Below are 72,089 nucleotides of genomic sequence, written 5' to 3' on the forward strand. Positions count from 1 at the left end.
CCAACTCATCCATTTAATCTTTTTGAAACATCAATTTGATCCAAAACATCAAAACTTTTACGAATTTTACTATGAACCTCTCAGTTGGCTTTTTATGAATTAAGTTTGACTCGGAAAATTCTAACTCAATACATAAAATTGAGTCTTGTGATTTTACAGATAGTTGGAATAGACCAATCCTAACAAGACCTCAATAACACAATTTGAATTGGAGTTCAATTTAGAGATATGAATAAAAAGTTAATAGAACAGAGATGTCGTCTGGGGTTTAAAAAAAAATTCAGTCGACAATTGGAGCTGTTACAATTGTTAATTGATAGTAGTGAATAAAGAACTGAATGAGCTAACTAATTTGCTAAACCATTCGATTGATTTATCTCCTATTTAGTCGATATTTAATATTCTATCAGGTACACAACAAAATAAAAAAATAAAAGATGAAAACAACATCTAACAGATTCGTACCATTTGATGTCATCCTTCAAAAATTTGCAGACCAAAACAAGATTTATAACAGTTAAAAGTGTAATGAAATCGCCTTTAGGATTTGCCTAGTAAGAATTTTTATTTACTTTTTATATAAAATACAAAATTAATGTTTATTATTGAATATAATTATATAAATATATAAATATATAAATAATAATAATAATACTTTTAATAATAATACTAATAATAATAATAAATAATACTATTAATAATAATAATAAATAATAATAATTCTAATAATAATAGTTATAAGGATGATAATAATATTGTTTAGGATAATAATAATATATATTGTTTCATTTAAACAAAAAAAATGGTAACTATAGAATAATGCTTTTTAATGATAATGGTAATGATACTTTCTACAATAATGATAATTATACTACAACTTAAACACATCATTATATATATATATATATATATATATATATATATATATATATATATATATATATACATTTTAAATTTGAAGTAATAATATTACAATTATTAATATTAATATTAACAACAATAAAAAATAATAATGAAAGTAATGGAAATAATATATCAATTATATTCAACTTTGTAATTTAATATGATACCATTTATTATTTATGTAATATTAAATTACGTGATGTCATTTACTGATTAGTCAATATTTATAGATTTTATGTATTTATTTAATAGAAATATTATATAGATTCATAACAACATATATATATATATATATATTTATGTATATATATATATTTATATATATTTATTTTATCAGTAACTTAATTACCTTAATTATTACATTCCAATTAATTAAAGTATTCTTTATTAAATCTTAATATTATATATTCTTATTTTATATTTATAAAATATATATATATATATATATATATATATATATATACACATATATATATATATATATACATATATATATATATATATATATATATATATATATATATATATATATATATATATATATATATATATATATATATATATATATATATATATATATATATATGTATACTTACTCATTTACAAATAATGGTTCGTGAATTGCAGGGGATAATTAAAGGTTAAATGAATTTATGTAAACAGTTTCAAAATTTTAAAACTCAACTTTACAGACTTTGCTCATCGTGTCGAAATTATATAGGAATTAAGTTTAAATTTGGTCAAAAATTTTCGGGTCACTACAGTACCTACCCGTTAAAGAAATTTCGTCCCGAAATTTGAGTGAGGTGGTCATGGTTAACAATAAAAATGTTTTCATGACGAATATGAGTTGATAAATAGAGTTTTATCATCATTGAGTAATATTGATAAAACAATTCGATTTTTCGAAGAGCACGAGTGAAGTTATCACAAAAGAGTGAAATAAAGAAGTAAGGATTCATCTTAACTTTTGACAGAGTCAGGGTTGAATTTAGAAAATAAAGTGCATATTAGCTTTTGACATTGTATTGGTTGAATTCCGGAATTCAGGGGATTTAAAGAAAATTTTCAAAATCTAAAAGATTTGATTCTTCGGCGAATAAGGTAATTAAGATCTCTATAATTAAATACGGTGATCTGCCTCGATTTCTCTGTCTGATATATCCATTATAAATTAAACTCTTCCGTTCCATTATTCTCAACATTCCTATACTTTCTTTCTTAGTCCATATATCCAAAAGATTGTGAAATGCTTAATCCCGTTCTAATCCTTGATATTTTTCTAATTATCATTTCTGGCATCCTTCTTTTCAATCTTCCACCAGAAAAATCTGTTTACTCCTACTAGTACCTTGGGGTGATATTATTTTTAATTCTACCGTGTCTTTATATTGCTATTCCTATTATTACCCACAGTTTGTAATTTCCGTGTTGTTATTGAGCTTTATATCTCCCCTTATATTTCAATGTCCTTAATTCTGTTTCCTATAATCATTGTCATCCACAGTTAATACTCTCTTCTACTTGCTGCGATTTATACTCCAATTTCTATTTTGGAGCTTTGTCCCTTCATTTCTTCTTCTTACGATTGAGCATCTCTTGTAATGGTCCAGAATTCGCAGATATAAGTTTCGGAATGAACATTGTTAATGGTCTAAGAAGGAAATGGTAATGGCACGATCTTGATCTGTTAAAATACCAGAATACCCTGGAAAAGACCGAATCATCAAGAAATATTTTCTTGATAATTTAGAAGTTTAAATAGAATACAAGAGTCATGTAACATGGCACATGATGACGTTATGATCTGTGAATCATCACATTCCATTAGAAACTCAGCATGACTTACTGTAATATAATCACGTTGATCAAGTGTCATTATATTATACTAACTCATGCATCAGTTCCCAACATTACTTCAATAACATTAGTATTTTAAGCTCAAAAGTTTACAGAATATAGAAACTAACAGTTTCTATATGATGTAACACTGATAGCACGAAGAGATTAATGATTTCAGATAAGAATAGTTATGAAAATATCTTCAGAAATATAGAGGATATTTATAATGAAAGATACGATGATATCTTGGAATTTCTAATATCGAAGGGTGGTGAAGAAAATTTATCCGCAAGAGTTTGGAGTCAGAAGCAAGGTATTCGCTAAAGATTTCATCAGAAACAGAATCATCAGGATTCTTAATGTACAAGCTTCGTTCTTGTGATTTGTTCAAAGACTCCTTCGTAGTTTGCTCGATCAGTTTTTCAGTTCTAACTTTTCTGAGCTTTTCCAACATACTATTCTTTATCATCAAACTTCCGATGATTAAGGGCATTTATGGTTGTCTATGGTTTCTGCTGCTTCATTCAGCTTTTTCAACATTCAGAGTATTGATTTGTGACTGAGTGCTTTTCAGAATTTCAGAATGAGAGATCATAATTCTAAGAGATAAATGTCATACATATAACTGTTGATGTAGATTTGCTGTGAGTTTTCAAAGTACTGATTGCTGATTCCCAGTAATTGGTATGGCAGTTCTCGTTACAAGATGCGGATGAGTATATGATAGGGTTTCAATGAATAATATAATGATTTATCGGAGAGTTTAAACCAAGAAAAAACGAGGTTGCTGGTACGTTTACTGGTAATATGGTGGAATATAAAAGCTTCCCCGGTAACAATAAAAGAGTACGCATATATATCAAGGTTATAATAAGGTTGTTTCGAACGAAAAGTTGAAGTTGACTTGCTGAAGCTGTGACAAAATTGACTAATTTTGAAAAGGAATTGCAAAGTTATTTTCGGTAATAACAATGCCAAAAGAGTTAACACAGATACGTGTTTAACGTTTACTCAGGTTTCGAGTATTTTTAGGTGCATAATTATATGCATTAATCTTTTCTTCCGTAGTTGAAGTGCGGTCGATTCATTCTTTGGATTGAGGTGTTTTTCAAGAATCATGAAACGTTTGAATGCAGATTGTAATCGTCAAGATACAAATGAGGTTTAAGATGAAATCAAGTGGCAAACTTGAAGAATTATTTAGTTTCATATATTATAATCAGTATTTTAATTCATTTTAATTGTCCAATATTATTCGTCCACAGTCGATAGTCCACAGTTGACAGTCCAATAATTCATATAGTATTTAATATATAATATTCGAATTAATTAATACGTATCGTGACCCGTGTACATGTCTCAGACTCGATCACAACTCAAAGTATATATATTATTATAGAATCAACCTCAACCCTGTATAGAGAACTAGATCATTACTGCATATAGAGTGTCTATGGTTATTCCAAATAATATATATAGATGCGTCGATATGATATGTCAAAACCTTGTATACGTGTCCCGATATTTAAAGTGCGTAAATAAATACAGAATTTAAATGACGATAAATAAAATTGCGAGAATGTAAATTGCGATAATTAAATTGTGATAAATAAAGTGTAATCAGTTAGCTAGGAACAGTTAGCTGGAACAGTTAGCGTGGATTCTTAACAAAGTTTCTCATAGTTAATTTGTTTGTTTCTAACAAATTTTATTTTGTCAAATGTTTCCTTCGTTATGCCACTTGTTAGATTCTGATAAATCAAAATCCAAATATGAAACTGAATGTAAATAGTTATTCTGTGATGAACGGATTCGTACTTCTGTGGTTGTAAGCAGGATAGTAAATGATTATTGAATTAGATTCGAAGAATGTACAGTGTAACTTATTAATATGAAATCTAAATATTCTTCGGGTATTACCTACCCGTTAAAATATTTTCATCATTAACAGTTTTGTACGAATGAATTTTTTTAATTACAATCTTTATGAAAATATACTTACATATATATTTTTCTCAGATGTAATCATGGATTTAATGAGTTAATATGATATTAAACTCATCTAATTTACGCCTAGAATTAGAGTACATAATCTCTAAAACATTAGAGATTACATAATCATCATGTCGAACGAAGATAAATAACGTAGAACGATACATAGAACGAAGATCATACTCGAAGTACAGATGGTGATATTGAGGCATGGATTTTTGATGGTACTGGTGCTGTTATTGATGGTACTATTGGTGCCGGTGATGTTGCTGAAGCTGGTAGATTTTGCACTATATTCTCCAAATCGATTACTCAAGCGCGAAATTCGTTGACTTCTTCTATTATTCCAGGATGATTGTCAGTTGGAACGAGCGGATGAATAAAATTTAGAATTGTGGATAGAATATAATTGTGACGAGATACTCTGGAAATGAGAGAAAATGGTGTCTCGAACGGGTTCGCCGGTAAGTGCTTCTGGTTCATCGTCAAGAGAGTAATTTGGTTGGTGGAAAGGATCGCCTCCTTCGCGTCTCCATTGATTAAGTCGACTACGAACCCATCAGATGAATTGGGGATGACTGATTGGTTGATTTATTCCGGTGACGCTGATAGGTGAAACTCCATATCAGAATAGCTGTCGGGATCCGAGGAATTCGAACTGGTTGAGGGATTCATCTTGTACGATCAGATGAAGGACATTTCGATAAGAAATAGATTATAGGATATAGATTAGTACTCTGCAATACATAATTTACATATGCATATATAATACTAAAATCTCATAAGTTACGGAGGAATCTACGGAAGCTGTCAGGCAAAGTAACAACAACAGATATGCTAAGATATGAATTTATCTATACACTGTCTATGCAATAGCGGCAGTAAGACATGTCTAGACTTTAAGGATGATAAACAAGTAATTTTCGACACAAAATGATAAGCAAAAATTTTGACATGCAGACACGGTCGAAGTCCAGACTCACTAATGCATCCTAACGACTTATCAGTTATACACACTAATGCAGACCTGGTTCGCTAAGACCACCGCTCTGATAACAACTATGAAGACCCGTCCTAATCCATCCAGACGAAGTCCCTATCGATTGTAAACGATTCACAACAGTTGATTACATCGCGAGATACTTGACCTCTATATGATACATTTACAAACATTGCATTCGTTTTTGAAAAGACAATATTTCATTTCGTCGAAAGTTGACGGCATGCATACCATTTCATAATACATCTAACTATAATTGACTTAATAATAATCTTGATGAACTCAACGACTCGAATGCAACGTCTTTTGAAATATGCCATGAATGACTCCAAGTAATGTCTCTAATATGAGCTAATGCACAGCGGAAGATTTCTTTCATACCTGAGAATAAACATGCTTTAAAGTGTCAACCAAAAGGTTGGTGAGTTCATTAGTTTAACATAAAAAATCATTTCATAATTTTAATAGACCACAAGATTTCATATTTCCATTTCTCATAAACATACGTCCCATGCATAGAGATAAAAATATCATTCATATGGATTGAACACCTGGTAACCGACATTCACAATATGCATATAAGAATATCCCCATCATTCCGGGATCCTCCTTCGGACATGATATAAATTTCGAAGTACTAAAGCATCCGGTACTTTGGATGGGGCTTGTTGGGCCCGATAGATCTATCTTTAGGATTCGCGTCAATTAGGGTGTCTGTTCCCTAATTCTTAGATTACCAGACTAAAAAGGGGCATATTCAGTTTAATGATCCAACCATAGAATGTAGTTTTAAGTACTTGTGTCTATTTCGTAAAACAGATATAAAACAGCGCATGTATTCTCAGTCCCAAAAATATATATTGCAAAAGCATTAAAAAAAAGGAGCAAATGAAACTCACTGTACTGTATTTTGTAGTAAAAATACATATGACAACATTGAACAATGCAGGGTTGGCCTCGGATTCACGAACCTATATCATTTGTATACATATTAACACATATAATAGTATTCGAATGAATATATATATATATAAATTTTTGTAATTACATTACTTTTATATTAATAACATATATTTTTAATTTGTATGTTCATTCAAATGGTTAATATTTTATAGTTATATTAATATATTGATATACGTACTTGTTTAATATTATATTTAAAAATCGATAATTTGTTGTTTGTAAGTGTTTATATAAATAATTTTTAGTAGGTTATATATATATATATATTGAAATGTCCCGTTCTTATTGATTAAAAACGTTCCATATTAATTGATTTCGTTGCGAGGTTTTGACCTCTATATGAGACGTTTTTCAAAGACTGCATTCATTTTTAAACAAACCATAACCTTTATTTCATCAATAAAGGTTTAAAAAGCTTTACGTAGATTATCAAATAATGATAATCTAAAATATCCTGTTTACACACGACCATTACATAATGGTTTACAATACAAATATGTTACAACAAAATAAGTTTCTTGAATGCAGTTTTTACACAATATCATACAAGCATGGACTCCAAATCTTGTCCTTATTTAAGTATGCGACAGCGGAAGCTCTTAATAATCACCTGAGAATAAACATGCTTAAAACGTCAACAAAAATGTTGATGAGTTATAGGTTTAACCTATATATATCAAATCGTAACAATAGACCACAAGATTTCATATTTCAATACACATCCCATACATAGAGATAAAAATCATTCATATGGTGAACACCTGGTAACCGACAATAACAAGATGCATATATAAGAATATCCCCATCATTCCGGGACACCCTTCGGATATGATATAAATTTCGAAGTACTAAAGCATCCGGTACTTTGGATGGGGTTTGTTAGGCCCAATAGATCTATCTTTAGGATTCGCGTCAATTAGGGTGTCTGTTCCCTAATTCTTAGATTACCAGACTTAATAAAAAGGGGCATATTCGATTTCGATAATTCAACCATAGAATGTAGTTTCACGTACTTGTGTCTATTTTGTAAATCATTTATAAAACCTGCATGTATTCTCATCCCAAAAATATTAGATTTTAAAAGTGGGACTATAACTCACTTTCACAGATTTTTACTTCGTCGGGAAGTAAGACTTGGCCACTGTTGATTCACGAACCTATAACAATATATACATATATATTAAAGTATGTTCAAAATATATTTACAACACTTTTAATATATTTTGATGTTTTAAGTTTATTAAGTCAGCTGTCCTCGTTAGTAACCTATAACTAGTTGTCCACAGTTAGATGTACAGAAATAAATCGATAAATATTATCTTTAATCAATCCACGACCCAGTGTATACGTATCTCAGTATTGATCACAACTCAAACTATATATATTTTGGAATCAACCTCAACCCTGTATACCTAACTCCAACATTCACATATAGAGTGTCTATGGTTGTTCCGAAATATATATAGATGTGTCGACATGATAGGTCGAAACATTGTATACGTGTCTATGGTATCTCAAGATTACATAATATACAATACAAGTTGATTAAGTTACAGTTGGAATAGATTTGTTACCAATTTTCACGTAGCTAAAATGAGAAAAATTATCCAATCTTGTTTTACCCATAACTTCTTCATTTTAAATCCGTTTTGAGTGAATCAAATTGCTATGATTTCATATTGAACTCTATTTTATGAATCTAAACAGAAAAAGTATAGGTTTATAGTCGGAAAAATAAGTTACAAGTCGTTTTTGTAAAGGTAGTCATTTCAGTCGAAAGAACGACGTCTAGATGACCATTTTAGAAAACATACTTCCACTTTGAGTTTAACCATAATTTTTGGATATAGTTTCATGTTCATAATAAAAATTATTTTCTCAGAATAACAACTTTTAAATCAAAGTTTATCATAGTTTTTAATTAACTAACCCAAAACAGCCCGCGGTGTTACTACGACGGCGTAAATCCGGTTTTACGGTGTTTTTCGTGTTTCCAGGTTTTAAATCATTAAGTTAGCATATCATATAGATATAGAACATGTGTTTAGTTGATTTTAAAAGTCAAGTTAGAAGGATTAACTTTTGTTTGCGAACAAGTTTAGAATTAACTAAACTATGTTCTAGTGATTACAAGTTTAAACCTTCGAATAAGATAGCTTTATATGTATGAATCGAATGATGTTATGAACATCATTACTACCTTAAGTTCCTTGGATGAACCTACTGGAAAAGAGAAAAATGGATCTAGCTTCAATGGATCCTTGGATGGCTCAAAGTTCTTGAAGCAAAATCATGACACGAAAACAAGTTCAAGTAAGATCATCACTTGAAATAAGATTGTTATAGTTATAGAAATTGAACCAAAGTTTGAATATGATTATTACCTTGTATTAGAATGATAACCTACTGTAAGAAACAAAGATTTCTTGAGGTTGGATGATCACCTTACAAGATTGGAAGTGAGCTAGCAAACTTGAAAGTATTCTTGATTTTATGAAACTAGAACTTTTGGAATTTATGAAGAACACTTAGAACTTGAAGATAGAACTTGAGAGAGTTCAATTAGATGAAGAAAATTGAAGAATGAAAGTGTTTGTAGGTGTTTTTGGTCGTTGGTGTATGGATTAGATATAAAGGATATGTAATTTTGTTTTCATGTAAATAAGTCATGAATGATTACTCATATTTTTGTAATCTTATGAGATATTTCATGCTAGTTGCCAAATGATGGTTCCCACATGTGTTAGGTGACTCACATGGGCTGCTAAGAGCTGATCATTGGAGTGTATATACCAATAGTACATACATCTAAAAGCTGTGTATTGTACGAGTACGAATACGGGTGCATACGAGTAGAATTGTTGATGAAACTGAACGAGAATGTAATTGTAAGAATTTTTGTTAAGTAGAAGTATTTTGATAAGTGTATTGAAGTCTTTCAAAAGTGTATAAATACATATTAAAACACTACATGTATATACATTTTAACTGAGTCGTTAAGTCATCGTTAGTCGTTACATGTAAGTGTTGTTTTGAAACCTTTAGGTTAACGATCTTGTTAAATGTTGTTAACCCAATGTTTATAATATCAAATGAGATTTTAAATTATTATATTATCATGATATTATCATGTATGAATATCTCTTAATATGATATATATACATTAAATGTCTTTACAACGATAATCGTTACATATATGTCTCGTTTAAAAATCATTAAGTTAGTAGTCTTGTTTTTACATATGTAGTTCATTGTTAATATACTTTATGATATGTTTTCTTATCATAGTATCATGTTAACTATATATATATATATATATATCCATATATATGTCATCATATAGTTTTTACAAGTTTTAACGTTCGTGAATCACCGATCAACTTGGGTGGTCAATTGTCTATATGAAACATATTTCAATTAATCAAGTCTTAACAAGTTTGATTGCTTAACATGTTGGAAACATTTAATCATGTAAATATCAATCTCAATTAATATATATAAACATGGAAAAGTTCGGGTCACTACAGTACCTACCCGTTAAATAAATTTCGTCCCGAAATTTTAAGCTGTTGAAGGTGTTGACGAATCTTCTGGAAATAGATGCGGGTATTTCTTCTTCATCTGATCTTCACACTCCCAGGTGAACTCGGGTCCTCTACGAGCATTCCATCGAACCTTAACAATTGGTATCTTGTTTTGCTTAAGTCTTTTAACCTCACGATCCATTATTTCGACGGGTTCTTTGATGAATTGAAGTTTTTCGTTGATTTGGATTTCATCTAACGGAATAGTGAGATCTTCTTTAGCAAAACATTTCTTTAAATTCGAGACGTGGAAAGTGTTATGTACAGCCGCGAGTTGTTGAGGTAACTCTAGTCGGTAAGCTACTGGTCCGACACGATCAATAATCTTGAATGGTCCAATATACCTTGGATTTAATTTCCCTCGTTTACCAAATCGAACAACGCCTTTCCAAGGTGCAACTTTAAGCATGACCATCTCTCCAATTTCAAATTCTATATCTTTTCTTTTAATGTCAGCGTAGCTCTTTTGTCGACTTTGGGCGGTTTTCAACCGTTGTTGAATTTGGATGATCTTCTCGGTAGTTTCTTGTATAATCTCCGGACCCGTAATCTGTCTATCCCCCACCTCACTCCAACAAATTGGAGACCTGCACTTTCTACCATAAAGTGCTTCAAACGGCGCCATCTCAATGCTTGAATGGTAGCTGTTGTTGTAGGAAAATTCTGCTAATGGTAGATGTCGATCCCAACTGTTTCCGAAATCAATAACACATGCTCGTAGCATGTCTTCAAGCGTTTGTATCGTCCTTTCGCTCTGCCCATCAGTTTGTGGATGATAGGCAGTACTCATGTCTAGACGAGTTCCTAATGCTTGCTGTAATGTCTGCCAGAATCTTGAAATAAATCTGCCATCCCTATCAGAGATAATAGAGATTGGTATTCCATGTCTGGAGACGACTTCCTTCAAATACAGTCGTGCTAACTTCTCCATCTTGTCATCTTCTCTTATTGGTAGGAAGTGTGCTGATTTGGTGAGACGATCAACTATTACCCAAATAGTATCAAAACCACTTGCAGTCCTTGGCAATTTAGTGATGAAATCCATGGTAATGTTTTCCCATTTCCATTCCGGGATTTCGGGTTGTTGAAGTAGACCTGATGGTTTCTGATGCTCAGCTTTGACCTTAGAACACGTCAAACATTCTCCTACGTATTTAGCAACATCGGCTTTCATACCCGGCCACCAAAAATGTTTCTTGAGATCCTTGTACATCTTCCCCGTTCCAGGATGTATTGAGTATCTGGTTTTATGAGCTTCTCTAAGTACCATTTCTCTCATATCTCCAAATTTTGGTACCCAAATCCTTTCAGCCCTATACCGGGTTCCGTCTTCCCGAATATTAAGATGCTTCTCCGATCCTTTGGGTATTTCATCCTTTAAATTTCCCTCTTTTAAAACTCCTTGTTGCGCCTCCTTTATTTGAGTAGTAATGTTATTATGAATCATTATATTCATAGATTTTACTCGAATGGGTTCTCTGTCCTTCCTGCTCAAGGCATCGGCTACCACATTTGCCTTCCCCGGGTGGTAACGAATCTCAAAGTCGTAATCATTCAATAATTCAATCCACCTACGCTGCCTCATATTCAGTTGTTTCTGATTAAATATGTGTTGAAGACTTTTGTGGTCGGTATATATAATACTTTTGACCCCATATAAGTAGTGCCTCCAAGTCTTTAATGCAAAAACAACCGCGCCTAATTCCAAATCATGCGTCGTATAATTTTGTTCGTGAATCTTCAATTGTCTAGACGCATAAGCAATCACCTTCGTTCGTTGCATTAATACACAACCGAGACCTTGCTTTGATGCGTCACAATAAATCACAAAATCATCATTCCCTTCAGGCAATGACAATATAGGTGCCGTAGTTAGCTTTTTCTTCAATAACTGAAACGCTTTCTCTTGTTCATCATTCCATTCAAATTTCTTCCCTTTATGCGTTAATGCAGTCAAGGGTTTTGCTATTCTGGAAAAGTCTTGGATGAACCTTCTGTAGTAACCAGCTAGTCCTAAAAACTGGCGTATGTGTTTTGGAGTTTTCGGGGTTTCCCACTTTTCAACAGTTTCTATCTTTGCCGGATCCACCTTAATACCTTCTTTGTTCACTATGTGACCGAGGAATTGAACTTCTTCCAACCAAAATGCACACTTTGAAAACTTAGCGTACAATTCTTCCTTCCTCAATACTTCTAACACCTTTCTCAAATGTTCACCGTGTTCTTGGTCATTCTTTGAGTAAATAAGTATGTCATCAATGAAAACAATGACAAACTTGTCAAGGTATGGTCCACACACTCGGTTCATAAGGTCCATGAACACAGCTGGTGCATTAGTTAAACCAAACGGCATGACCATAAACTCGTAATGACCGTAACGTGTTCTGAAAGCAGTCTTTGGAATATCATCTTCTTTCACCCGCATTTGATGATACCCGGAACGTAAGTCAATCTTTGAATAAACAGACGAGCCTTGTAGTTGATCAAATAAGTCGTCGATTCTCGGTAGTGGGTAGCGGTTCTTGATGGTAAGTTTGTTCAACTCTCGGTAGTCGATACACAACCTGAATGTACCATCTTTCTTCTTGACAAACAAAACAGGAGCTCCCCACGGTGATGTGCTTGGTCGAATGAAACCACGCTCTAAAAGTTCTTGTAATTGGCTTTGCAGTTCTTTCATCTCGCTGGGTGCGAGTCTGTAAGGAGCACGAGCTATTGGTGCAGCTCCTGGTACAAGATCTATTTGAAATTCAACGGATCGATGTGGGGGTAATCCCGGTAATTCTTTCGGAAATACATCGGGAAATTCTTTTGCAATGGGAACATCATTGATGCTCTTTTCTTCAGTTTGTACTTTCTCGACGTGTGCTAGAACAGCATAGCAACCTTTTCTTATTAGTTTTTGTGCCTTCAAATTACTAATAAGATGTAGCTTCGTGTTGCCCTTTTCTCCGTACACCATTAAGGGTTTTCCTTTTTCTCGTATAATGCGAATTGCATTTTTGTAACAAACGATCTCCGCTTTCACTTCTTTCAACCAGTCCATACCGATTATCACATCAAAACTCCCTAACTCTACTGGTATCAAATCAATCTTAAATGTTTCGCTAACCAGTTTAATTTCTCGATTCCGACATATATTATCTGCTGAAATTAATTTACCATTTGCTAATTCGAGTAAAAATTTACTATCCAAAGGCGTCAATGGACAACTTAATTTAGCACAAAAATCTCTACTCATATAGCTTCTATCCGCACCCGAATCAAATAAAACGTAAGCAGATTTATTGTCAATAAGAAACGTACCCGTAACAAGCTCCGGGTCTTCCTGTGCCTCTACCGCATTAATATTGAAAACTCTTCCACGGCCTTGTCCATTCGTTTTCTCCTGGTTCGGGCAATTTCTAATAATGTGGCCTGGTTTTCCACATTTATAACAAACTACATTGGCATAACTTGCTCCGACACTACTTGCTCCGCCATTACTCGTTCCGACACCATTTGTTCCTTTCGTTCTATTAACCCCTGGTCCGTAGACCTCACACTTCGCCGCGCTATGACCATTTCTTTTACACTTGTTGCAAAATTTGGTGCAGAACCCCGAGTGATTCTTTTCACACCTTTGGCATAGTTGCTTCTGATTGTTGTTGTTGCGGTTATTATTGTTGTTGGGATGATTGTTGTAGTTGCTGTTGTTGTTGTTGTTGTTGTTGTTGTTATTGTTGGGCCGTTTGTTGTAGTTGCGATTGATGTTGCGATTGTTGGGATAATTGTTGCGATTATTGTTGTAATTGCTGTTGTTGTTGTATTGGTGATTCTTATCACCGTTTTCCTCCCACTTTCTTTTGACTTGCTTCACATTGGCCTCTTCAGCAGTCTGTTCTTTAATTCTTTCTTCAATCTGGTTCACTAGTTTGTGAGCCATTCTACATGGCTGTTGTATGGAGGCGGGCTCGTGTGAACTTATATCTTCTTGGATTCTTTCCGGTAATCCTTTCACAAACGCGTCGATCTTCTCTTCCTCATCTTCGAATGCTCCCGGACACAATAGGCACAATTCTGTGAATCGTCTTTCGTACGTGGTAATATCAAATCCTTGGGTTCGTAACCCTCTAAGTTCTGTCTTGAGCTTATTGACCTCGGTTCTGGGACGGTACTTCTCGTTCATCAAGTGCTTGAATGCTGACCACGGTAGTGCGTACGCATCATCTTGTCCCACTTGCTCTAGATAGGTATTCCACCATGTTAACACAGAACCTGTGAAGGTATGCGTAGCGTACTTCACTTTGTCCTCTTCAGTACACTTACTTATGGCAAACACCGATTCAACCTTCTCGGTCCACCGTTTCAATCCGATCGGTCCTTCGGTTCCATCAAATTCCAAAGGTTTGCAGGCAGTGAATTCTTTGTAGGTGCATCCTACACGATTTCCTGTACTGCTAGATCCAAGGTTATTGTTGGTATGTAGCGCAGCCTGTACTGCGGCTATGTTTGAAGCTAGAAAAGTACGGAATTCCTCTTCATTCATATTCACGGTGTGTCGAGTAGTCGGTGCCATTTCCTTCAAAATAGTTAAATGGAACAAGTTAATCATACAGAATATTAAGAGTAGTTAATAGTATTTCGTAGCATAATATGAACTCATTTATAAAAGCTTTTTCTTCATATTAGCGTTTTATAAGTTTAAATTCGGGTAGTACCTACCCGTTAAGTTCATACTTAGTAGCTAATATACAATTCAACTACTACAATTCTATATGAAAAACTGATTATAATAATATTTCGCGTTCAAACTTTTATACAATATTTTACAAACTTACAATACCGCTTATTTTACATAAAGCATGAAATATAGCACACAATAACTTTGATACAAGATAGTTGTGAAGACAATTCTAGCTAGTACACAAGTCGTTCAGCAAAGGCAATAAAGACACGTAATTCATACGTCCAGAAACAAGTCATGCATTCTGGTTTTACTAGGACTACTTCCCATCCTTGGTCTTGTGCAACATAACCGTTATGGCCGTTGATAAGACAGCGTGTTGTAACATCATCAAAGGGACGAGGGTTACGTAATGTCCAACAGTCCCGTAATAATCTAAAAACCTCATTTCTTACCCCAATTACCGACTCCGTCACTTGTGGAAACGTTTTGTTTAATAGTTGTAGCCCGATGTTCTTGTTCTCACTTTGGTGAGAAGCGAACATTACTAATCCGTAAGCATAACATGCTTCTTTATGTTGCATGTTAGCCGCTTTTTCTAAATCACGAAGTCCAATATTCGGATATATTGAGTCAAAATAATTTCTTAACCCGTTGCGTAAAATAGCATTTGGGTTCCCCGCAATATATGCGTCAAAGTAAACACATCGTAACTTATGGGTTTCCCAATGTGATATCCCCCATCTTTCAAACGAAAGTCTCTTATAAACCAAGACATTCTTGGAACGTTCTTCGAATGTCTTACAAACTGATCTCGCCTTAAATAGTTGTGCCGAAGAATTCTGGCCGACTCTAGACAAGATTTCATCAATCATGTCTCCGGGTAGGTCTCTTAAAATATTGGGTTGTCTATCCATTTTGTGTTTTTAAACTGTAAAATAGACAAGAGTTAGATTCATAAAAAAATACTTATTAATACAAGCAATTTTTACATATATCATAAAGCATAAGAACACTATATTCCATATATTACACCACACGAATACAACTATCTTATTCCGACTCGCTCGTTTCTTCTTCTTCGGTTTTGGTTCGTTTTGCCAAGTTTCTAGGGATATATGATGTTCCCCTAATACGAGCCGTCGTTGTCCACATTGGTTTAGAAAAACCTGGTGGTTTAGAGGTTCCCGGGTCATTGTTACAACTTAAGGACTTCGGGGGTTGACGATACATATAAAGTTCATCGGGGTTGGAATTAGATTTCTCTATTTTTATGCCCTTTCCCTTATTATTTTCTTTTGCCTTTTTAAATTCAGTTGGGGTAATTTCTATAACATCATCGGAATTCTCGTCGGAATCCGATTCATCGGAGAATTGGTAATCCTCCCAATATTTTGCTTCCTTGGCGGAAACACCATTGACCATAATTAACTTTGGTCGGTTGGTTGAGGATTTTCTTTTACTTAACCGTTTTATTATTTCCCCCACCGGTTCTATTTCTTCATCCGGTTCCGATTCTTCTTCCGGTTCCGATTCTTCTTCCGGTTCCGACTCTTCTTCCGGTTCCTCTTCGGGAACTTGTGAATCAGTCCACAAATCATTCCAATTTACATTTGACTCTTCATTATTATTAGGTGAGTCAATGGGACTTGTTCTAGAGTTAGACATCTATCACATAATATCAAACACGTTAAGAGATTAATATATCACATAATATTCATATGTTAAAAATATATAGTTTCCAACAAAAATGTTAAGCAATCATTTTTAAAGAAAACACGGTCGAAGTCCAGACTCACTAATGCATCCTAACAAACTCGATAAGACACACTAATGCAAATTTTCTGGTTCTCTAAGACCAACGCTCTGATACCAACTGAAATGTCCCGTTCTTATTGATTAAAAACGTTCCATATTAATTGATTTCGTTGCGAGGTTTTGACCTCTATATGAGACGTTTTTCAAAGACTGCATTCATTTTTAAACAAACCATAACCTTTATTTCATCAATAAAGGTTTAAAAAGCTTTACGTAGATTATCAAATAATGATAATCTAAAATATCCTGTTTACACACGACCATTACATAATGGTTTACAATACAAATATGTTACAACAAAATAAGTTTCTTGAATGCAGTTTTTACACAATATCATACAAGCATGGACTCCAAATCTTGTCCTTATTTAAGTATGCGACAGCGGAAGCTCTTAATAATCACCTGAGAATAAACATGCTTAAAACGTCAACAAAAATATTGGTGAGTTATAGGTTTAACCTATATATATCAAATCGTAACAATAGACCACAAGATTTCATATTTCAATACACATCCCATACATAGAGATAAAAATCATTCATATGGTGAACACCTGGTAACCGACAATAACAAGATGCATATATAAGAATATCCCCATCATTCCGGGACACCCTTCGGATATGATATAAATTTCGAAGTACTAAAGCATCCTGTACTTTGGATGGGGTTTGTTAGGCCCAATAGATCTATCTTTAGGATTCACGTCAATTAGGGTGTCTGTTCCCTAATTCTTAGATTACCAGACTTAATAAAAAGGGGCATATTCGATTTCGATAATTCAACCATAGAATGTAGTTTCACGTACTTGTGTCTATTTTGTAAATCATTTATAAAACCTGCATGTATTCTCATCCCAAAAATATTAGATTTTAAAAGTGGGACTATAACTCACTTTCACAGATTTTTACTTCGTCGGGAAGTAAGACTTGGCCACTGTTGATTCACGAACCTATAACAATATATACATATATATTAAAGTATGTTCAAAATATATTTACAACACTTTTAATATATTTTTATGTTTTAAGTTTATTAAGTCAGCTGTCCTCGTTAGTAACCTATAACTAGTTGTCCACAGTTAGATGTACAGAAATAAATCGATAAATATTATCTTTAATCAATCCACGACCCAGTGTATACGTATCTCAGTATTGATCACAACTCAAACTATATATATTTTGGAATCAACCTCAACCCTGTATACCTAACTCCAACATTCACATATAGAGTGTCTATGGTTGTTCCGAAATATATATAGATGTGTCGACATGATAGGTCGAAACATTGTATACGTGTCTATGGTATCTCAAGATTACATAATATACAATACAAGTTGATTAAGTTACAGTTGGAATAGATTTGTTACCAATTTTCACGTAGCTAAAATGAGAAAAATTATCCAATCTTGTTTTACCCATAACTTCTTCATTTTAAATCCGTTTTGAGTGAATCAAATTGCTATGATTTCATATTGAACTCTATTTTATGAATCTAAACAGAAAAAGTATAGGTTTATAGTCGGAAAAATAAGTTACAAGTCGTTTTTGTAAAGGTAGTCATTTCAGTCGAAAGAACGACGTCTAGATGATCATTTTAGAAAACATACTTCCACTTTGAGTTTAACCATAATTTTTGGATATAGTTTCATGTTCATAATAAAAATTATTTTCTCAGAATAACAACTTTTAAATCAAAGTTTATCATAGTTTTTAATTAACTAACCCAAAACAGCCCGCGGTGTTACTACGACGGCGTAAATCCGGTTTTACGGTGTTTTTCGTGTTTCCAGGTTTTAAATCATTAAGTTAGCATATCATATAGATATAGAACATGTGTTTAGTTGATTTTAAAAGTCAAGTTAGAAGGATTAACTTTTGTTTGCGAACAAGTTTAGAATTAACTAAACTATGTTCTAGTGATTACAAGTTTAAACCTTCGAATAAGATAGCTTTATATGTATGAATCGAATGATGTTATGAACATCATTACTACCTTAAGTTCCTTGGATGAACCTACTGGAAAAGAGAAAAATGGATCTAGCTTCAATGGATCCTTGGATGGCTCAAAGTTCTTGAAGCAAAATCATGACACGAAAACAAGTTCAAGTAAGATCATCACTTGAAATAAGATTGTTATAGTTATAGAAATTGAACCAAAGTTTGAATATGATTATTACCTTGTATTAGAATGATAACCTACTGTAAGAAACAAAGATTTCTTGAGGTTGGATGATCACCTTACAAGATTGGAAGTGAGCTAGCAAACTTGAAAGTATTCTTGATTTTATGAAACTAGAACTTTTGGAATTTATGAAGAACACTTAGAACTTGAAGATAGAACTTGAGAGAGTTCAATTAGATGAAGAAAATTGAAGAATGAAAGTGTTTGTAGGTGTTTTTGGTCGTTGGTGTATGGATTAGATATAAAGGATATGTAATTTTGTTTTCATGTAAATAAGTCATGAATGATTACTCATATTTTTGTAATCTTATGAGATATTTCATGCTAGTTGCCAAATGATGGTTCCCACATGTGTTAGGTGACTCACATGGGCTGCTAAGAGCTGATCATTGGAGTGTATATACCAATAGTACATACATCTAAAAGCTGTGTATTGTACGAGTACGAATACGGGTGCATACGAGTAGAATTGTTGATGAAACTGAACGAGAATGTAATTGTAAGCATTTTTGTTAAGTAGAAGTATTTTGATAAGTGTATTGAAGTCTTTCAAAAGTGTATAAATACATATTAAAACACTACATGTATATACATTTTAACTGAGTCGTTAAGTCATCGTTAGTCGTTACATGTAAGTGTTGTTTTGAAACCTTTAGGTTAACGATCTTGTTAAATGTTGTTAACCCAATGTTTATAATATCAAATGAGATTTTAAATTATTATATTATCATGATATTATCATGTATGAATATCTCTTAATATGATATATATACATTAAATGTCTTTACAACGATAATCGTTACATATATGTCTCGTTTAAAAATCATTAAGTTAGTAGTCTTGTTTTTACATATGTAGTTCATTGTTAATATACTTTATGATATGTTTTCTTATCATAGTATCATGTTAACTATATATATATATATATATATATATCCATATATATGTCATCATATAGTTTTTACAAGTTTTAACGTTCGTGAATCACCGATCAACTTGGGTGGTCAATTGTCTATATGAAACATATTTCAATTAATCAAGTCTTAACAAGTTTGATTGCTTAACATGTTGGAAACATTTAATCATGTAAATATCAATCTCAATTAATATATATAAACATGGAAAAGTTCAGGTCACTACATATATATATATATATATATATATATATATATATATATATATATATATATATATATATATATATATATATATATATATATATATATATATATATATATATATATATATATATATATATATATAGTTATGTGAAGTTTTAATATAAGTGTAATATATATAATAAATATATTTTATGTACAAAATATTTATTTGCTTAAAATGATAGTTTTTGAGATTAATAAAGATAATATTAATAATCATATTATTTAATATTAATACTTATTTTGACAATAATATTATTAGTAATAACAATAATAATTATAATTATAATTGTAACTAGGGTTATGTTAACGATAATAATAGTTGGTAACTACTACTTATATTAATAGTAGTAATAATAATAAGTAACATTCATAATACTTATTAATAATAATTCAGATACTTAATAATAATAACAATAATATTCTAATCATAATAATGATAACTAATACTTATTTAAACATTAATATTAATAATAATTATAATACATGTGATAATAATAATAATAACTATAACTAATGATAATAATACAAATAACAATAATAAGAATAATAATAATAATAATAATAATAATAATAATAATAATAATAATAATAATAATAATAATAATAATAATAATAATAATGAAATAAAAGATTTATACCCTTTTTAGAAGCTTTATTAAAAAGAATGCCCACGACGGGGCTCGAACCCTCGACCTCCCGCTCACTGCTAACACCCATAACCACTCATCTGTTTCTGTATTTCTGATTATAACCGTAATTTAATTCTATTAAATCCTTGTCTTCTGTTTCCTCTTCATCTTCCAAATTCAATCAATCAGACACAAATCAAACTCCATAAATATTGAATTTCCAGCTTATTTTATAACTTGAGTTGAAACAGAAACATTTAGCTTTAGGTGTACTGATTAACAGAAAAACGAAATCAAAAAAAAAAACTAATAAAAAGACTGCTGCTGTTAGCGGTTTTAAAAAAAAAAAAAATATGAACCTCAAATCGATTTTCGAGTTCCAGAGGGTTTTAGACCAAAGTTAAAACATGAAATAAGTTCCAACTCATCCATTTAATCTTTTTGAAACATCAATTTGATCCAAAACATCAAAACTTTTACGAATTTCACTATGAACCTCTCAGTTGACTTTTTATGAATTAAGTTTGACTCGAAAAATTCTAACTCAATACATAAAATTGAGTCTTGTGATTTTACAGATAGTTGGAATAGACCAATCCTAACAAGACCTCAATAACACAATTTGAATTGGAGTTCAATTTAGAGATATGAATAAAAAGTTAATAGAACAGAGATGTCGTCTGGGGTTTAAAAAAAAAAATTCAGTCGACAATTGGAGCTGTTACAATTGTTAATTGATAGTAGTGAATAAAGAACTGAATGAGCTAACTAATTTGCTAAACCATTCGATTGATTTATCTCCTATTTAGTCGATATTTAATATTCTATCAGGTACACAACAAAATAAAAAAATAAAAGATGAAAACAACATCTAACAGATTCGTACCATTTGATGTCATCCTTCAAAAATTTGCAGACCAAAACAAGATTTATAACAGTTAAAAGTGTAATGAAATCGCCTTTAAGATTTGCCTAGTACGAATTTTTATTGACTTTTTATATAAAATACAAAATTAATGTTTATTATTGAATATAATTATATAAATATATAAATAATAATAATAATACTTTTAATAATAATACTAATAATAATAATAAATAATACTGTTAATAATAATAATAAATAATAATAATTCTAATAATAATAGTTATAAGGATGATAATAATATTGTTTAGGATAATAATAATATATATTGTTTCATTTAAACAAAAAAAAATGGTAACTATAGAATAATGCTTTTTAATGATAATGGTAATGATACTTTCTACAATAATGATAATCATACTACAACTTAAACACATCATAATTTATATGTTTATATATATATATATATATATATATATATATATATATATATATATATATATATATATATATATATATATATATATATATATATACATTTTAAATTTGAAGTAATAATATTACAATTATTAATATTAATATTAACAACAATAAAAAAAATAATGAAAGTAATGGAAATAATATATTAATTATATTCAACTTTGTAATTTAATATGATACCATTTATTATTTATGTAATATTATATTACGTGATGTCATTTACTGATTAGTCAATATTTATAGATTTTATGTATTTATTTAAAAGAAATCTTATATAGATTCATAACAACATATATATATATATATATATATATATATATATATATATATATATATATATATATATATATATATATATGTTTATGTATATATATATATTTATATATATTTGTTTTATCAGTAACTTAATTACCTTAATTATTACATTCCAATTAATTAAAGTATTCTTTATTAAATCTTAATATTATATATTCTTATTTTATATTTATATATTTATATATATATATATATATATATATATATATATATATATATATATATATATATATATATATATATATATATATATATATATATATATTTAATTATTACATTCCAATTAATTAAAGTATTCTTTATTAAATCTTAATATAATATATTCTTATTTTATATTTATATATATATATATATATATATATATATATATATATATATATATATATATATACATACTCATTTACAAATAATGGTTCGTGAATTGCAGGGGATAATTAAAGGTTAAATGAATTTATGTAAACAGTTTCAAAATTTTAAAACTCAACTTTACAGACTTTTCTCATTGTGTAGAAATTATATAGAAATTAGGTTTAAATTTGGTCGGAAATTTCTGGGTCACTACAATAACATCATTCGATTCATACATATAAAGCTATCTTATTCGAAGGTTTAAACTTGTATCATAGTTTAGTTAATTCTAAACTTGTTCGCAAACAAAAGTTAATCCTTCTAACTTGACTTTTAAAATCAACTAAACACATGTTCTATATCTATATGATATGCTAACTTAATGATTTAAAACCTGAAAACACGATGAACACCATAAAATCGAATATACGCCGTCGTAGTGAAACCGGGTGCTGTTTTGGTTTGGATAATTAAAAACTATGATAAACTTTAATTTAAAAGTTGTTCTTCTGGGAAAATGATTTTTCATATGAACATGAAACTATATCCAAAAATCTTGGTTAAACTCAAAGTGAAAGTATGTTTTTCAAAATGGTCATCAAGATGTCGTTCTTTCGACGGAAATGACTACCTCTTTAGTAATTGACATGTAACTTAAATTTCTGACTCTAAACCTATACTTTTTCTGTTTGAATTCTTAAATTAGAGTTCAATATGAAACCATAGCAATTTGATTCACTCAAAACGGATTTTAAATGAAGAAGTTATGGGTAAAACAAAATTGGATATTTTTGATCTTTTTAGCTACGGGAAATGTTTAACAAATCTATACAAATCATATCCTAGCTAACTTATATTGTATTATACATGTATTCTAATATATTATGTAATCTTGGGATACCATAGACACATATGCAAATGTTTTGACATATCATATCGACCCATGTATATATATTATTTGGAACAACCATAGACACTCTATATGTAGTAATGTTGGAGTTAGCTATACAGGGTTGAGGTTGATTCCAAATATATATATACTTTGAGTTATGATCTAGCCTGAGACGTGTATACACTGGGTCGTGGATTGATTCAAGATAATATATATCGATTTATTTATGTACATCTAACTGTAGACAACTAGTTATAGGTTACTAACGAGGACAGCTGACTTAATACACTCAAATCTTTAAAACATAATAAAAATGGTTGTAATTATATTTTTATCATACTTTGATATATATGTACATATTTGTATAGGTTCGTGAATTGATCCGTGGCCAATTCTTATTTCCGAGGAAGGAAATATCTGTGAAAGTGAGTTATAGTCCCACTTTTAAAATCTAATATTTTTGGGATGAGAATACATGCAGGTTTTATAAATGATTTACAAAATAGACACAAGTACGTGAAACTACATTCTTTGGTTGAATTATCGAAATCGAATATGCCCCTTTTTATTAAGTCTGGTAATCTAAGAATTAGGGAACAGACACCCTAATTGACGCGAATCCTAAAGATAGATCTATTGGGCCTAACAAACCCCATCCAAAGTACCGGATGCTTTAGTACTTCGAAATTTATATCATATCCGAAGGGTGTCCCGGAATGATGGGGATATTCTTATATATGCATCTTGTTAATGTCGGTTACCAGGTGTTCACCATATGAATGATTTTTATCGCTATGTATGGGATGTGTATTGAAATATGAAATCTTGTGGTCTATTGTTACGATTTGATATATATAGGTTAAACCTATAACTCACCAACATTTTTGTTGACGTTTAAAGCATGTTTATTCTCAGGTGAATATTAAGAGCTTCCGCTGTTGCATACTAAAATAAGGACAAGATTTGGATTCCATGTTTGTATGATATTGTGTAAAAACTGCATTCAAGAAACATATGTCGATGTAATATATTTCTATTGTAAACCATTATGTAATGGTCATGTGTAAACAGTATATTTTAGATTATCATTATTAGATAATCTACGTAATGTTTTTTAAAACCTTTATTGATAAAATAAAGGTTATGGTTGTTTTAAAAATGAATGCAGTCTTTGAAAAATGTCTCATATAGAGGTCAAAACCTCGCAACGAAATCAATTAATATGGAACGTTTATAATCAATATGAATGGGGTATTTCAGTTGGTATCCGAGCGTTGGTCTTAGAGAACTAGAAAATTTGCATTAGTGTGTCTTATCGAGTTTATTAGGATGCATTAGTGACTCTGGACTTCGACCGTGTTTTCTTTAAAAATGATTGCTTAACATTTTTGTTGGAAACTATATATTATTAACATGTAAATATTATGTGATATATTAATCTCTTACCATTTTTGATATTGTGTGATAGATGTCTACCTCTAGCACAAATCACATTGACTCACCTAATAATAACGAAGAGTCGAATATATATTGGCAAGATTCACAAGTTCCCGAAGAACCGGAAGAAGAGGAAACGGAACCGGAAGAAGAGGAACCGGAAGAAGAGGAACCAGAAGAAGAGGAACCGGAAGAAGAAGAGGTTCCGGAGGGGGAATAGTAGGAACCACAGAAAACCGGTCAAATAAAAGAAAATCCTCAACCAATGGACCAAAGTTAATAATGGTCAATGGTGTTTCTGCTAAGGAAGCAAAATATTGGGAAAATTACCAATTTTTCGATGAATCGGATCCTGATGAGGATTCCGATGATGTTATAGAAATTACCCCGACCCAATTTAATGAGGCAAAAGAAAATAATAAGGGAAAAGGCATCAAAATAGAGTAATCTGATTCCGAACTCGATGAACTTTATATGTACCGTCAACACCTGTATTTTCAATATCGTGACAATAACCCGAGAACCTCTAAACCACCAGGTTTTTCTAAACCAATGTGGAAAATGACGACTCGTATTAAAGGAACATCATATATCCCTAGAAGATTAGGAAAAAGAACCAAGTCCGAAGAAGAAGAAACCAGTGATTCAGATTAGAGGGGTGTGAGCATGTTGTGTAATAAATGTATTGTAGTGTGCTTGTACTTTTATGTTCTATGTAAAAATTGCTTGTATTGTTTGTTATTACGAATCTAATCCTTGTCTATTTTACAGTATAAAAACAAAATGGACGTTAAGGGTAGACAACCGATTATTTTAGAAGACCTGCCAGAGGATATGATTGAGAAAATCTTGTCTAGAGTCGGTCAGAATTCATCAGCACATTTAGTTATGGCGAAATTAACTTGTCAAACATTTGAAAGATTTTCCAGAAATGCCTTAGTTTATAAAAGGCTTTCCTTTGATAGGTGGGGTATATCAAATTGGGGAGACTTTAAGTTATGCCGTGTTTTCTTTAAAGCGTTAAATGCGAGGAACCCAAATGCAATTTTACGCTACGGGTTAAGAACTTATTTTGACTCAACATATCCCAACATAGGATTTCGTGAATTAGAAAGAGCTTCTAACATGCAACATAAAGAAGCATGTTATGCTTATGGGTTAGTGATGTTCGCTTCTTACCAAAGTGAGAAAAAGAACATCGGATTGCAGCTTTTAAATAAAACTCTCCCACAAGTGACGGATTCAGTAGTTGGGGTGAGAAACAAGGTTTTTAGATTATTACGGGGCTGTTGGACATTACGAAACCCTCGTCCTTTTGACGACATTACAACATGCTGCCTAGCTAATGGTCATAACGGTTATTTTCCACAAGACCAAGGATGGGAAGTCATCTTAGTAAAACCAGAATGCATGACTTGTTTCTGGACTTATGAATTACGTGTCTTTATTTCCTTTGCTGAACAACTTGCGTATTAACTAGATTTATCTTCAAAACTGTTCTGTATCATAGTGTACTATATTTCATGTTATATGTAATATAGCGAAGTTGTAAGTTTGAAGAATATTTGTATGTGATATATTATTATAATCAGTTTTTCATATGGAATTTTAGTAGTTGAATTGTATATTAGCTACTAAGTATGAACTTAACGGGTAGGTAGTACCGGAATTTAAACTTATAAAACGCTAATATGAAGAAAAAGCTTTTATAAATGAGTTCATATTATGCTACGAGATACTATTGACTACTCTTAATATTCTGTATGATTAAATTGTTTCATTTGACTATTTTGAAGGAAATGGCACCGACTACTCGACACACCTTGAATATGAGCGAAGAGGAATTTCGTGCCTTTCTTGCTTCAAACATAGCCGCAGTACAGGCCATGCTACATACCAACAATAACTCTGAATCTAGCAATACAGCTAACGGCACAAGAAATCTGATGATCGCAGAGGTGTATATAAAATAGCTTATATTTTACTAGGAAATATTATTAAATACGATACAATTTTACACAAGATATTTATTTATTTATAGAATGGATATACTTAAACCTTGCTACAACACTTATAGGCAGTGTACCTAATCATACAGTAGTATAGTTTTTAGTAAGTCTGGTTCGTTCCACAGGGAAAAAAAATCTTTAAAGTAAAGCTTAACGCTATATTAGTTTTATTTTATAAAAATACAAATATATAAATAAGTAATATTGTTATTATAAAAAGGGGGTTTTTACCGTTTAATGACCGGTTTGTCGATTTTAAAACTTTAGTCGCAGTTAAAACCAAATGTAAAATATTAAATAAATAAAAGACTTAATTTAAAACGTAAAGTAAATAACGATAATGAAATTGCGATAAATAAAAGTGCGATAAAATAAAATTGCGAAAATTAAAAAGTACGATAATTAAAAGCGCAATTAAATACAATAACAATAAATAAAAGTGCGATAATTAGAAGTGCAATTAAATATAAAATAAAGGAAATTAAATTTGAAATAAAAGAATTATGCTTATTTAAACTTCCGTAATCATGATGTTTGACGTGTTGATTTTATTTTTATGCCCATGGGTTAATTGTTCTTTGTCCTGGATTATTTAATATGTCCATACGGATTTGTCCATAATAGTCCATCAGTCATAAATATAAAAAGCGAAAGCCTTCGTCAAATTATTCTTATTCCCGAAGTCAAATATTCCAACTAATTGGGGATTCGAATTGTAACAAGGTTTTAATACTTTGTTTAATGAATACACCAGGTTATCGACTGCGTGTAAACCAAGGTTTTACTACTTTGTTAACAATTACACCAATTACCCTTGAATGTAATTCACCCCTGTTTTAACAAGTCTATTAACTATTAATCCAGTTCCGTGTCCGGTAAAATGAATAATTATTGGTATTTATAGATATCCCGCCCACCGTTCCCAGTCAAGCGTATGTGGTTATATATAAATACGTCAAATTATAAGTTTGTATATTAAATTAACAAGGTATTGTTTAGTTAATATAAAACCCATTAATAGCCCATAGTCTAATTTCCACAAGTGTCGTTCTTTTATCCAAACCCCAATTATGGTACAAAGCCCAATTACCCAATTTTAGTAATTAGCCCAACATCATGATTACTTCGGATTAAATAAGCATAATAATAACTTAGCTACGAGACATTAATGAAAATAATATAAACATAACTTACAATGATTAAAAATAGCGTAGCGTTACACGGACAGAATTTCGACTTACACCCTTACAACATTCGCTAACATACCCTTATTATTAGGATTTAAAATTAAAATTAAAATATAAATTATATATATATAATTACGTATATATTGAGAGAGAGATAGATTATATGATATTAAAAACGATAGATTATATGATATTAAAAACGATCAAACTGCGTTGCCTTTTATAGGGATTTGAGTCCAGGGAAGCTCCGCGACTCGCGTAATTTTTGCATTGCAAACTCCGCAACTCGCGGAGTTCGTTTTTCCAGCTCACACTAATTTGGAACCTTTCTTGCCGACGATTTTTAAATATATTATAATATATATATTAATTTTAAGAATTAATTATATATTATATTATATTCATGTGCATAGTTGACTTGTAATTTTTAGTTCGTTGCGTCGAGCGTTGAGAGTTGGCTCAGGTCCCGGTTCCGGATTTTCGAACGTCCTTGCGTACAATTTAATATCTTGTACTTTGCGTTTTGAATCTTGTACTCTTCTAATTCTAAGACGTTTCTTATCAATAATTGGAACCTCTTTGATTGTATTTTTTACTTTTGAGCTTTTTGGTCGTTTGCGTCTAAAATTCGTCGAATCTATCTTTTGTCTTCACCTTTTATTATTTAAACGAATATCACTTGTAAATAGAACAATTGCAACTAAAAGCTTGTCTTTCTCGAGGAATAATGCTATGAAATATATATTCGTTTTTAGCATTATCAAATATTCCCACACTTGAGCGTTGCTTGTCCTCAAGCAATATAGTCTTGAAATACTAGAATCACTTCTTTATTCTTCACACTTTGTACATCAGTGATTTCTTTACGGCGGTATAAACAATAGTAGTAATGATGTGGTTTACAGTCTCACATGACTATAAAAATTTAGATCCATTAAGAAATTGGATCTTTATGAAAACATTTGATCTTTTGAAAATTAAAACTAGCTTTTACCCTAGATAAGTTTTCCGGAATAACCCTTCACCGGTGTTTGCAAATTCTTTTTGTGGGTTTGGTGGGTTTTAGATTTGAAAATTTTGGCTCAAAACTTATGGTTTTGTGTCACCCACTTGCTAACCTTGTATTAGGAAAGCAACACGTCCAGTATACTTGCTCCGTATATTACCTTTCGGTAAACTACCTTCCGGTTGTAAAGGAAAGCGTTGAACAAGAAACTGTTAAGGCAATGTCCCCTGACATGCTTTTGATTATGGTCTATAACGTGTCGGACGCAATTACTATCCTTTGTAGGAGCAATAGTAAAGCTCACCCTTATAATTTGTCGGTCTGGCACAAGGTCCTGTCTTTGACCATGCTATGCAACCACCGTTCTTACGGTTGACACCCGATTTGGTTCAGGTGACCTAATGAAATCCAGGTGAATTTCTAGGATTTTACCTTCAATGGTAATGAACGCATTGAAAATAGGTTTTCAGAAAACAAATCGGTTTGTAATTTTTGATCAAAATATTTTCTTGTTCAAGCTCGAGTTTAGATATCATTGAATTCCATGAGTTTGAATTCTCAATCTTTAAGGTCAATCTCAAGGATTGAGTAATATCAGTCTTAAAAGTTGATTTTTAATCTTTAAGGAGATTATCCTTTCTGGGGATCTGATTCATTAGTCTTATCCAGCTAATTTGCACGGTGTCCTCCCCATTTTACAAGACAGATCCTCTCATGGTTAGGATAAGTCTGACCACTTGGCGACCCTGTTTGATGTGAGGTCCGTGGATTTCCTGCTGATTTTAGTGATGACTTTTCTAGGTTTTTCGTCAACCTACAGCTGGTCTGGACGACAACTTCATGACCTAAATCAAGAAGCGCGTTTCTTTTTCGCAAGACTTTACTTCCTTTTAATGATGGAATTGATTCATCGTGTAGATCCATCTTTCTTACAGTAAATTGGGTAAAATAGTTAATTATCGTTCAAAACAAAAGTATTTTCAATTATTTGTTACAGAAATATGTGATATATATTTTGAATAACTTGGTAAAAATTTCACACACTTGGCCTTTATTTTCTTTTCTTTGCCTTTTTATTTTCCTCTATTCCATTCTTAAATGAATTCTAACATTTTGGTTTGTTTCTCAATTTATGTCCTTTCCGAGGTAACAATAATTTCGGTGTTAACACCTAGTTTTATCGTTCATAAATATGTATAAACATGATTTTGAGTTCATTTAATTGAAAATTTTGAAAAATTTTACTAGAATTGGGTAGTCAGTATATAAGACTAGGGCTGTTCTTTATTATCAGAGAGCACTAGATTCTAATACAACTACTACTTTACTAGTATTTCTAATGGTAACCAAGTGTATAAAGTAAAAAATTTTAAAATTCCGAAAGAATTTAACCTCTTCCCACACTTAAGATCTTGCAATGCCCTCATTTGCAAGAAATCAGTAACAATTTAAATTATTGAGGGTGATTAGCGTAGAAAAATGATTAAATTTTACCAAAGTTTCCAAACATATTGGCGTTTGTTTGCTGAATGATAAATGGTGCATATCATTTGTTCATTCCGTCTTGTTGTTACATCACATTTATTTTTCATCTTGTCGTCAAAATTAGTTGTTTTTGCTGAACTTAATGCCAGTCTTTGAAAATGCGTTGTTTTACCCTGTTGTGTACATAAGATAAACTGCAAACATATATACATATTTTTGAAGTTTGGTATATTACCCCACATTCAAAAATTATTAAAATCTAATAATAAAAGTTAGAAAATTATAAAAACTATTACAATATTAACATAAGTATTAAATGTATCAACATTACAAATAATAAAATAAATAAAACTAAGTAGACTAGGGTTGTTACTGATACCAGTAGGGGTTCCATGCATAACCGTATGTGTTATAAAATGCTTCAGCTGGGTTATAAGTAGGATACGGTGGTTGCATCTCTATAGACCAGGGAGGAAATATGGGCGATGGAGTAGGAATATAGTTTCTACCTACATGTTGGCAATGAGCTATGATTTGGTTTTGATGAACTTGCCAATCTTCAAATGCTCGATGTCTAGCATTTTCATACTCTTGTGAAGCTATAAACCTTTGCATTTCTGTCATTTCATTTCCCCCTCCCACATTACCTGCCTGTTGATTTCTCTCAACCTGTGGATGTCTTCCATTATATCTTACTGCGGCGTTATTTAGCCTTTTCAAAACCTTTGCACCATGATATACATTTAAACCAATTGTATCGTGCAGTTCTGGTTCTTCGATTAATAATCCCCCCCGACTTATATCCACATTGAGATATTCAGCAATCAAAGTAATAAATATACCACCTCCTATTATACTCTGCGGTCTCATCCCTCTAACCATAGCTGATAAATAATAACCCACACAATAAGGTATACTTACAGCGCTTTGTGGGTCTCGAATACACATGTGGTAAAACAAATCCTGTTCATTTACCTTTTTCTTATTCTTACCTCGTTGTGTAATCGAATTGGCTAAAAACCTATGAATTACTCTTAACTCAGCTCTATCTATATCCAAATAAGAGTAATTTCCCCCTTTAAATCGATGATGGCTAGTCATTTGACTCCATACACCATGTGTATCAAAATTTTCATCAATCTTTCTACCGTTCAATATCAACCCTCGACAATCGGCAGATGCTAGCTCCTCAGGCGTATATATACTTAAGGCCTGAGCCATGTCTAGTAGAGACATGTGGCGCATCGATCCTCCTAACAAAAATCTAATAAAAGATCGATCGGTTAAACTAGCTACCCGATCATTTATTTCTATACTACACAATAATTCTTCACACCATACTTTTTATACAGGTCTACGCATGTTGAATAATCGTACCCAATCGTTAAAAGTAGAATTACCATACCTCTGTGTAAGTAATTCCCTAATTGGCTCGGCCAATTCTACAGCTTCTAACGGTGACCATTCTATTACCCTAGGTAGTTCAACAGCTTTAGAATGAAGAGAATGCAAGGCCCTTTGGTATTTTGGATAATCTATACAACGTCTGTCTATTCTCAAGTTTGGGTGCAAATTTTCCACGTGCATATCTGAAAATGTCATAACTGGGTGAGGTATATCTTGTTTGTAATAGCTATCAACATCCTGTTGTTCCGCATTCTCATGAGGAGCATTGCGAGCTTGGGATGAAAATTCACCCCTTTCAGTCTGCAAAACACATCAAACACAATTTTTGTGCATCCAAATATGCATTAGTGTCAGTAAAATCATCAATCAAAATAATTACAATGACATGTCCAATTTATATCAAACTTATGCTCATTTTCATATTTTTATCAAATCTACACTTTTTCAAATAAGCATATACGAAAATGTTCGCCAAGTTCATAAGCATTCAACTCAAATAACATGTCAAAATAATCATTACTAGCAATTAAACAAGTTTTAAATGGCATTATCTCTCAAAAATCAAGTTCATGAATTTTAGACTTGAAAAAGTCCACTTTAATTCTCAAAAATCATGTTTAGGCTCAAAGTTTAGATCATTTAACTACCTAAACATGTTACACTACTTAATTTAGCAATAATTCAAGACAAAAATCGGCCATAACATGTTTATATCAAAAAACCCCAAATTTGCTCAAGAACACCAACCCTAGATTATTCAAAATTTGAAGTTTAAGGCTTCTAATCATGTTAAATAGCATCACTCTAGGTTATACAAGCATAATACATAAGCAATTTAAGCATAATTACACTAAAAAGCATCAAAATCGAATTGGGTATAAAATTGCTCAAGAACACTAATTTTCGGATTAAATGGTGTTTAGGTGTAGAAAGTTACCATTTTTCTTGAGTAATTCCTTGATAGCATTCTTCTCAACATGATTTTGTGAAAGATTTGATGAAAAACAGCCAAAAATTACGAATTTAAGATGTGTTTGTGTGTGTATTTTCGGGTTTTTTCGCAGTTTGGAGTGTGGTTATGGGTGTAACTGATCTGTTCTGATCGTTTTATTTTTTTCTGTATTTTGCATCCTCCGCGACTTGCGGTGTTTGCTTCTTTCAAACTCCGCGAGTCGCGGCCTTTTTTTTTTTTTTATAAAAACCTTAACTTATAAAACAATTAATTAAAATAAATTTAAAATTTTGTTTTTCTTTGTTTTAGGACGAGGTCGTTTCGGAACGATGTCCTAGTCCGTCCCTCGACAAAATTTTAAAATTTGTCTTTTTTCAAGCGATTGTTTTAAAAGCTTAGATTTTTTGAGTTTTTTTAATGTTTTTGGCATACTTTAATTCAATAAGATTAAAAATAATGATAATAAAAGTTCCCGTCCCTCCCTCGGGTAAAGCAATTTCGGTTCAACGACCTAGTCTTCAACTCACAACGAATTTTAAAAATCATATTTTTAACTTAGCAAAATAAAGTAAATTTTTGTTTTTAAATTCACACCAAACTTAAATTTAAAATGCATAAAATTAAAAATTCACACCAAACTTAATTTATATTTTTGTTTTTATACATACAAACCTATATTAAATATTCAAATATTTACAATTTTAAATAAGTTTATAATATTAAATTAATATTTATATATTAATTTTAAAAACATGGTAAAAATAAAATTAAAAATCTTTTTGGCTTTTATCCCACTTTAATCAATCAAATATTATCAAAAATATACGCCCATCTTTTCGGTAAAGTAATTTCGGTTCCATGACCTAATTTAACTCATGACGAATTTTTGAAATATTTTGTGTTGATTGATTAAAGATATTTATACCTTAAGAATAAACGTTAAATTTCGCAGTGATGTAATAAATTTTTGAATGATATCAATAATTTCGGTCGCCAAACCTAATTTCATAGAATACCAATTTAATACTTTATAGCGAACAAATTAGCGTTTATTATCAAAAGGTTAAAAATGAAAATAAAAAAATAAAAACTGTACAGACTTACCTGTGAGATAGTATTCTTAGTGATACGATCTATCCCACTCATAAGATAGTTGGTTTAATTGGTTTTCCATGGCTACATAGGCGTAACCTCGAGCATTCAGTGTTTTTTCTTCTAAACATATGAATGGTGCGTCTCTGCATAAAGTAACAAATTCGGTGTTTGAATAGGTTTGATTATTTGAACATTTACCTCCATGTGACCATTTTCCGCATTTGTGACATCTTTCAAGGTGTCGTGCTCTTCTTTTTGCTGCGGATTTTGATTTTCCTTTACCAAATTGTAACTTATTATCTTCGCATCTGGATTCTTTTCTTACTCCGTCCAATTTTTCTCTGATTACTGATACTAGTTCACTCAGAAGTGTGTCATTATTACGTTTAGTGATCAAAGCGTGTAGCATTAGACCATGGTTTAGTTCACAGGAAGTCTTCATTTCGTAAAAACCTAAAAAAAATAAAAATTCAGAATGGGGGGAGAAGACTAGTTCTTTAGGGTCTGCTAGGGAAAGACCATTCGAGTTCCATTTTCGAGAACTACACGAAAACAGAAAATCTAACTCTAACAAAAATACATAAACCTCCCTATACTTAGTTGAAATTGTGATTAACATTATTTTCAATTGAATCATCAACAACTTGTATATCTTTGACTTTTACTTCAATCCATTTGTTGATTTCCTCCGTAACTTTCACAAATTCAACTAACATCGCCTTTTCTTTTGACGATAAATTGGATCGGTTACATAACTTAAAGTTTCCTTTAATCTTAGCATCGTGAATCCGTTTATAAAGTTTCTTCGTTGAACTGTTAAAAATGGGTTCATCTAATTTCGTATCATCAACGGCATTCTTTGTGATTGGATTATCATTAAGTGTTTTTTCATCTTCCCCATACTTATGCGTTTTTATTGGTCTAACAGTTTTGGTTGGTGGAGATCTAAACTTTCGGTTCACAAAGGTGATAGATGTATCACCATCCCTAAGTGTCATTCTACCTTCTCTTACATCAATGAATACCTCGGTGGTTGCTAAAAATGGGCGACCTAGAACTAGAGTAATATCAAGGTTTTCCTCTATATTAATCACTATGAAGTTTGCAACAAAGGTCAAACTTCCCACGTTAACAAGTAAATTATTTGCTATTCCAACCGGGTGTTTAATGGTTTGATCAAATGATTGAACACCTTTTTTGGTTGGTTTTAATTTACCCATGCCTAATCTTTTGTATAAGGAAAGAGGCATAATATTTGCACTTGCTCCTAAATCTGCGAGTCCATTATATACAGCACCATCATTAAGTAAGCAAGAAATGATAAATTCACCCGGGTCTCCTGCTTTAGTAAGTCGAGTTGGTTTGTAAACCTTTTTCGGGTGTTCTTTTCTTGGTTCTTTCACTTCTATTTGAATTTCTTGTTCACATTTTTCTTCGTTTCTTGGAATGGGAGGTTTGTATAAGAATTCTTCTTCATCACTCAAATTTGAATCCTCCCTATATTCTAATTTTGATTTTTCATATGTTGTTGATAACATATTTATGTTTTCATTTTGAAGGTTTTCTTGGGTGGTGAAATTATGATTAATTTCATTGTCAACTTCCATCGGACCATGTATGTAATATTTAACTCTGTGACCATTAACTTTAAATTCAATCCCATTTGAATTTATTAATTCTACTGTTCCGTATGGGAAAACTCTTTTGACTATGAATGGTCCAGACCATCTTGATTTCAATTTTCCAGGAAATAGCTTGAATCGTGAATTGAAAAGAAGAACTCTGTCTCCTTCTTTAAATTCTTTTGAACTTCTGATTCTTTTATCATGCCATTTCTTCGTTCTTTCCTTATAGATTAACGAATTTTCGTATGCTTCATATCTTAATTCTTCTAATTCGTTTAGTTGACTTAACCGTAGACGTCCAGCTTCATGTAAATCAAGATTACATGTCTTCAAAGCCCAAAATGCTTTGTATTCAATTTCTACTGAAAGATGACATGCTTTTCCATAAACGAGTTTAAAAGGTGTGGTTCCAATTGGAGTTTTGTAGGCTGTTCTAAAAGCCCAGAGTGCATCCTCCAATTTAATGGACCATTCCTTCGGATTTGATCCTACGGTTTTCTCTAGAATACGTTTTAAAGCTCGGTTGGTATTTTCAACTTGTCCACTTGTTTGTGGATGATATGCGGTGGAGATTTTATGAGTTACTCCATATCTTTTAAAAACTTTCTCAAGTTGATTATTACAGAAATGAGTTCCCCGATCACTTATTAAAGCTTTTGGTGTTCCAAACCTTGCAAAAAGACGTTTTAAAAAGTTGACTACAACTCGTGCATCGTTAGTTGGGAGAGCTTGTGCTTCCGCCCATTTAGATACATAATCAATGGCTACGAGAATGTAGAGATTATTATGAGATTTTGGAAATGGACCCATAAAGTCAATACCCCAAATGTCAAATACTTCACATACTTGAATGACATTTTGTGGCATTTCATCACGTTGACTTATTTTTCTGGCCCTTTGACAAGCATCACAGGATTTGCAAAGAAGGTGTGCGTCTTTGTAAATTGTAGGCCAATAGAATCCAGCATCATAAACTTTTCTTGCTGTTAGTTGAGGCCCATAATGCGCTCCTGTTGGTCCTGTGTGACAATGGTTTAAGATTTGATTGGCTTCATCTCCGAATACACATCGGCATATTATTCCATCTGGATAACTTTTAAACAAATGTGGATCTTCCCAGAAATAGTGTTTTATATCACTAAAGAATTTCTTTCGTTTTTGGTACGACAATCCTTTTTCAAGGAATCCACATACTAAGTAGTTTGCATAGTCTGCAAACCATGGAATTTCATTATAATCTATTCAATAGATATTCATCAGGAAAGTTTTCTTGTATGGCCGATTCATTTAGAACTTCTAATTCGGGATTTTCAAGACGAGAAAGATGATCAACGGCGAGATTTTCTGCTCCTCTTTTATCTCAGATTTCAATATCAAACTCTTGTAAGAGTAAGATCCAACGGATTAATCTTGGTTTGGCATCTTGTTTCGAAAATAGGTATCTAAGAGCAGAATGGTCGGTATAGACCACCGTTTTTGCTAGAATGAGATATGAACGAAATTTGTCAAAAGCAAAGACAATAGCAAGGAGTTCTTTTTCAGTAGTTGTGTAGTTCGTTTGTGCTCCTTGTAAAGTCTTACTAGCATAATATATAGGTTGAAATCGTTTTTCAATCCTTTGTCCTAAAACGGCTCCCATTGCAAAATCACTTGCATCGCACATTAGTTCAAATGGTAAATTCCAATTTGGTGTTATCATGATCGGCGCATTAGTGAGTTTCTCTTTAAGAATATTAAAAAATTTGATGCATTCATCTGAAAAGATGAATGGAGCATCCTTTTCTAGGAGTTCATTCATAGGAGTGGCAATTTTAGAAAAATCTTTAATGAAACGTCGGTAAAAACCGGCATGCCCTAGAAAACTACTAACTCCTCTAACATTGGTGGGATGTGGAAGTTTATCAATTACATCTACTTTAGCTCTATCCACTTTAATTCCTTCTTTTGAAATTTTATGTCCAAGAACGATGCCTTCTTTAACCATGAAATGGCATTTCTCCCAATTAAGAACTAGATTTGATTGTTCGCATCTAATCAGCATTCGTTCAAGATTAGCTAGACATGATTCAAATGTATCACCGAAGACTGAAAAGTCATCCATGAAAACTTGCATGCATTCTTCTATCATGTCGTGAAAAATCGCCATCATGCACCTTTGAAAGGTTGCAGGGGCATTGCAAAGTCCAAATGGCATGCGTTTGTAAGCAAAAGTACCATAAGGGCACGTGAATGTGGTTTTCTCTTGGTCCTCGGGTGCTATTGAAATTTGAAAATATCCGGAAAATCCATCAAGAAAATAATAGTAACTATTTCCGGCTAATCTTTCCAACATTTGATCAATGAACGGTAAGGGAAAGTGATCTTTTCTGGTAGCGTCATTTAATTTTCTATAATCAATACATACACGCCATCCTGTTACAGTCCTAGTAGGAATAAGCTCATTTTTCTCATTTGTGATGACAGTCATGCCACCCTTCTTAGGCACGCATTGAACTGGGCTTACCCATGGACTATCAGAAATTGGATAAATTAAACCTGCATCAAGCAGTTTAATAATTTCTTTTTTAACTACATCTTGCATATTAGAATTTAGTCTTCGTTGGCGTTGCACATACGTTTTATGACCTTCTTCCATAAGGATTTTATGTGTGCAATACGAAGGACTTATTCCTTTAATATCATGAATCTTCCATGCAATGGCTGGTTTATGAGCTTTCAACACAGAAATGAGTTGTGATTTCTCATTTTTAGTAAGAGAAGACGATATTATTACAGGTAATTCAGATTCACCATGTAAATAAGCGTATTCCAAATGGTTTGGAAGTGGCTTTAACTCTAATGTCGGAGGTTCTTCTATCGATGATTTATATCGATATCTGTCTTCTTCTTTTAGCATTTGAATTTCTTCTGTTGTTGGTTCATATCCATTAGCTATTAGTGTAGTTAACATTTCAGCTTCATCAATTGGTTCAGTTCCTTCTCCTAAAGAACATTCTCCCGTTCCTTGTAATTCTGGAAATTCTTCTAATAATTCTGCATGTGAATCTATAGTTTGAATATAATAACATGTATCATCTGCAGATTGCGGTTGTTGCATTGCTCTATCAACTGAAAAGGTATCACTCTCGTCCTCTATACTTAGGGTTAGTTTCTTACCAAACACGTCTATCATTGCTTTAGCCGTGTTTAAGAATGGTCTTCCTAATATGAGAGGAACTTGAGAATCTTCTTCCATGTCCAGAACAACAAAATCTACTGGAAATACTAAAGTACCAACTTTAACTAGCATGTTCTCCATTATCTCTCTAGGATATTTTATTGATCGATCGGCTAGTTGTATGCTTATTCTTGTTGGTTTCAATTCTCCAAGGTCTAGTTTAGCGTATAGTGAATACGGCATTAAATTTATACTAGCACCTAAGTCTGCCAATGCTTCTATTGAACTAAGACTACCCAGAAAATATGGAATTGTGAAACTTCCTGGATCAGATAATTTTTCTGGTATCTTATTCAACAGCACTGCTGAACAATTAGCATTCATAGTAACAGCCTAGAGTTCTTCCATTTTCTTTCTATTTGTGATTAGATCTTTCAAGAATTTAGCATATCTTGGCATTCCTGAAATCACATCAATGAAAGGAAGATTTACATTTATCTGTTTAAACATATCCAGGAATTTGGATTGCTCGGCTTCAAGTTTCTCTTTTTTCATTTTACTCGGGTAAGAAAGTGGTGGTTGGTATGGTTTAACATAAGGTTTATCCCTAACTGTATTATCTTCATTAACCTTTTCAACTACCGGTTCTGTTTCCTTATCTTGTTCAGGTTGTGGTTCTTGTGGAGTAGGAATAGCTTCATCAAAAATTACAGGTATTTCAGGTGGTTTAAGTGTTGTACCACTTCTTGTGGTAATGGCTTTAGCTGTTTCATTCCGGGGGTTAGCATTTGTATCACTAGGTAAACTTTTCGGTTTTCTTTCACCTATTAACCTTGCTAGGTTACTTACTTCTTGTTCCAAGTTTTGAATAGAAGCTTGTTGATTTCTAAATGCTTGAGCATTTTGTTCATTGGTTTGTTTCTGAGATGTGAAAAACTGTGTTTGAGTTTCAACTAGCTTTGTCATCATATCTTCTAAATTCGGTTTTTTATCATCGGTTTGTGGTGGTTTGTTTTGAAAATTAGGTCTTTGCTGGTTGTAAGTATTATTGGATACTTGTTGATTACTAGGACCTTGTTGGTTTTTGTATGAAATATTTCGGTTATAGTTCTGGTTTTGATTGTAAATTGGTCTTGGCTGTTGATAATTATTCTGATAATTATTTCCAGGCCTTTGGTTTATGTATGAAATATTCTCTCTTTGTTCCATTGTTAGCTCAATACTGAGACAATCTTTTATCAAATGTGGTCCTCCACACTGCTCACAACTAATTCGTATTGAGTGTATATCTTTAGTCATCTTTTCCATTCGTCTCTCGACAGCATCTATCTTTGCGGAAATGGAATCTAAGTCATGGCTAGAATCGGCTCTAGCTGCTTTAGATGATCTAACGATATCTTTTTCTTGGTGCCACTCATGTGAGTGGGAAGCAGTGTTATCAATAATTTTATAAGCATCAGTTTCGGTTTTCTTCATAATAGAACCACCAGCTGCTATATCTATGTCTTTCCTTGTAGTGATGTCGCATCCTTGGTAGAATATTTGTACTATTTGACAGGTGTCTAAACCATGTTGCGGACATCCTTTCAATAACTTTTCAAATCTAGTCCACGCCTCATATAGAGTTTCATTTGGTTTCTGTGTGAACGTAACAATTTCTCCTTGAAGTCTTACGGCTTTAGATGCCAGAAAGAATTGTTTAAGAAAATTTTCAACTAAAACATCCCATGTATCAATCGCCCCTTCAGGTAACGATTCCAACCAATCTTTGGCTTCTCCCTTTAAAGTCCAGGGAAATAACATGAGATATATCTGTTCATCCTCAACTTCTCTTATTTTAAATAGTGTGCAGATCCTATTAAAGGTACGAAGATGTTCGTTTGGATCTTCCTTCGGCGCACCACTAAATTGGCATTGATTAGTCACCATGTGTAGAATTTGTCCTTTGATTTCATAATCTGGTGCATTAATATCTGGATGAGTAATTGCGTGACCTTGGCCAGTGCGTTTAGCTCTCATTCGGTCTTCCATACTTAAAGGTTCCAGATTCTCCATAATTGAATTTGTTGAATCGGAATCACTAGAGGATTCTGATTTAATGGTTCGTTCCTCAACAATCTCTGTTTGAATGATTGGTGGTTCCGGAGGAAAAATTAATGGTTCAGGATCTATGAATTGTCCCTGAATATTCTCCGGATTCTCAATTGTGAGGTCGGGTTCAAAAAATGGATTATCGGAAATTTGAATTGGAGTACTTGGTCGACTGGATGACAATTCTAAAGAAAAATTAACGGCGGTAATATTAGCTAGATGTCTTGATCTAGTTACAGGTGGTGAACGTACAAAAGGTGGTGAACGTCTTGCTCGGTGCATTCACTGAATATCCTATTAGTTTTTTAAAAGGAAAGAAAAATTATATAAGTTATCCAATTAATAGACTTTTTTGATTTTGCCCACGTTTCGAATATCCAAAAGATGCAGCAGAGGGGCAGGATTCGTTTGGTCTCAATATAATTGAGTACTGTTTGGCTCCAATAACCCGGTCCACGTACAAATCCAACTATTACTACGAACCAGAAAATTTTGATGTCTATCAATTTAACCACTTAAAATAAATTTTCGTAATTTTAAGAAATTTAGATAAGAAGTAGAATAAAAATCTATGTCCTAAAACTAGAATAGCGAGAAATAAGAAAGAAAAAGAGCGCGTCGAAAAAGGTCGAAAAAGAAAAGATCGAAAAATAAAAGGCGTCGAAAAATAAGAAATAAAAAAAAAGTGACTTATAGAACTTAAAAACACTCGACTAACCCAACCTTATTACTATCACTAACTTAAAATTATAATCGCAAATTGAGATTACTAATTGGAATGATAATTGATACATAGGTAAAAGGCGTCGAAAAATAAAAATAAGAAAGTAGCGCGTTGAAACTTAAAAAGGCACTAAAAACTAAAAATTAAAAGTTGCTTCTAAAAATATTAAAGCTTACAAGTAAAACTATATCCCAAATGGCAATATCTTAAAAAGGAACTAAAACTTAAAAAGGCGTCGCAAAATTCTAAAGCACTTTAATCTTAGTCTAAAGAAAAAGCACTTAAGGGATTTTATGGCAAAGCCTAAAAATCTAGAATTAAAAATAACTATGGTAAAAACTAAGCTTAAAACTAAATACGAGCGAAAAGTACAAAAGTTACGCTAAAATGAATAAAAAGGAACAAATTATAAAAATATACTAAAAGTTCCAAAAATTACAATTTTTATAAAAATATTATTTTTATATTATTTATTTTATAAAACTATTAATTTTATAAACTAATTAAACTAATTAAAATTAAAAATACAAAATAATAAATAAACTAAACTAAATTAATTAAAATAATTAAACCTAATTAGGGTTAAATTTAAATAATAAAAATAAAAACCCGTAATTAATGCGATATTAGGGTTCTGTGTACCCGTGTCAGAGTGTCTCCGCGACTTGCGGTGCCACGTACTAGCAAACCCCACGAGTTGCGGGAAATGAAAATTCAGATGACAGCTGGTTTCGACAAGTTTCGGTTTTTTATTTATTTATATATATATATATATTTTATTTTTCTGTTTTAATATTTATATAAAATATTTATATAATTTAAATAAAAACTTATATTTAAAAACTAAAATAAAAATAGAATACTTTATAATTTTATAAATAACAATCTAAAAAAATAGATTTATATATATATTTTTTTTAGTTTTTTTTATGTTTTAAATAAAAACAAAATATTTAAATAAAACTTATATTTTTATAAAATAAAAATAAAAAAACTTTATAAAACTTAAATATTTAACAAACTCTTAAAAATATTTATATTTTTGTTTTCTTTTTATGTTTTCAAATATTTTAAACGTATTTTTATAAAAAGCGTATTTTTATAAAAGTAAACTAAAAATAAAATTTTTTTGTTATATATTTAGCGTTGCACTTCCGGCTTTTAAGCTAGATTTTAAGTTCCCCGGCAGCGGCGCCAAAAATACTTGATGATCGCAGAGGTGTATATAAAATAGCTTATATTTTACTAGGAAATACTATTAAATACGATACAATGTTACACAAGATATTTATTTATTTATAGAATGGATATACTTAAACCTTGCTACAACACTTATAGGCAGTGTACATAATCATACAGTAGTGTAGTTTTTAGTAAGTCCGGTTCGTTTCACAGGGAAAAAAAATCTTTAAAGTAAAGCTTAACGCTATATTAGTTTTATTTTATAAAAATACAAATATATAAATAAGTAATATTGTTATTACAAAAAGGGGGTTTTTACCGTTTAATGACCGGTTTATCGATTTTAAAACTTTAGTCGCAGTTAAAACCAAATGTAAAATATTAAATAAATAAAAGACTTAATTTAAAACGTAAAGTAAATAACGATAATGAAATTGCGATAAATAAAATTGCGATAAAATAAAATTGCGAAAATTAAAAAGTACGATAATTAAAATCGCAATTAAATACAATAACAATAAATAAAAGTGCGATAATTAGAAGTGCAATTAAATATAAAATAAAGGAAATTAAATTTGAAATAAAAGAATTACGCTTATTTAAACTTTCGTAATCATGATGTTTGACTTGTTGATTTTATTTTTATGCCCATGGGTTAATTGTTCTTTGTCCTGGATTATTTAATATATCCATACGGATTTGTCCATAATAGTCCATCAGTCATAAATATAAAAAGCGAAAGCCTTCGTCAAATTATTCTTATTCCCGAAGTCAAATATTCCAACTAATTGGGGATTCGAATTGTAACAAGGTTTTAATACTTTGTTTAATGAATACACCAGGTTATCGACTGCGTGTAAACCAAGGTTTTACTACTTTGTTAACAATTACACCAATTACCCTTGAATGTAATTCACCCCTGTTTTAACAAGTCTATTAACTATTAATCCAGTTCCGTGTCCGGTAAAATGAATAATTATTGGTATTTATAGATATCCCGCCCACCGTACCCAGTCAAGCGTATGTGGTTATATATAAATACGTCAAATTATAAGTTTGTATATTAAATTAACAAGGTATTGTTTAGTTAATATAAAACCCATTAATAGCCTATAGTCTAATTTCTACAAGTGTCGTTCTTTTATCCAAACCCCAATTATGGTACAAAGCCCAATTACCCAATTTTAATAATTAGCCCAACATCATGATTACTTCGGATTAAATAAGCATAATAATAACTTAGCTACGATACATTAATGAAAATAATATAAACATAACTTACAATGATTAAAAATAGCGTAGCGTTACACGGACAGAATTTCGACTTACACCCTTACAACATTCGCTAACATACCCTTATTATTAGGATTTAAAATTAAAATTAAAATATAAATTATATATATATAATTACGTATATATTGAGAGAGAGAGAGATAGATTATATGATATTAAAAACGATCAAACTGCGTTGCCTTTTATAGGGATTTGAGTCCACGGAAGCTCCGCAACTCGCGTAATTTTTGCATTGCAAACTCCGCAACTCGTGGAGTTCGTTTTTCCAGCTCACACTAATTTGGAACCTTTCTTGACGATTTTTAAATATATTATAATATATATTAATTTTAAGAATTAATTATATATTATATTATATTCATGTGCATAGTTGACTTGTAATTTTTAGTCCGTTGCGTCGAGCGTTGAGAGTTGGCTCAGGTCCCGGTTCCGGATTTTCGAACGTCCTTGCGTACAATTTAATATCTTGTACTGTGCGTTTTAAATCTTGTACTCTTGTAATTCTAAGACGTTTCTTATCAATAATTGGAACCTCTTTGATTGTATTTTGTACTTTTGAGCTTTTTGGTCGTTTGCGTCTAAAATTCGTCGAATCTATCTTTTGTCTTCACCTTTTATTATTTAAACGAATATCACTTGTAAATAGAACAATTGCAACTAAAAGCTTGTCTTTCTCGAGGAACAATGCTATGAAATATATGTTCGTTTTTAGCATTATCAAAATCGTGTAAGATCCTCCTATAAGAATTCACTGCCTGCAAACCTTCAGAATTTGATGGGACCGAAGGACGAATCGGATTGAAACGGTGGACCGAGAAAGTTGAATCGGTGTTTGCCATAAGTAAGTGTGCTGAAGGAGACAAAGTGAAGTACGCTACGCATACCTTCACAGGTATTGCGTTAACATGGTGGAATACCTATCTAGAGCAAGTGGGACAAGATGCTGCTTACGCGCTACCATGGTCAGCATTCAAGCACTTGATGAACGAGAAGTACCGTCCCAGAACCGAGGTCAATAAGCTCAAGTCAGAACTTAGAGGGTTACGAACACAGGGATTCGATATTACTTCGTACGAAAGACGATTCACATAATTGTGCTTATTGTGTCCGAGAGCATTCGAAGATGAGGAAGAGAAGATCGACGCGTTTGTGAAAGGGTTACCGGAGAGAATCCAAGAAGATATAAGTTCACACGAGCCTGCCTCCATACAAAAGGCAGGTAGAATGGCTCACAAACTAGTGAACCAGATTGAGGGAAGAATTAAAGAACAGGAGGCCGAAGAGGCCAACGTGAAGTTAGTCAAAAGAAAGTGGGAGGAAAACGGTGATAAGAGTCACCAAAACAACAACAACTATCCCAACAATCGCAACATCAATCGCAACTACAACAAACGGCACAACAACAACAACAACAACAACTACTACTACTACAACAATCATCCCAACAACAATAACAACCGCAACAATAACAACAATCAGAAGCAGCTATGCCAAAGGTGTGAAAAGTATCACTCGGGGTTCTGCACCAAATTTTGCAACAAGTGTAAAATAAATGGTCATAGCGCGGCGAAGTGTGAGGTCTACGGACCAGGGGTTAACAGAATGAAAGGAACAAATGGTGTCGGAACGATTAATGGTGGAGCAAGTAGTGTCGGAGCAAGTTATGCCAATGTAGTTTGTTATAAATGTGGAAAACCGGGCCACATTATTAGAAATTGCCCGAACCAGGAGAACACGAATGGACAAGGCCGCCGAAGAGTTTTCAATATTAATGCGGCAGAGGCACAGGAAGACCCGAAGCTTGTTACGGGTACGTTTCTTATTGACAATAAATCTGCTTATGTTTTATTTGATTCGGGTGCGGATAGAAGCTATATGAGTATAGATTTTTGTGCTAAATTAAGTTGTCCATTGACGCCGTTGGATAGTAAATTTTTACTCGAATTAGCAAACGGTAAATTAATTTCAGCAGATTATATATGCCGGAATTGAGAAATTAAATTGGGTAGCGAAATATTAAAGATTGATTTGATACCAGTAGAGTTAGGGAGTTTTGATGTAATAGTTGGCATGGACTGGCTGAAGGAGATGAAAGCAGAGATCGTATGTTATAAAAATGCAATTCGCATTGTACGAGAAGAAGGAGAACCCTTAATGGTGTACGGAGAAAAGGGCAACACGAAGCTACATCTTATTAGTAATTTGAAGGCACAAAAACTAATAAGAAAAGGTTGCTATGCTGTTCTAGCACACGTCGAGAAAGTACAAACTGAAGAAAAGAGCATCAATGGTGTTCCCGTCGCAAAAGAATTTCCCGATGTATTTCTGAAAGAATTACCAGGACTACCTCCACATCGATCTGTTGAATTTCAAATAGATCTTGTACCAGGAGCTGCACCAATAGATCATGCTCCTTACAGACTCGCACCCAGCGACATGAAAGAACTGCAAAGCTAACTGCAAGAACTATTAGAACGTGGTTTCATTCGACCAAGCTCATCACCATGGGGAGCTCCTGTTTTGTTTGTCAAGAAGAAGGATGGTACATTTAGGTTGTGTATTGACTACAGAGAGTTGAATAAACTTACCATCAAAAACCGTTATCCACTGCCTAGAATTGACGACTTATTTGATCAACTACAAGGCTCGTCGGTTTATTCGAAAATCGATTTACGTTCTGGATATCATCAAATGCGAGTAAAGGAGGATGATATTCCAAAAACTTCTTTTAGGACGCGTTATGGTCATTACGAGTTTATAGTTATGCCGTTTGGATTGACTAACGCACCAGCTGTGTTCATGGATCTTATGAACCGAACGTGTGGGCCATATCTTGACAAGTTTGTCATTGTTTTCATCGATGACATACTTATTTACTCAAAGAATGATCAAGAGCATGAAGAACATTTGAGAAAAGTGCTAGAAGTATTGAGGAAAGAAAAACTGTACGCTAAGTTTTCAAAGTGTGCATTTTGGTTGGAAGAAGTTCAATTCCTCGGTCACATAGTGAACAAAGAAGGTATCCAGATGGACCCGACAAAGATCGAAACCGTTGAAAAGTGAGAAACCCCAAAAACTCCAAAGCATATACGTCAATTTTTAAGATTGGCTGGTTACTACAGAAGATTCATCCAAGATTTCTCCAAAATAGCAAAACCCTTGACTGCATTAACGCATAAAGGGAAGAAATTTGAATGGAAGGATGAACAAGAGAAGGCGTTTCAGTTATTGAAGAAAAAGCTAACTACGGCACCTATATTATCATTGCCTGAAGGGAATGATGATTTTGTGATTTATTGTGACACATCAAAGCAAGGTCTCGGTTGTGTATTAATGCAACGAACGAAGGTGATTGCTTATGCGTCTAGACAATTGAAGATTCACGAGCAAAATTATACAACTCACGATTTGGAATTGGGTGCTGTTGTTTTTGCATTAAAGACTTGGAGGCATTATTTATATGGGGTCAAAAGTATTATATATACCGACCACAAAAGTCTCCAACATATATTTAATCAGAAGTAACTGAATATGAGACAACGCATGTGGATTGAACTGTTGAATGACTATGATTTTGAGATTCAATACCACCCGGGGAAGGCGAATGTGGTTGCCGACGCTTTGAGTAGAAAGGACAAAGAACCTATACGGGTAAAAGCTATGAATATAATTATTCATAATAACCTTACTACTCAAATAAAGGAGGCGCAACAGGGGGTTGTAAAAGAAGGAAAGTTGAAGAATGAGATACCCAAAGGATCAGAGAAACATATTAATATTCGGGAAGATGGAACCCGATATAGGGCTGATAGAATTTGGGTACCAAGGTTTGGAGATGTGAGAGAAATGGTACTTAAATAAGCACATAAAACCAGATATTCAATACATCCCGGAGCGGGGAAGATGTATAAAGATCTCAAGAAACACTTTTGGTAGCCGGGTATCAAAGCTGATATTGCTAAATATGTAGGAGAATGTTTGACGTGTTCTATGGTCAAACCTGAACATCAGAAACCATCAGGTCTACTACAACAACCTGAAATCCCGGAATGGAAATGGGAAAACATTACCATTGATTTCATTACTAAATTGCCAAGGACTGCAAGTGGTTATGATACTATTTGGGTAATAGTTGATCGTCTCACCAAGTCAGCACACTTCCTGCCAATGAGAGAAGATGACAAAATGGAGAAGTTGGCGTGATTGTATTTGAAGGAGGTTGTCTCCAGACATGGAATACCCGTCTCTTGTAGTGACCCGAACTTTTTCATGTTTATATATATATTAAATGAAATTGTTATTTACATGATTAAGTGTTTCCAACATGTTAAGCAATCAAACTTGTTAAGACTTGATTAATTGAAATAGGTTTCATATAGACAATTGACCACCCAAGTTGACCGTTGATTCACGAACGTTAAAACTTGTAAAAACTACACATATATATGGATATATATATATATATATATATATATATATATATATATATATATATATATATATATATATATATATATATATATATATATATATATATAGTTAACATGATATTATGATAAGTAAACATATCATTAAGTATATTAACAATGAACTACATATGTAAAAGCAAGACTACTAACTTAATGATTTTGAAACGAGACATATATGTAACGATTATCGTTGTAACGACATTTAATGTATATATATCATATTAAGAGATATTCATACATCATAATATCATGATAATATAATAATTTAAAATCTCATTTGATATTATAAACATTGGGTTAACAACATTTAACAAGATCGTTAACCTAAAGGTTTCAAAACAACACTTACATGTAACGACTAACGATGACTTAACGACTCAGTTAAAATGTATATACATGTAGTGTTTTAATATGTATTCATACACTTTTGAAAGACTTTAAGACACTTATCAAAATACTTCTACTTAAAAAAAATGCTTACAATTACATCATCGTTCAGTTTCATCAACAATTCTACTCGTATGCACCCGTATTCGTACTCGTACAATACACAGCTTTTAGATGTATGTACTATTGGTATATACACTCCAATGATCAGCTCTTAGTAGCCCATGTGAGTCACCTAACACATGTGGGAACCATCATTTGGCAACTAGCATGAAATATCTCATAAAGTTACAAAAATATGAGTAATCATTCATGACTTATTTACATGAAAACAAAATTACATATCCTTTATATCTAATCCATACACCAGCGACCAAAAACACCTACAAACACTTTCATTCTTCAATTTTCTTCATCTAATTGATCTCTCTCAAGTTCTATCTTCAAGTTCTAAGTGTTCTTCATAAATTCTACAAGTTCTAGTTTCATAAAATCAAGAATACTTCCAAGTTTGCTAGCTTACTTCCAATCTTGTAGAGTGATCATCCAACCTCAAGAAATCTTGTAGGTGCTCCTACAAGGAATTCACTACCTGCAAACCTTCAGAATTTGATGGGACCGAAGGACCAATCGGATTGAAACGGTGGACCGAGAAAGTTGAATCGGTGTTTGCCATAAGTAAGTGTGCTGAAGGAGACAAAGTGAAGTACGCTACGCATACCTTCATAGGTAGTGCGTTAACATGGTGGAATACCTATCTAGAGCAAGTGGGACAAGATGCTGCTTACGCGCTACCGTGGTCAGCATTCAAGCACTTTATGAACGAGAAGTAGCGTCCCAGAACCGAGGTCAATAAGCTCAAGTCAGAACTTAGAGGGTTACGAACACAGGGATTCGATATTACTTCGTACAAAAGACGATTCACAGAATTGTGCCTATTGTGTCCGAGAGCGTTCGAAGATGAGGAAGAGAAGATCGACGCGTTTGTGAAAGGGTTACCGGAGAGAATCCAAGAAGATATAAGTTCACACGAGCCTGCCTCCATACAAAAGGCATGTAGAATGGCTCACAAACTAGTGAACCAAATTGAGGGAAGAATTAAAGAACAGGCAGCCGAAGAGGCCAACGTGAAGTTAGTCAAAAGAAAGTGGGAGGAAAACGGTGATAAGAGTCACCAAAACAACAACAACTATCCCAACAATCGCAACATCAATCGCAACTACAACAAACGGCACAACAACAACAACAACAACTACAACAATCATCCCAACAACAATAACAACCGCAACAACAACAACAATCAGAAGCAGCTATGCCAAAGGTGTGAAAAGTATCACTCGGGGTTCTGCACCAAATTTTGCAACAAGTGTAAAAGAAATGGTCATAGCGCGGCAAACTGTGAGGTCTACGGACCAGGGGTTAACAGAACGAAAGGAACAAATGGTGTCGGAATGAGTAATGGCAGAGCAAGTAGTGTCGGAGCAAGTTATGCCAATGTAGTTTGTTATAAATATGGAAAACCGGGCCACATTATTAGAAATTACCCGAACCAGGAGAACACGAATGGACAAGGTCGCGGAAGAGTTTTCAATATTAATATGGCAGAAGTACAGGAAGACCCGGAGCTTGTTACGGGTACGTTTCTTATTGACGATAAATCTGCTTATGTTTTATTTGATTCGGGTGCGGATAGAAGCTATATGAGTAGAGAATTTTGTGCTAAATTAAGTTGCCCATTGACGCCTTTGGATAGTAAATTTTTACTCGAATTAGCAAATGGTAAATTAATTTCAGCAGATAATATATGTCGAAATCGAGAAATTAAACTGGTTAGCGAAACATTTAAGATTGACTTGATACCAGTAGAGTTAGGGAGTTTTGATGTGATAATCGGTATGGACTGGTTGAAAGAAGTGAAAGCATAGATCGTTTGTTACAAAAATGCAATTTGCATTATACGAGAAAAAGGAAAACCCTTAATGGTGTACGGAGAAAAGAGCAACGCAAAGTTAAATCTTATTAGTAACCTGAAGGCACAAAAACTAATAAGAAAAGGTTGCTATACTGTGCTAGCACACGTCGAAATGAAGGAACTTCAGAGCCAATTACAAGAACTTTTAGAGCGTGTTTTCATTCGACCAAGCACATCACCGTGGGGAGCTCCTGTTTTGTTTGTCAAGAAGAAAGATGGTACATTCAGGTTGTGTATCTACTACCGAGAGTTGAACAAACTTACCATCAAGAACCGCTACCCACTACCGAGAATCGACGACTTATTTGATCAACTACAAGGCTCGTATGTTTATTCAAAGATTGACTTACGTTCCGGGTATCATCAAATGAGGGTGAAAGAAGATGATATTCCAAAGACTGATTTTAGAACACGTTACGGTCATTATGAGTTTATGGTCATGCCGTTTGGTTTAACTAATGCACCAGCTGTGTTCATGGACCTTATGAACCGAGTGTGTGGACCATACCTTGACAAGTTTGTCATTGTTTTCATTGATGACATGCTTATTTACTCAAAGAATGACCAAGAACACGGTGAACATTTGAGAAAGGTGTTAGAAGTATTGAGGAAGGAAGAATTGTACGCTAAGTTTTCAAAGTGTGCATTTTGGTTTGAAGAAGTTCAATTCCTCGGTCACATAGTGAACAAAGAAGGTATTAAGGTGGATCCGGCAAAGATAGAAACTGTTGAAAAGTGGGAAACCCTGAAAACTCCGAAACACATACGCCAATTTTTAGGACTAGCTGGTTACTACAGAAGGTTCATCCAAGACTTTTCCAGAATAGCAGAACCCTTGACTGCATTAACGTATAAAGGGAAGAAATTTGAATGGAAGGATGAACAAGAGAAAGCGTTTCAGTTATTGAAGAAAAAGTTAACTACGGCACCTATATTGTCATTACCTGAAGGGAATGATGATTTTGTGATATATTGTGATGCCTCAAAGCAAGGTGTCAGTTGTGTATTAATGCAACGAACGAAAGTAATTGCTTATGCGTCTAGACAATTGAAGATTCACGAACAAAATTATACGACGCATGATTTGGAATTAGGCGCGGTTGTTTTTGCATTAAAGACTTAGAGGCACTACTTATATGGGGTCAAAAGTATTATATATACCGACCACAAAAGTCTTCAACACATATTTAATCAGAAACAACTGAATATGAGGCAGCGTAGGTGGATTGAATTGTTGAATGATTACGACTTTGAGATTCGTTACCACCCGGGGAAGGCAAATGTGGTAGCCGACGCCTTGAGCAGGAAGGACAGAGAACCCATTCGAGTAAAATCTATGAATATAATGATTCACAATAACCTTACTACTCAAATAAAGGAGGTGCAATAAGGAGTTTTAAAAGAGGGAAATTTAAAGGATGAAATACCCAAAGGATCGGAGAAGCATCTTAATATTCGGGAAGACGAAACCCGGTATAGGGCTGAAAGGATTTGGGTACCAAAATTTGGAGATATGAGAGAAATGGTACTTAGAGAAGCTCATAAAACCAGATACTCAATACATCCTGGAACGAGGAAGATGTACAAGGATCTCAAGAAACATTTTTGGTGGCCGAGTATGAAAGCCGATGTTGCTAAATACGTAGGAGAATGTTTGACGTGTTCTAAGGTAAAAGCTGAGCATCAGAAACCATCAGGTCTACTTCAACAACCCGAAATCCCGGAATGGAAATGGGAAAACATTACCATGGATTTCATCACTAAATTGCCAAGGACTGCAAGTGTTTTTGATACTATTTGGGTAATAGTTGATCGTCCCACCAAATCAGCACACTTCCTGCCAATAAGAGAAGATGACAAGATGGAGATGTTAGCATGACTGTATTTGAAGGAAGTCATCTCCGGACATGGAATACCAATCTCTATTATCTCTGATAGGGATGGCAGATTTATTTCAAGATTCTGGCAGACATTACAGCAAGCATTAGGAACTCGTCTAGGCATGAGTACTGCCTATCATCCACAAACTGATGGGCAGAGCGAAAGGACGATACAAATGCTTGAGGACATTCTACGAGCATGTGTTATTGATTTCGAAAATAGTTGGGATCGACATCTACCGTTAGCAGAATTTTCCTACAACAACAGCTACCATTCAAGCATTGAGATGGCGCCATTTGAAGCACTTTATGGTAGAAAATGCAGGTCTCCAATTTGTTGGAGTGAAGTGGGGGATAGACAGATTACGGGTCCGGAGATAATACAAGAAACTACCGAGAAGATCATCCAAATTCAACAACGGTTGAAAACCGCCCAAAGTCGACAAAAGAGCTACTTACATTAAAAGAAAAGATATAGAATTTGAAATTGGAGAGATGGTCATGCTTAAAGTTGCACCTTGGAAAGGCGTTGTTCGATTTGGTAAACGAGGGAAATTAAATCCAAGGTATATTGGACCATTCAAGATTATTGATCGTGTCGGACCAGTAGCTTACCGACTTGAGTTACCTCAACAACTCGTGGCTGTACATAACACTTTCCAAGTCTCGAATTTGAAGAAATGTTTTGCTAAAGAAGATCTCACTATTCCATTAGATGAAATCCAAATCAACGAAAAACTTCAATTCATCGAAGAACCCGTCGAAATAATGGATCGTGAGGTTAAAAGACTTAAGCAAAACAAGATACCAATTGTTAAGGTTCGATGGAATGCTCGTAGAGGACCCGAGTTCACCTGGGAATGAGAAGATCATATGAAGAATAAATACCCGCATTTATTTCCAGAAGATACGTCAACACATCCAACTGCTTAAAATTTCGGGACGAAATTTATTTAACGGGTAGGTACTGTAGTGACCCGAACTTTTCCATGTTTATATATATATTAAATGAAATTTTTATTTACATGATTAAGTGTTTTCAACATGTTAAGCAATCAAACTTGTTAAGACTTGATTAATTGAAATAGGTTTCATATAGACAATTGACCACCCAAGTTGACCGGTGATTCACGAACGTTAAAACTTGTAAAAACTATATGATGACATATATATGGATATATATATATAGTTAACATGATATTATGATAAGTTAACATATCATTAAGTATATTAACAATGAACTACATATGTAAAAGCAAGACTACTAACTTAATGATTTTGAAACGAGACATATATGTAACGATTATCGTTGTAACGACATTTAATGTATATATATCATATTAAGAGATATTCATACATCATAATATCATGATAATATAATAATTTAAAATCTCATTTGATATTATAAACATTGGGTTAACAACATTTAACAAGAACGTTAACCTAAAGGTTTCAAAACAACACTTACATGTAACGACTAACGATGACTTAACGACTCAGTTAAAATGTATATACATGTAGTGTTTTAATATGTATTCTTACACTTTTGAAAGATTTCAAGACACTTATCAAAATACTTCTACTTAACAAAAATTCTTACAATTACATCCTCGTTCAGTTTCATCAACAATTCTACTCGTATGCACCCGTATTTGTACTCGTACAATACACAGCTTTTAGATGTATGTACTATTGGTATATACACTCCAATGATCAGCTCTTAGCAGCCCATGTGAGTCACCTAACACATGTAGGAACCATCATTTGGCAACTAGCATGAAATATCTCATAAAATTACAAAAATATGAGTAATCATTCATGACTTATTTACATGAAAACAAAATTACATATCCTTTATATCTAATCCATACACCAACGACCAAAAACACCTACAAACACTTTCATTCTTCAGTTTTATTCATCTAATTGATCTCTCTCAAGTTCTATCTTCAAGTTCTAAGTGTTCTTCATAAATTCTACAAGTTCTAGTTTCATAAAATCAAGAATACTTTCAAGTTTGCTAGCTTACTTCCAATCTTGTAGAGTGATCATCCAACCTCAAGAAATCTTTCTTAGTTACAGTAAGATATTTTTATAATATAAGGTAATACTCATATTCAAACTTTCATTCAATTTCTATAACTATAACAACCTTATTTCGAGTGGAAATCTTACTTGAACTTGTTTTCGTGTCATGATTCTACTTCAAGAACTTTCAAGCCATCCAAGATCCTTTGAAGCTAGATCCATTTGTCTATTTTCTAGTAGGTTTATCCACAAAACTTGAGGTAGTAATGATGTTCATAACATCATTCGATTCATACATATAAAGCTATCTTATTCGAAGGTTTAAACTTGAAATCACTAGAACACAGTTTAGTTAATTCTAAACTTGTTCGCAAACAAAAGTTAATCCTTCTAACTTGACTTTTAAAATCAACTAAACACATGTTCTATATCTATATGATATGCTAACTTAATGATTTAAAACCTGGAAACACGAAAAACACCGTAAAACTGGACATACGCCGTCGTAGTAACACCGCGGGCTGTTTTGGGTTTGATAATTAAAAACTATGATAAACTTTGATTTAAAAGTTATTCTTCTGGGAAAATGATTTTTCTTATGAACATGAAACTATATCCAAAAATCATGGTTAAACTCAAAGTGGAAGTATTTTTTTTCAAAATGGTCATCAAGACGTCGTTCTTTCGACTGAAATGACTACCTCTTACAAAAACGACTTGTAACTTATATTTTCGACTATAAACCTAAACCTTTTCTGTTTAGATTCATAAAATAGAGTTCAATATAAAACTATAGCAATTTGATTCACTCAAAACGGATTTAAAATGAAGAAGTTATGGGTAAAACAAGATTGGATATTTTTTGATTTTTGTAGCTACGGGAAATATTAACAATTCTATACAAATCATATCCTAGCTAACTTATATTGTATTATTCATGTATTCTAATATATTATGTAATCTTGGGATACCATAGACACGTATACAAATGTTTTGACATATCATATCGACCCATGTATATATATATTATTTGGAACAACCATAGACACTCTATATGCAATAATGTTGGAGTTAGCTATACAGGGTTGAGGTTGATTCCAAAAATATATATACTTTGAGTTGTGATCTAGCCTGAGACGTGTATACACTGGGTCGTGGATTGATTCAAGATAATATATATCGATTTATTTCTGTACATCTAACTGTGGACAACTAGTTGTAGGTTACTAACGAGGACAGCTGACTTAATAAACTTAAAACATCAAAATGTATTAAAAGTGTTGTAAATATATTTTGAACATACTTTGATATATATGTACATATTTGTTATAGGTTCGTGAATCGACCAGTGGCCAAGTCTTACTTCCCGACGAAGTAAAAATCTGTGAAAGTGAGTTATAGTCCCACTTTTAAAATCTAATATTTTGGGATGAGAATACATGCAGTTTTATAAATGTTTTACGAAATAGACACAAGTAATTGAAACTACATTATATGGGTGAATGATCGAAGCCGAATATGCCCCTTTTGCTTGGTAGCCTAAGAATTAGTAAACCGATCTACTAATTGACGCGAATCCTAAAGATAGATCTATTGGGCCTAACGAACCCCATCCAAAGTACCGGATGCTTTAGTACTTCGAATTCGTTTTTATCATGTCCGAAGGATTTCCCGGAATGATAGGGGATATTCTTATATGCATCTTGTTAATGTCGGTTACCAGGTGTTCACCATATGAATGAATTTTATCTCTATGTATGGGATGTATATTGAAATATGAAATCTTGTGGTCTATTATTATGATTTGATAATATATAGGTTAAACCTATAACTCACCAACATTTTTGTTGACGTTTTAAGCATGTTTATTCTCAGGTGATTATTAAGAGCTTCCGCTGTCACATACTTAAATAAGGACGAGATTTGGAGTCCATGCTTGTATGATATTGTGTAAAAACTGCATTCAAGAAACTTATTTTGTTGTAACATATTTGTATTGTATACCATTATGTAATGGTCGTGTGTAAACAGGATATTTTAGATTATCATTATTTGATAATCTACGTAAAGCTTTTTAAACCTTTATTGATGAAATAAAGGTTATGGTTTGTTTTAAAATGAATGCAGTCTTTGAAAAACGTCTCATATAGAGGTCAAAACCTCGCAACGAAATCAATTAATATGTAACGTTTTTAATCAATAAGAACGGGACATTTCATCTCTATTATCCCGGATAGGGATGGTAGATTTGTTTCAAGGTTCTGGCAGACGTTTCAACAAGCATTGGGGACTCGTCTGGACATGAGTACTGCCTATCATCCACAAACTGATGAGCAGAGCGAAAGGATGATACAAACGCTTGAAGACATGCTACGAACATGTGTTATTGATTTCGGAAACAGTTGGGATCGACACCTACCGTTAGCAGAATTTTCCTACAACACCAGTTATCATTCTAGTATTGAGATGGCGCCGTTTGAGGCACTTTATGGTAGAAAGTGCAGGTCTCCGATTTGTTGGAATGAAGTGGGGGATAGACAGATTACGGGTCCGGAGATAATACAAGAAACTACCAAGAAAATCATCCAAATTCAACAACGATTGAAAACCGCCCAGAGTCGCCAAAAGAGCTACGCCGACAGTAAAAGAAAAGATATAGAGTTTGAAATTGGAGAAATGGTCATGCTTAAGGTTTCACCTTGGAAAGGCGTTGTTCGATTTGGTAAACGGGGGAAACTAAATCCAAGGTACATTGGACCATTCAAGATTATAGATCGTGTCGGACCAGTAGCTTACCAACTGGAGCTACCTCAACAACTCGCGGCTGTACATAACACTTTTCACATCTCGAATTTGAAGAAATTTTTTGCTAAAGAAGATCTCACTATTCCGTTGGATGAAATCCAAATCAATGAAAAACTTCAATTCATTGAAGAACCCGTCGAAATAATGGATCGTGAGGTTAAGAGACTTAAGCAAAACAAGATACCGATTGTTAAGGTTCGATGGAATGCTCGTAGAGGACCCGAGTTCACCTGGGAGCATGAAGATCAGATGAAGAAGAAATACCCGCATCTATGTCCAGAAGATTTGTCAACACCTTCAACAGCTTAAAATTTCGGGAGGAAATTTATTTAACGGGTAGGTACTGTAGTGACCCGAACTTTTCCATGTTTATATATATTAATTGATAATGATATTTACATGACTAAATGTTTTCAACGTGTTAAGCAATCAAACTTGTTAAGACCTAATTAAATGAAATAAGTTTCATATATACAATTGATCACCCAAGTTGACCGGCGATTCACGAACGTTACAAAATTGTAAAAACTACATGTTGTGGTATATATAGACATATATATATGGTTCACATATGATTATAATGAGTAAATATCTCACTAAATATATTAACAATGTATGATATACATAAGAAATGAGATTACTAAGTTAAGAAACTCGAAATGATATATATAACGATTATCGTTATGATAACGTCTACTAAATACATATGTATCATATTAAGATATTGATACACTATATTTAACATGATAAAATGATATTTAAATATATCATTAAGCGTGTTAACAATGAACTACATATGTAAAAACAAGACTACTAACTCAAGAATTACGAAACGAGACTTATATGTAACGATTATCGTTGTAACGATATTTTAATGTATATATCATATTAAAAGATATTCGTACATCATAATATCATGATAATATAATAATTTAACATCTCATTTAATATTATAAACATTGGGTTAACAACATTAATTAAGATCTTTAACTTAAACGTTTCAAAACAACACTTACATGTAACGACTAACGAAGACTTAACGACTCCATTAGAATGTATATACATGTGTTTTGATATGTATTCTTACACTTTTGAAAGACTTCAAGACACATATCAAAGTACTTCTACTTGACAAAAATGCTTACAATTACATCCTCGTTCAGTTTCATCAACAATTATACTCGTATGCACCCGTATTCGTACTCGTACAATACACAGCTTTTAGATGTATGTACTATTGGTATGTACTATTTGGCAACTAGCATGAAATATCTCATAAAATTACAAAAATATTAGTAATCATTCATGACTTATTTACATGAAAACAAAATTACATATCCTTTATATCTAATCCATATACCAACGACTACAAACACTTTCATTCTTCAATTTTCTTCATCTAATTGATCTCTCTCAAGTTCCATCTTCAAGTTCTAAGTTTTCTTCATAAATTCCATAAGTATAGTTTCATAAAAATCAAGAATACTACCAAGTTTGCAAGTTTACTTCCAAGCTTTCTAATCCATTCCAAGTAATCATCTAAGATTAAGGAACCTTTGTTATTTATAGTAGGTTATCTTTCTAATTCAAGGTAATATTCATATTCAAACTTTGATTCAATTTCTACAACTATAACAATCTTATTTCGAGTGAAAATCTTACTTGAACTGTTTTCGTGTCATGATTCTGCTTCAAGAACTTTCAAGCCATCCAAGGATCCTTTGAAGCTAGATCCATTTTTCTCATTTCCAGTAGTTTTATCCAGAAAAATTGAGGTAGTAATGATGTTCATAACATCATTCGATTCATACATATAAAGCTATCTTATTCGAAGGTTTAAACTTGTAATCACTAGAACATAGTTTAGTTAATTCTAAACTTGTTCGCAAACAAAAGTTAATCCTTCTAACTTAATTTTTAAAATCAACTAAACACATGTTCTATATCTATATGATATGCTAACTTAATGATTTAAAACCTGAAAACACGATGAACACCATAAAATCGGATATACGCCGTCGTAGTGAAATCGGGGGCTGTTTTGGTTTGGATAATTAAAAACTATGATAAACTTTGATTTAAAAGTTGTTCTTCTGAGAAAATAATTTTTCATATGAACATGAAACTATATCCAAAAATCTTGGTTAAACTCAAAGTGAAAGTATGTTTTTCAAAATGGTCATCAAGATGTCGTTCTTTCGACAGAAATGATTACCTCTTTAGTAATTGACATGTAACTTAAATTTCTGACTATAAACCTATACTTTTTCTGTTTGGATTCTTAAATTAGAGTTCAATATGAAACCATAGCAATTTGATTCACTCAAAATGGATTTTAAATGAAGAAGTTATGGGCAAAACAAGATTGAATATTTTTGATCTTTTTAGCTACGGGAAATGTTTAACAAATCTATACAAATCATATCCTAGCTAACTTATATTGTATTATACATGTATTCTAATATATTATGTAATCTTGGGATACCATAGACACGTATGCAAATGTTTTGACATATCATATCGATCCATGTATATATATTATTTGGAACAACCATAGACACTCTATATGCAGTAATGTTGGAGTTAGCTATACAGGGTTGAGGTTGATTCCAAAAATATATATACTTTGAGTTATGATCTAGCCTGAGACGTGTATACACTGGGTCGTGGATTGATTCAAGATAATATATATCGATTTATTTATGTACATCTAACTGTGGACAACTAATTGTAGGTTACTAACGAGGACAGCTGACTTAATACACTCAAATCTTTAAAACATAATAAAAATGGTTGTAATTATATTTTTATCATACTTTGATATATATGTACATATTTGTATAGATTCGTGAATCGATCCGTGGCCAAGTCTTATTTCTGAGGAAGGAAATATCTGTGAAAGTGAGTTATAGTCCCACTTTTAAAATCTAATATTTTTGGGATGAGAATACATGCAGGTTTTATAAATGATTTACAAAATAGACACAAGTACGTGAAACTACATTCTTTGGTTGAATTATCGAAATCGAATATGCCCCTTTTTATTAAGTCTGGTAATCTAAGAATTAGGGAACAGACACCCTAATTGACGCGAATCCTAAAGATAGATCTATTGGGCCTAACAAACCCCATCCAAAGTACCGGATGCTTTAGTACTTCGAAATTTATATCATATCCGAAGGGTGTCCTGGAATGATGGGGATATTCTTATATATGCATCTTGTTAATGTCGGTTACCAGGTGTTCACCATATGAATGATTTTTATCTCTATGTATGGGATGTGTATTGAAATATAAAATCTTGTGGTCTATTGTTACGATTTGATATATATAGGTTAAACCTATAACTCACCAACATTTTTGTTGACATTTAAAGCATGTTTATTCTCAGGTGAATATTAAGAGCTTCCGCTGTTGCATACTAAAATAAGGACAAGATTTGGAGTCCATGTTTGTTTGATATTGTGTAAAAACTGCATACAAGAAACATATGTCGATGTAATATATTTCTATTGTAAACCATTATGTAATGGTCGTGTGTAAACAGTATATTTTAGATTATCATTATTAGATAATCTACGTAATATTTTTTAAAACCTTTATTGATAAAATAAAGGTTATGGTTGTTTTAAAAATGAATGCAGTCTTTGAAAAACGTCTCATATAGAGGTCAAAACCTCGCAACGAAATCAATTAATATGGAACGTTTATAATCAATATGAACGGGACATTTCAAATTACAACATATGAGACCACAATGGTTTCATGTTTAAAGTTTGTAGACAACACTGTGTCCTATTTCAAATGTTATGAACAATATCATGTCGAGTTTTATCTCTCTTGTTTGTAAACCACAGTTTTAAATAACGTAATTTAGTATCTGAAAAACATTATTCAGAAAAATAGTTTAATTGCATTTGACCACGAGATTTCAATAAGCACAACCCAAAGTTGCAAAATGTTACATAATCCATGAGCACTTGAATACTAGCATAAAGACCTGCGTATAGTATACACCACACTTATCCTTTACCCCATAAAACATATACACTTGTTCGAGTGTACAAACAGTTCAAAGTAAATGCACCACCATTATAGTAGGATGAGGTTTTCCTAACCTAACGGATCCGTCCATCTAAATTGTGCTTACCCGAAGGTAATAAAAGTGTTCAAGCTAGGGGCTTTGTGAACAAACTCAATATGTAATAATAAGTACTCGTGTCAAACATAAAAGCATTTGAAAAATGTAAGTAGAACAGTGTGTATTCTCATCCCAGAAAATATGTAAAAAGCGGGACTGTAGACTCACCTTTGAAGAGCTCTTGAACAAAAAGTAAGAAAGTTACTTGTACGGTTTATTGCCGAGTAATGCAACCTAAGCATACGTATTTAGGTTTGCCAATATTTATGTCTTATACAATAGTGGTTTCATAGAGTAAGTTGTCCTATTGCTCGACTCGACGCGTTTCAAAGTAAAAGTCAACATATAGTCAACTAGTTCATGCATGTCAACAAAAGTCAACCAAAGTCAAACCAAAAGTCAAACTTGGTCAAGGTGGTCAACTAAAGTCAACATCAGTAGGTTCATGTCAAGTTTTGGTCGACATGTCAATCCTAAGTCAACTAACACGTTTCAGTTCATAATTTGTCAAGTACGCGATCACAGTGAATCGTCTAGCATAAAGTTCATGTACAAGTTGCAAACATCGCCCAATATCTCATTGCACATAATTCATGGTAACAAGGAAAACCCCAAATCTCAAGTAGACCTATAATCGTTTCCAAAAAGGATAACCAGGGTCTCATACGATGTCTACAAGTCGGGTTTCAGAATGGGTGCAGTTATGGTTCACCAAATCAGTTTCTGACTGCGCACCAATCTCGTAATGGCTATAACCGGAGCTAGGGACATGAAAATCAAGCTAGGTCAGTGGCCATGGTTCAAGGACAAGTCAAATTACTACATATCCAAAAATTAGACATTTTTGTTTAGCCAATTGGTACAGTTTATTCATGCAAGTTGGACATTCTGTTTCAGCTCAATTCAGCAGTTACCAAAACTACGGCCTTAGTGTGCATAATGTATCAGGTTTCAAGGTTTACAATAAACTAGAGTCTTATCACATAACATACAAGGATTCAATATCCAGAAGATCAAGCTCTCAAACCATGTACAAGTCAACTTATAGGGCTAAATGTGCATATGTAGCAGATTTGGACAGAATACAGGTTACCGTGTTCGCATGCACATTACGCAAGCTATACTAATACATACAATGCATGGCCTAGATGAAAAGTTATCTACAACATATGAATTTTCCGGAAATGAAAAGTCTTAATTCATTATCTCATTTTAAATAGCCTTTAACAATTATTTTAAGTTACCGAGCAAATCAGTTTTATCATGTACGTTCGATTAAGCATACCGGGAGCATTACAAATCCAAATAGCAAGATATCCTAGTTTAAATTGAGTGTTTTTAAGTTCTCTACACAATTATGATCAGTATGCAAGTCCATTCTATGCCCATTTTTCCAGAATTTGTTTTATTCACAGATTCATCACAAAAACTTCATTTAATCATATCTTAATCATACGGTAACGAAAATATGCGAATCCAAAGCCTTAATGTATTAATTTTTTGAGAGGATTCCAAATATACAATCAAATCCAAAGCCAAGTTTCTGTAATCACACAAAACAAATTCGGGATTAACCCTAATCATACCAAACAATCAAATTAACGCAAGTAATTAACAATAACGCGTATAGACTTGAGCAATTGACATCATACACTATGAAACTTCAAAAAAATCAGATTTTTAATAATTAGGGTTCATCTAAATATACCTTAGATCACAAAATCGCTTACACCAACGCGTAGAGGATGAAAGGAATTGCAAGTTTCGTGTTCAAGGTTAGGGCTAGAAATTAAAAATTGATGGTGATTGTGTGGGGATGGTGATCGTCGACCAAGGGAGAGTAGGAGGAGGATTGGCGACTGTTTTTAGGTTAGGGCAATATGTTGTAGTGTGATTATTAGGGCCTAAAGACAACACTAGTAACTAGCAAGTCCAACAAGTAGTCCAAAAAGGGGGGAGGGTGGGCCATTCGACCGAATGGGGCCCAATGGGGTTTCCCGGGCTCTCGTTGTCCAATTCCTTGTACCCGTGATTCGTTTCAAGTGCCGTTTAGACGTATCGAAGGCCCGGAATGCTAAACCGATCGTTAAAACGCAACCAAACGTTTAATTTATTAAAATACCAAATAAATTAAATATTTTTAAAAAGTTAATAATTATTAAAATAATTATTAAAATAATTATTAAAAATAAACCCAAGCGTTTCGTTACTCGAAACGTAATTTTTGCAGTTATTCAAACCGTATCGTTTTTATCGTATTTCATTAACCGAAATAAGTTTATTAATTAATATTAACCCATATTAATTCACGTAACCCTCCAGGGATCAAGTATGCATTTAATACACTTAAACACATATAAATTCAAGTAATCACCGTTAAAACGATTAACAGACCGTTAACGAAAGTGGCGGAAAAAGTAGGGTTGTTACATAAAGACCTCTTTAATTTACACACTTTGTTTTCTTTATCACTAAAATACCCAATAGGTAAAGACATGTAAACATATTCATCTAAATCACCATACAAAAATGCATTATTAATGTCAAATTGATAAAGTTCCCTATCATTTTGAATAGCAATATTAATCGAACATCTCACAATTACAATTTTCATTGTGATGAAAAGGTATCATCAAAATCAACCCTTTCTCTTTGATTATACCCTTTTACAACCAGTCTAGCTTTGTACCTATCAACTTCACCTCTAGACTTATACTTTACATTATATACCAACTTACATCCTATATGTTTGCTTCCTATAGGTAAATCTGTTAATTCCCAATTGTCATTTCTATATAGAGCCTCCATTTCCAAGTTCATAGCATCTACCCAGTGTTTTGATTTAAATGCCTCCCAATAGGTAGAAGGCTCAACCATTTTATTTAAACAAGTTGTAAAGCAAAACACATATTTATCAAGATTGGAATAATTCACAAACTTATCTATGCTATATTTAACCTTATTATCTAAAACAAAGTCACTATACTTCTTTGGAATGGTTGTGTTCCTTTGAGACTTTCTAACATATGGTTGAAACATATATGTGGAGGTTTCTCCTTCTTGATTTTTTAAAATAGTGCCCTCGGGGTTAGTAATTCCATCATGAAGTGTTGCTGTAGAGCTTGGTGACCTGGTATGTTCATTAGACTTATCTGTATCAGAAACAGATTCATCACTTGAACCATCAACAAGTATTGAGCCACTACTGCCATCACTTTGATTATTATCATCTTCTCCCCTTCAACATTGGGACTTTGAATTATATGATTGTATAAATTTTCAAAAAAATGAGTCTGATGTCCAGATTTTTGTTTAAAAAATTTTTACTTTCTAAATCTTCTTTTGACATCTTAAAAGGAAACACATTTTCATAAAACTTTACATCTCTTGAAACATAAAAAAATTTATTATCTAAACTGTATAACTTGTAAGCTTTTCCAAGAAACACACACTTTTCAGACCTTTTAGTAAACTTATTTGAATTGTTTAAAATTGTAGAAAAATCAAGATAACCAAACACCCTTAAATGGGAAAGATTTGAGACTCTATCGTAGACAAGCTCAAAGGGACATTTTCCATTCAACAAAGCAGTGAGGGTCCTGTTAATCAAATATATAGAACTAAGAATACATTCATCCCAAAATCTTAAAGGTATCCCCCTTATAACATAAGAGCACTTGCTACATGCACCAAGTGCCCATGTTTCCTTTCAAGCAACCCATTCTTCTGAGGAGTGTACACACATGATGTCTAATGTATAATCCCATGATTCTAAACAAAAGAACTTTAGTATTAACAAATTCACTTCCATTATCAGACCTAAAACATTTGATAGTTTTATTAAAATGATTTTTTTAACAAGAAAAAAAGATTTTCTATACATTCTGAAACTTCTTCTTTTGAATTCAAAAGAAACACCCAAATAGCTCTAGAAAAATCATCCACAACTATCATAAAATACTTGAATCCTTTATGACTTTGAATTCTATAAGGTCCTCAGACATCAAGGTGATCTAGCTCACCCAAAACAGTAGTCTTATGACTACTACTTTGAAAAGGCTCTCTTGTTTGTCTAGCCTTATGGCAAACATCACAAGGAACAGTTAAACTTTTATTATTTTAACTTAAGTTTTCTTTTAAACAAAGCAAAGCTTTGATATAGACCAAAAAGTCACGTTTTTACCACCGATATTAAACTCTAAATCAATAAATTTCCAAACTTTATCGTCAAATAATCACTTTATCGGTTAATTTTGTAGATTAAGTAATTACAAAGACGATGCAAAAAGAATCAAGTAAAACGGAGCTAAAATGAAGATTCTAGCAAAAACGGTGAAATACAAGTTACGACCCCGGAAACCAAGTTACGATCCCGGAAACAAGCAAGACGATCCAAGCAATACAGCAAACCAACACCCAAAACGGCATGCCAGGCCGGCTTGCCACTGGGGGTCGGCTTACCAGATCAACTAGACACCGGGCACCAACAACGGGCGTGAGCACCGGCTTTCCAGGTGTAACACTGGCCTTTTTTTTTTTTTTTTTTTTTAAACACAGAAGAAGACTTTAATAATAAACACAATATAAGTCACGTCATTACATCAATCTGAGTAATTAAGTTTAAGTTTACACAACGGTGTTACGTTATTACAAAACATGATTTAAATAAAAGTCCACATCAGAGTAGGGTTGTCAAACATGTCTTCTGCCACAGCACCCACCCCGACTAGCAGTACCTAAACCTGCAAGGGGAGAATATGTGGGGGATTAGCACACCGCTAAGTGAATGGAATCTATCTAACAGATATAGCTTAAGCCACACACAAGCTATATGCTAACAACAACACTTGCTAACTACCAACTAGCATACAATAAGACAATACGAGGATCGGCGGCTTGTACGAGCACACGAATCCCAGCTCATCGGGCCTGAGTCTATCGATAGTCCCTGCTACTCAATTCACAGTATAGTTATCCAGATGCAGGGGGTGCATCGTTCACACTATACTCCACAATTAGTAGCCTATGGACCCAACCTCCCCTAGGCACGGTTGACCTCATACGGACTCTAACCTCTCCTAGGCACGGTCTCGAGTCCCCAGTCTCCCTAAGCCCGACTGGTGCCATTCACACAGTGTACACAAAATTCACATACAATATCAGGCAACGATATTATTATTCTAACGTGGCAATTTCTACACTATTGATGTCGTACGAGGTGTATATAAAATAGTTATTAATTTTAGCAGAAAACACTATTAAATACGATACAATTTTACACAAGATATTTATTTATTTATAGAATGGATATACTTAAACCTTGCTACAACACTTATAGGCAGTGTACCTAATCGTACAGTAGTGTAGTTTTTAGTAAGTCCGGTTCGTTCCACAGGGAAATCTTTAAACAAAGCTCAACGCTATATTAGTTTACTTTTATAAAAATACAAATATATATATAAGTAATATTATTATTATAAAGGGGGGTTTTTACCGTTTAATGACCGGTTTGTCGATTTTAAAACTTTAGTCGCAGTTAAAACCTAATGTAAAATATAAAATAAATACAAGACTTAAATTAAAGCGTAAAGTAAATAACGATAATGAAATTGCGAATAATAAAAATGCGATAAAATAAAATTGCGATAATTAAAAAGTACGATAATTAAAAGTGCGATTAAATAACAATAAATAAAAGTGCGATAATTAGAAGTGCAATTAAATATAAAATAAAGGAAATTAAATATGAAATAAAAGAATTATGCTTATTTAAACTTCCGTAATCATGATGTTCGACGTGTTGATTTTAGTTTTATGCCCATGGGTTAATTGTCCTTTGTCCTGGATTATTTAATATGTCCGTCTGGTTTTTGTCCATAACAGTCCATCAGTCATAAATATAAAGTGCAAGTGTCCTTGTCAAATTATTATTATACCCGAAGTTAAATATTCCAACTAATTGGGGATTCGAATTGTAACAAGGTTTTAATACTTTGTTTAATGAATACACCAGGTTATCGACTGCGTGTAAACCAAGGTTTTACTACTTTGTTAACAATTACACCAATTACCCTTGAATGTAATTTCACCCCTGTTTTAATTATTCTAGTGGCTATTAATCCATTCCCGTGTCCGGTTAAATGAACGATTATTCGTACATATAAATACCCTGCCCATCGTGTCCGATCGAGTGTATATGGTAATTTATAGGGACGCCCAATTGTAAATCTTTATATTAACATTAACAAACTTTCATTTAGTTAAACAAATATAAAGCCCATTAATAGCCCATAGTCTAATTTCCACAAGTGTCGTTCTTTTGTCCAAACCCCAATTATGGTACAAAGCCCAATTACCCAATTTTAGTAATTAGCCCAACATCATGATTACTTCGTTTTAAATAAGCATAATAATAACTTAGCTACGAGACATTAATATAAAAAGGTTGAACATAACTTACAATGATTAAAAATAGCGTAGCGTTACACGGACAGAATTTCGACTTATACCCTTACAACATTCGCTAACATACCCTTATTATTAGAATTAAAATTAAAATTAAAATATAAATTATATATATATATATATATCGTATATATGAGAGAGAGATATATTTTTTGTGTTTAAAACTCGGCAGAAAACTGGCTTTATATAGGACCTGACCAGCATTTTCACTCCATGCGACTCGCATGAATTTTGTGCCTCTGGCCATGCGAGTCGCATGGCCACCCTGGATCCAGCCAAATTGGTTTGTTTTCTTCTTGCCGACGTAATATAATAATAATATATAATATAATATATAATTATATATAATTATATATATATTATATTATATTCTTGTGCATAGTAGACTAGATATTTTTGGTCCGTTGCGTCGGGCGTTTCTTCTTGGCTCAGGTCCCGGTTCCGGATTTTCGGACGTCTTCGCGTATTATTTTATATCGTGTACTTTGCGTCTTGTAACTTGTACTCTTGTCATTTTGAGACGTTCCTCATCAATATTTTGAACCTTTTTAGTTGTATCTTGTACTTTTTAGCTCTTTGGACCTTTTTGTCTTCAATTTGTCGAATCTGCCTTTTGTCTTCACTTTTTAATATTTAAACGAATATTGCTTGTAAATCGAACAATACCAACTAACATCTTGTCTTTCTTGGGGAATAATGCTATAAAATATATGTTCCTTTTTAGCCTTATCAATATCCCCACACTTGAGCGTTGCTTGTCCTCAAGCAATACAGTCTTGAAATAAAAACATACAAATCACTTCTTTATTCTTCACACTTTATACATCAGTGATTTTGATATGGCGGTATAAACAATGATAGTAACGATGTGGTTAAAGTGGGTGTGTCTTTTATAGTTGCCTCGGGTTTAGGTCAACGACACTGGCAATCAAATAGCCGATTTACTTTCGGTTTCCAAAGCAAAGTGCACATTTGAAAGGCGGTTTACAGTCCCACATGACTTATAAAAATGTAGATCCTTAAGAAAATTGGATCTTTATGAAAACATTTGATCTTTTGAAAATTCAAGCTAGATTTTATCCTAGACAAGTTTTCTGATTTAATCCATTCTTTGGTGTTGCAAAATATATTTGTGGATCAATATTTTGGCTTAAAACTTTTAGGTTCGTGTAATCCACTGCTATCCTTGTTTCGTATATTACCTTTCAGTAAACTACCGTCCGGTTGTAAAGGAAAGCGATGAACAAGAAACTGTTAAGGCAATGTCTAATGACATGCATTTGTTCATGGTCTAATTAACGTGTCGGATGCTAGAACTATCCTTGGTAGGAGCAATAGTAAAGATCATCCTTTGATTTTTCGGTCTGGCACAAGGTCCTGTCTCTGACCATGCTATGCAACCACCGTTCTTACGGTTGACACCCGATTTGGTTCAGGTGACCTAATGAATTCCAGGTGAATTCCTAGGATTTTACGTTCAATGGTAATGAACGTATTGAAAATGGGTTTTCAGAAAACAAATCGGTTTGTAATTTTTATCAAAATATTTTCTCGTTCAAGCTCGAGTTTAGATATCATCGAATTCCATGAGTTTGAATTCTCAATCTTTAAGGTCAATCTCAAGGATTGAGTAATATCAGGCTTAAAAGCTGATTTTTTAATCTTTAAGGAGATTATCCTTTTCTGGGGATCTGATTCATTAGTCTTATGAAGCTAATTTGCACGGTGCCCCCCCATTGTACGAGATAAATCCTTCTCATGGTTAGGATAAATCTGACCACTTGGCGACCCTGTTTGATGCTGAGGTCCGTGGATTTCCAGCCGATTTTAGTGATGACTTTTCTAGATTTTTCGTCACCCTACAGCTGGTCTGGACGACAACTTCATGACCTAAATCAAGAAGCGCGTGTCTTTTTCGGAAGACTTTACTTCCTTTTAAATGATGGAATTGATCCATCGTGTAGATCCATCTCTTCTTTTCTTTTATCGGGTAGAACAGTTTAGTTTAGTCCAAAGCAAAAGTATTTTCAGTTATTTGTTACAGATATATGTGACATATGTTTAAAATAACTTGGTAAATTTTCCCACACTTGGCTTTTATTTTCCTTTTTATCGTCCTCTATTCCATTTTAAATGAATTTTAACATTTTAGTTTGTTTCTCAATTTATGTCCTTTCCGAGGTAACAATAATTTCGGTGTTAAAACCTAGTTTTATCGTTCATAAATATGTATAAACATGATTTGAATTCATTTAATTGAAAATTTTAAAAAAAATTTACTAGAATTGGGTAGTTAGTATATAAGACTAGGGCTGTTCCTTGTTATCGGAGAACACTAGATTCTAACACAACTACTGCGTTACTAGCATTTTTAATGGTAACCAAGTGTTTAAATCAAAATCTGAAAGAATTTAACCCCTTCCCACACTTAAGATCTTGCAATGCCCTCATTTGCAAGAAATCAGAAACAATTTAAATTATTGAGGGTTATTAGCGTAGAAAAATGTTTAAATTTTACCAAAGTTTCAAACATATTGTCGTTTGATTGTTGAATGATAAATGGTGCACGTCATTTGTTCATTCCGTCTTGTTGTTATTTCACATATATTTTGCATCATTGTCGTCAAAAATTACTTGCTTTTGCTGAACTTAATGCCAGTCTTTGAAAACGCGTTGTTTTACCCTGTTTTGTGCATAAAATAGAATACATACAATACAAATATAATCATACATGTAATTTGAAATGGAACTTTGGCATCCCACTTTCAAACTATAAGAAAAATATTAGTACACAATAATAATAGAAATATCAAACATTACATAAATGTAATTAAAATGTTAAGTGTTTAAAATAATAAAAATATAAATTACCAACTTATCTCTACTGATCAGGAGGTGGGTTAGGAGGAAAATTAGGATATGGATCCCAATTCATGTTCGCGTCCGGGTTCCATGGCTGATTATAGGTGAACTGGTATGCTGCGTCATAATCATATAAATCATAGGGTGGTCTCATTTCTGGCTGATGTGCGGGATAGTATGCGGGTCGGGTCGGATAATACATCTCGCCAGGCTGCAACTGGCTTATAATTTGGCACTGATGATAATCCCATCGGCCATGCTCTCGTTGCCGGGAATGCTCGTAGTCATTCCGACGTTGCCATGCCTCGTACTGCATATGCCTATCATAGTTCGTCATGTATTCATCCTCCATACGAACGCCTAAATCAAGAGCAGTCTCCCGAACAACTCCTATAATGTTGTTCGCCTCCTCCATCTCGTCATCCGAACCTCTTTCTACCTGTCGCTGAGGTCCCTCGTATCGATATACCCGACCACGTCTCATCAATAATACCCTTGCACCGTGATAAAGGTTTGAACTTATAGTTTCACCTTCGTCCTCTATTTCGTTCATTGGACCCCCTTGGTGCTTATCCACACCTAAATACTCTCCAATGAGAGTAATGAAAATACCACCACCTATAATACTCCCCGATTTCATCCCCGAAACTACATTAGCGAGATAATAACCAACACAATAGGGAATGTTAACGAAACTCCTCGGGTCTCTAATACACTTGAGGTAGAACAAATCGTTTACGGTCAATTTCTCCTTATTCTTACCCCTTTGTGTAATTGTGTTTGCTAAGA

At 32.8% G+C, this 72,089-nt stretch overlaps 1 non-coding gene across 1 annotated transcript; it reads left to right on the forward strand.

The window, feature by feature from the left end:
- Positions 1–40,565: 40,565 nt before the first annotated feature.
- Positions 40,566–40,672, forward strand: LOC139865507 (small nucleolar RNA R71). The gene has a single exon (XR_011765023.1). It is a non-coding gene; the product is annotated as a small nucleolar RNA R71 (small nucleolar RNA).
- The last annotated feature ends 31,417 nt before the right edge of the window (positions 40,673–72,089 follow it).

This window comes from Rutidosis leptorrhynchoides, chromosome 8 (assembly GCF_046630445.1).
Source record: "Rutidosis leptorrhynchoides isolate AG116_Rl617_1_P2 chromosome 8, CSIRO_AGI_Rlap_v1, whole genome shotgun sequence".
In the NCBI taxonomy this organism is placed as follows: Eukaryota; Viridiplantae; Streptophyta; class Magnoliopsida; order Asterales; family Asteraceae; genus Rutidosis; species Rutidosis leptorrhynchoides.